This window comes from Scyliorhinus torazame, chromosome 17, assembly GCF_047496885.1.
Source record: "Scyliorhinus torazame isolate Kashiwa2021f chromosome 17, sScyTor2.1, whole genome shotgun sequence".
In the NCBI taxonomy this organism is placed as follows: Eukaryota; Metazoa; Chordata; class Chondrichthyes; order Carcharhiniformes; family Scyliorhinidae; genus Scyliorhinus; species Scyliorhinus torazame.
The window spans coordinates 32,800,967-32,873,055 of record NC_092723.1 but is presented as its reverse complement, the minus strand read 5'-3'; the positions used below and the strand labels follow the sequence as shown (position 1 = coordinate 32,873,055).

Here is a 72,089-nt window from a genome sequence, read left to right as displayed (position 1 = left end):
CCTCACCCACTAGCCCCTGCTCCTCTGGGACAGGCTCCTGTTATGCAAGGTCCTCTCTAAGCAGCTCCTGTGCGTGCAGCCTCAGTGCGTCACAAGGGCTGCTGCAGCCAGGCAGAAGGCAACCATTCTGGCTGATTACCAAAGTCCTTTTCTGCAGGGCGAAAAGTGCAGATATGTTAGCATGGTGACATCTCCCGTGCCCATCCGGGTCCAACAGGCTACACGGTGGCCCTGGATTGTGCCGCAGCCTCCTCATGCGCCCCCCCTCCCAGTCCCACCTCCCGCCCGTCGGCAGTTCACCCCGACACTTTGCCTTCCACACGGCACCCCTGCCCCCATCGGTGTCTGCACCGGGGAACCTCTGGTATTCACCTCACGTCCCTGTCGGCATGGATACCGGTGGCTGGCGCTACCCATATCAGCGGCACGCTCTGCGGCTCATGTTCTGTGCTTTCCTGTGGTGTCTGCTGTGTGTGTCCTCCATGGGTAAGCCGTGTGACAACCCGCAAGCAGGGTGGCACCGGGCCACGGGGTGAATTCACCGTGTGGCACCGATCGCCTCCATGCTTGCTGGCATGTGTGCAGGCAGGATCTGTGGATTGGGCTGGGCGATGGGGATGGGCAACCGTTGGGACCGTAGCTGTAGTGTGTTGTGGATCCTGTGTGCTGTAGATCCTGTGTGCGATGCATGGACTGTGGCAAACGGTCCAAGCGAAGGATGGATGGGAGCAGGGGCACAGTAGACAGACAGGGCCTGGGGATAGCAAGTGGTCCTGCGGAGTGGGCGAGCTGATAGTGAAACTGGTGAGGCCTCTGCCTGAGAAGGGCGGTGTGCCAGGGAAGGTGCCAAAGGCCACGGTGCATGTATTCGCTGTTCGGGAGGCACTCTGCTCAGCCCTGCCACCCCTGCAGTGGAGCAGCACCTCTGATGGGTGAACTGTGGAATGGCAGCACCTGGTGGGCCACTGGGTGCACACTGGTCAGTCAGCTGGGGCCTGCAGGTTCCCACAGGGGTGGCCTGGAGGCCAGTGGAGCACTGCACATTTACAGGGCACAGTGGGCAGTCGGCGGAGTATGCACCCAGTTGACTGCCTTACAGGCCGCAGCAATGGTGGTCCATGCCTGGCCACCCCGTTCCCAGGTGGGATAACTTAAACCCAGCCAGCGGCACAATTGTCAGCCCACCATAGCAAGTTTGGAAACTTTTGTTACATCCTCTCCCTTCCTCAGCAACCATGGCACCCAGTCCCCATTTTTAAATATCACGGGCGGGATTCTCCGACCCTCCGCCGGGCCGGAGAATCGCCGGGGGGGGGGGGGGGCGGCATGAACCACGCCCCCGCTGGCTGCCAAATTCTCCGGCGCCGGGGTTTTGGCTGGGGCGGGAAGCGCACCGCGCCGGTCGGCGGGCGCTGGCAGTGCCCCCCCCCCGGCCGATTCTCCAGCCTGCGGTGGGCCAAGTGGCCGCCCGTTTTAGGCCGGTCCCACTGGCATAAATTAGACCAGGTACTTACCAGCGGGACCTGGCTCTGCGGGCGGCCTCCGTGGATCTGACCCCGGGAGGTGCCCCCACGGTGGCCTGGCTCGTTATCGGGGCGCACCGATCCGCAGGCAGGCCTGTGCCATGGGGGCACTCTTTCCCTCCGCAACGGCTGCTGTGGACCTCCGCCATGGCCGGTGCGGAAACAAACCCCCCTGCGCATGCGCTGGGATGACGCCAGCACATGCTGGCGCTCCCGCGCATGCACCAACTCGCGCCGGCCGGCGGAGGCCCTTCGGCGCCAGTTGGCGTGGAGCCAAGCCCTTTGACTCCGGCTGGCGCGGCGCCAACCCCGCCGGCGCCAGCCTAGCCCCTGAAGGTGCGGCCCAACGCTGGAGTTATCCCGCCCCACACGTGAACTGCACTGGCCTCACTTCCACCTGGTGGGGGCAGAGCATCGTGGAGGACTGGAGAATACTGGACCAAACCCGGTAATGACATGTTAACGCATGCCAATGCAGGTTTTGCACGTCGGCGCGGGTTTGGAGCACACTGAGGCCTCCAGTGAGGATCTGGAGCATGGCGGTCGGTTCGGTGCCCAGCGCCAGTTTCTATTTTCGGCTGACGCCCAATTCTCCGCCCGATCGCGATTCACCAGTCCTGCGTGGTGGAGCAGAGCTTCCATCCCTATATCTCTGCAGTGACCTTTTCCGAATGAGGTTCATATTCAAGAAAAAAGCCAACATGCAACATCAGTGTTGTAATTTGGCTAGCTATGCAGTCATGTATTGATTCTTACAATACTTTGTTTCAGGAGCTCAGGGATTTTCTTTACATTCATAATTTATGGTAAATGTTCAAGGATTGATCTGTGCGTTTATTAATAGTCCGGCTGCTTGGCAGAGCAGTACAACTTGTAAAATGCCTGGCTGAGAACCTGCTGTGATACACCTGCTACTTACAGCAATTTCCCATGAATGCCAATGGTCGTAACCAAACAGTGAGAGTGTAAATCTTTTCAGGGGCTGGATTCTCCGGTCTCCCAGCCCCATGTTTCTCGACCACGTGCCATTACTGGCAGTGGGATTCTATCTTCCCGCCGATTGTCAATGGGATTCCCCATTGCAACCACCCCACGCCGCCGGGAAAAGTGAACCACAACGACCGGAGGATTACAGCCCAGATCTTTTCAAGAGAAATGGTTTTTTAAATTCGTTCATGGGATGTGGCTGTCGCTGGCTGGGCCAAACTTTGTTGCCCTTCATTAATCGCCCTTGAACTGAGTGACTTGCTAGCTCAATTTAGAGGGTGTTTTAGTGTCAACCACATTGCTGTGGGTCTGGAGTCATATGTAGGCTGAAGTAGGTAAGGACAATAGAATTCCTTTCTTGAAGAACATTATGGAGTCAGATGGTGGGCGGGATTCTCCATCCCGCCAACACCGTTTTCTAGCACGGCGTGCCTCCACTGGCATCGGGACTCTCTGTTTCCGCAGCTGGCCAATGGGGTTTCCCATTGTGGCCACCAGGAAACCCGGGGGCTGTTGGCGAAGCGGAACATCCCACCGACCAAGAATCCCGCAGGGTGTTTTTTATGACAATTAAAGATAGATAGTTCACAGACACCATTACTGCGACTAGCTATCAATTCCAGACATTATTAACGGGATTTGAGTTCCATCAGCTGCGGGGTGGGATTTGAACCCGTGTCCCCTGAGAATTAGCTTGGGCATCTGGATTAGTCGTCGAATGTCGTCACCACAAGACGAACGTCTCCCCCATAACTGTAACAATGAACCTTAAATGGAGCTGCTTTTGACAAGTGACCTGCGAGAACCATGATTAAGCTACATCAGGCAGTTTACCATTTCAAGCAATGTTAGGGACTGGTGCCATATTATTTTCCCAACTTGCTAATTGCTACAAACTGCATCTTCACTCTGCCAGGATTCCACCCACGCGACACTGACAGCCAAAACAAAAAAGCAATGCGTGCCTTTCATTCCAGTTGATCTTCCTGGAGCTGGCCCAGCTGAGAAACAGGCAAGTAACCAATTGTAAATGCCCATGCACAGAATGTGGGCATCTCTGATAAGGCCAGCATTTACTGCCCACCTGTAGTTGTCCTGAATGAGGTAGCAATGTGCCACCTTCTTGACTCCAATTAGTAGGCTTGCAAGCCCGTGGCAGAGGATAGTTAGAAGTCGCTCACATTGTTGTGTGTGTGAAATCACACAGAGGCCAAATAGGATAAAGGATGGCAAATTTATTTTCCAGTCAGGGATTTTAACCATAATCTAGTAGTTTCATTGTCACCATTATTGGCAACTTAAAAAAAAAGATATTTTTTATTCTCCTTCTTCACATTTTCGCCCAATTTACACCCAACAATAAGTAATAATCAGTAAAGAATTCCAGCAGGTCCCCCCACCACGCCAGGGCACAGGGTGGAGAGATTGATCTCCACCCTAACAGGATCTGCCTTTGGGCTATCAACGAGGCGAAGGCTGCAACATCTGTCGCCGCACCCGTTTCCAACCCCGGCTGGTCCGACACCACGAATATGACCTCCCGAGGGCCTGGGTCCACTTTCACGTGCACCACTTTAGAGATTACCCGAAACACCTCCTTCCAGTAATCCTCCAGCTTTGGACAGGACCAAAACATATGAACATGGTTTGCGGGGCCCCTCCCGCAACATTCACACAAATCTTCTACCCCGTCAAAGAGCCGGCTCATCCTCTCCCTTGTAAGGTGTGCTCTATACACCACCTTCAGCTGTATCAGCCCCAACCTCGCACACGAGGTGGAGGCATTCACCCTCTGAAGCACCTCACAGCAGAACTCCTCCTCCATAACCTCTCCCAACTCTTCCTCCCACTTTGCCTTGATCCCTTCTAGCAGTGCCTTCTCTGCCTCACAAATAGCCCCGTAAACCGCTGATACTACCCCCTACACCAGTCCCCCTGTCGTCAGCACCTCTTCCAGCAATGTGGAGACTGGCTCTACTGGGAAGCTCTATATCTCCTTTCTGGCAGTCTCGAACCTGTATGTATCAAAATATTTCCCCCTGCTCCAGCCCATACTTCGCTCTCAGCTCCTTCAATCCCGCAAAACGACCCCCAAGAAACAAATCTTTTTGTGTCCTAATTCCTTTCTCCTCCCATCTCTGAAATTTTCCATCCCACTTCCCTGGCTCAAATCTATGGTTCCCCCGAATCGTCATTTCCCTTGACACTGTCCCCAACCCGAAACGCTGTCAAAACTGCCTCCAAATTCACAGCGAAGCTATTACTACCGGACTCCCTGAGTACCTCCCCACTAACGCCTTCAATCCCGATCCGGTACCCAAACTCTCCTCCATTCTGACCCATTGGGAGTCAACCCCTCTGACCCAGCTCCGTACCTTCTCCACACTCGCCGCCCAGTAATAATTCATCAGGTTCGGAAGACCCAAACCCCCTGCCTTCCTTCCTTGCTGTAGTAGCACCTTTTTAATTCTGGCCACCTTCCCTCCCCATATGAACGAGGTAATCATCCCTTCAATTTCTCTAAAAAATGCCTTTGGCAGGAAAATCGGCAGGCATTGAAAAATAAACAGTAATCACGGCAACACATTCATTTTAACCGCCTGTACCCGATCCGCCAATGGCAGAGGGAGACCATCCCACCTTGCCAGATCAGCTTTCACCCTCCCCACCAAACTAGAAACGTTGTACCTATGGAGACCACCCCCCCCCCCTCCCCCCTCTCCCAATCTCGAGAAACCTGCACCCCCAGGTATCTAAAGTGAGTTACTGGCAACTTTTTAATCCAGGTTTATTTAATTAATTGAATTTAAATTCTTTAGCTGCCAGGGTCAGGCTTGAACTCATAACTCTGCCTCCAGATTATAACCACGATGCACCCATATTCCTAAATTTGTGAAAATGTAATCAAAGTCTATTCTTACATCTCTAGCTGCTTTCGATGGTAAATGCGTATATTTCAATCAACCTGCAGGCAATATTTACCTCATACAACAGGGATTTAGCAATATAGAAAATTAGATTATATTTTTCTGCAGCCACATGACTTGAGAAAAACTGAGTCCCGCAGAACAGTTGATCTACGCTGCAAAAAAAGGTAATTAAATTGCAGAAGGAACAGAAATAAATGGATTATTTTACTGCACGACAAAATAGTTTTAAATCTTATGCTTTAAATATTTTTCTGGTTGCAACAAGCAAGCAGAGCCGGTCAATTCGTAACAATGATGCCATGTCCCAAATTGTTTGCTTGAAGACTTGCCAGCATGTGAGGTCTGAACATGTTTACAGAACTGGGTGCTTTTCTCAGTTTAAGTGGAAGTACTGTGAAAATTTCACATCACACTTTCTCTCTGTGCTTCGTTCCACTTTTCCCAAATCGCACGGGGTGCAGTGGAGACACTTCACGCCCCCACCCACAACATGTTGCTGAAACCCAGGGTGACCACCCCGCAATTGTAACCCTTCCTCTCATTTAAAAAAAGGGTAGATTATTTCAAGACCACATGGAATGTATATTACAATGCGAAGGGAGAAGCCACGTGTTTCTCGTTCCTTATTGATACATGATTGGGCACAGGCTTGGAGAATTCAGCCAGAATTTCATGATTGGTGGTAAGTTTTGAGTATTCTTTTGCTAATTTTAGAACAGTTTTCTAAAGCTCTTTCAGCAAAGAAAAACTGTTGAGGAACACAGGAGCATATTGGATTCGATGTTGCTGTTTGACCCCTCCGTAACCTAGGTTCAATACTAACCCAGTCGAATGGGATGAAAGTTTCCTTCGTAATGGTTCTATCTGAAATGAGTTTTGGAAGCCTCAATAGTATATATAGTATAATATTTAGTACATATAGTATCGACCTCGAGTGTCAAACAACCAATAATTTAGCACTAATTGATAATGCCAATTTATAGACTCCTATTTATTGACTACAGCTCAGGCTTCAACACCATAATCCCAGCCAAGCTCATAGCAAGGCTCCAAAACCTAGGAGTTGGCTCCTCATTCTGCAACTGGATCCTCAACTTTCTGACCCACAGACCACAATCAGTAAGAATACTGAACAACACCTCCTCCACAATAGTCCTCAATACCTGGGCCCCGCAAGACTGCGTACTTAGCCCCCTACTCTATTCCCTATACACACACGACTGCATGGCAAAATTTGGTTCCAACTCCACCTACAAGGTTGACAACATGACCATAGTGGGCTGGATCTCGAATAACGACGAGTCAGAATACAGGAGGGAGATAGAGAACCTAGTGGAGTGGTGCAGCGACAACAATCTCTCCCTCAATTCCAGCAAAACTAAAGAGCTGGTCATTGACTTCAGGAAGCAAAGTACTGTACACACCCCTGTCAGCATCAACGGAGCCGAGGTGGAGATGGTTAGCAGTTTCAAATTCCTAGGGGTGCACATCTCCAAAAATCTGTCCTGGTCCACCCACGTCGACGGTACCACCAAAAAAGCACAACAGCGCCTATACTTCCTCAGGAAACTAAGGAAATTCGGCATGTCCACATTAACTCTTACCAACTTTTACACCATAGAAAGCATCCTATCGGGCTGCATCACAGCCTGGTATGGCAACTGCTCGGCCCAGGACCGCAAGAAGCTTCAGAGAGTTGTGAACACCGCCCAGTCCATCACACAAACCTGCCTCCCATCCATTGATTCCATCTACACCGCTCGCTGCCTGGGGAAAGTGGGCAGCATAATCAAAGACCCCTCCCACCCGGCTTACTCACACTTCCAACTTCTTCCATCGGGCAGGAGGTACAGAAGTCTGAGAACACGCACGAACAGACTCAAAAACAGCTTCTTCCCTGCTGTTACCAGACTCCTAAACGACCGTCTTATGGACTGACCCCATTAACGCTACACCCCTGTATGCTTCATCCGATGCCGATGCTTATGTAGTTACATTTCCTTTTCTTTTCATGTACTTAATGATCTGTTGAGCTACTCACAGAAAAATATTTTCATTGTACCTCCGTACACGTGACAATAAACAAATCCAATCCAAGAATAGTAAAGTTGGTCTTTGGGCAGATGCAGTTGATTTGAGGGTAGAAAACTGGGGGTGACCTTTGGACCTGAATTTTAAGGTTATAATCGTTAAACAGAAGTACTTTTGTGTAAAGTGCTGCCAAAGATCTCTTGCTTCAAGCTACTGAATGAGACTCCAGCGTCCCCATTTCAGATTTCCAGTGTCTGCGATATTTCCATTTTTGTTTTATCATTTAACCAAATAATGCGATGTATTCATGAGGCCCTCGATGTTACCAGAAGGAGTAATGGCGAACTAAATCAAGGTCTATCCACATGAAAATCGGAATAGGTGGACAGTATATTGGCAATTAGGAGTCACAAGCTGTTTCACTCGCTGCGACCTCACATTTAGCGGTAAAAGAGGGTGTTAGCGAGATGGTAGTTTCCAGGAGATTCTACACTATTCAAGTTCCACGTTACACTGGTTTCCACTATTTCATCTAAATGAAGTTACTCAAAGAAATTGGAAACTCAAACACAAACAAACTGAGCCACCAACATCTTTTCAAATCTAATTGATAGCTTGTTTGTCAATCAAATCTATCCAATTGACACTTGATGAATCAGTCAACAGCTAACTCGGCAATTTTGTATTCACTCCAGCTCAGTCCAAGCTTGATTTACTCGTTTAGTTGCCAGCATGCTTCGCTGGTCTCTTACATTCAATGCTGAAACAATAGAATGTGCGACGTTACAGTATACATCACACATTTTATTGTCATTAACAATGCACAGGGTTAAGGGGATAAGGGAGGGGAGTGGGCCTGGGTGGACTGCTCTTTTGGAAGGTCAGTGCAGATTCGATGGACTGAATGGCTGCCTGCACCAGAGGGATTCTACGGTGACACCTCAGTAAAGTCTGTAGCGGTACATTTCACTCATGTTTTCTACTGCAGGTAAATGTTCCCCTTTTAGTGTTTTAGCCTTAAACAGTAGTAGTATGTCTCTGTCACTGCGGTAAACCACTGTTGCACCTCTATTAGATGATGTATGGTAGGACCTGTACTACAAGTACGTTGGTAGTCCCTGCCTGCTGGCTTCGCCCAGTAGGCGGAGTATAAATATGTGTGTCCTCCATGTTGCAGCCATTTCGCCAGCTGCTGTGGGAGGCCACACATCTTAGAGCAATAAAGCCTCAGTTGTACTGAACTCAAGTCTTTGTGCAATTGATCGTGCATCAGTCACCATGTTTTGATTTTAGCCAAGCCTCAAATGATTTCCTGTCATTACTTGTAACAGTTAAAAATTTTGGTGAATGCTGGTGTTCAAGATGGAGGATCTCAGTTCTAATAATTGAATGTGGAGATGCCGGCGTTGGACTGGGGTGAGCACAGTAACAGTCTTACAACACCAGGTTAAAGTCTAACAGGTTTGTTTTGATGTCACTAGCTTTCGGAGGGCTGCTCCTTCCTCAGGTGAATGAAGAGGTATGTTCCAGAAACATATATATAGACAGATTCAAAGATGCCAGACAATGCTTGGAATGCGAGCATTAGCAGGTGATTAAATCTTTACAGATCCAGAGATGGTGTAACCCCAGGTTAAAGAGGTGTGAATTGTGTCAAGCCAGGACAGTTGGTAGGATTTCGCAGGCCAGATGGTGGGGGATGAATGTAATGCGACATGAATCCCAGGTCCCAGTTGAGGCCGCACTCATGTGTGCGGAACTTGGCTATAAGTTTCTGCTCGGCGATTCTGCGTTGTTGCGCGTCCTGGAGAACGCTTACCCAGAGATCAGAGGATGAATGCCCTTGAATGCTGAAGTGTTCCCCGACTGGAGGCAAGTAGTGGGGATGTGGGGATGACCTTGGCAAGATGTTCATCTTCATCGATGACGTGTTGAAGGCTGTGGATCTTCTTCACAGCCGTCAACACGTCATCGATGAAGATGAACATCTTGCCAAGGTCATCCCCACACCCCCACTACTTGCCTTCAAACAACCGCGCAACTTCAAACAAACCATTGTTTGCAGCAAACTACCCAGCCTTCAGAACAGTGACCACGACACCACACAACCCTGCCATGGCAATCTCTGCAAGACGTGCCAGATCATCGACATGGATACCACCATCACACGTGAGAACACCACCCACCAGGTATGCAGTACATAATCGTGCGACCCGGCCAACGTTGTCTACCTCATACGCTGCAGGAAAGGATGTCCCGAAGCGTGGTACATTGGCGAGACCATGCAGACGCTGCGACAACGAATGAATGGACATCGCGCGACAATCACCAGGCAGGAATGTTCCCTTCCAGTCGGGGAACACTTCAACATTCAAGAGCATTCAGCCTCTGATCTCCGGGTAAGCGTTCTCCAAGGCGGCCTTCAGGACGAGCAACAACGCAGAATCGCCGAGCAGAAGCTTATAGCCAAGTTCCGCACACATGAGTGCGGCCTCAACCGAGACCTGGGATTCATGTCGCATTACATTCATCCCCCACCATCTGGCCTGCGAAATCCTACCAACTGTCCTGGCTTGACACAATTCACACCTCTTTAACCTGGGGTTACACCATCTCTGGATCTGTAAAGATTTAATCACCTGCTAATGCTCGCATTCCAAGCATTGTCTGGCATCTTTGACTTTGTCTGTAAATATGTTTCTGGAACATACCTCTTCATTCACCTGAGGAAGGAGCAGCGCTCCGAAAGCTAGTGACATCGAAACAAACCTGTTGGACTTAAACTGGTGTTGTAAGACTTCTTGCTAATAATTGAAAGATAAGCATACATTAAGAATACAAAAACAAGACTAAAGCTGTGCAAATTAAACACTGGAATGTTTTTGTTAAATGTACTTATTAGTTTACAGTATGCCAGGGCATGCATGACCAGAGGGCATAAGTGGAAATTAAGGGAAATTAAAAGTTTAAACACAGTAGTTAGCGCTGCTGCCTTACACCGCCAAGGACCCCCATTCATTTCCAGCCTTGGGTGACTGTGTGGAGTTTACACTTTCTCCCCACGCCTGGGTGGGTTTCCTTCAGGTGCTCCGGTTTCCTCCCACTGACTAAAGATGTGCAGGCTAGATAGATTGGCCATGCTAAATTACCCCTTAGTGTCCAAAGGTTAGGTGGGGTTACAGAGATAGGGTGGGGTCAGAGATCTAGGTAGAGTGATTTTTCAGAGGTTCAGTGCAGGCTCGATGGGCCGAATGGCTTCCTTCTACACTATAGGGATTCCATGATAAATTGAGAGCATATGTGCAAACATAGAGATATAAAATCAACAATAAAATGTGCACAGTTCCCAATCAACTCATTCCTTCTCATTGAACTGGCTAGACATACAAGTAATATTTTCAAAATCCTTATCAGTACAAATATTTGCAGTTGGGAGTATTTAAATAGTCTGAGTTGAGTTCTTTTCTAGACAGATATATATTATTGCCTATTCAGCCAATTCTTCATGATACTGCGCATAGGACTAGCTAAAATGCCACGTAGCATAAAAACACAGGGAAGCAAAACAATAAGGTTATTATTGTGCTGCTTAAAATCCCATAAAAATAAATACTTACATTTAAACAGCACTTTACACAGACATCGGATGTGTCAAAGTGCTTCAGAGCCCATGAATTACTTTGGGAAGTGTAGTCACTGATGTCTTGTAGAAAATGCGGCAGCCAATATATACTCTATATACTCAACCAGCAGGACAATTCCACCACAGGTGGCAACACAATGGCAGACAGTCCAGAGGGAGTTGCCCTGGGAGTTCTAAAAATTGACTCTGGATCCCATGACGTCTCATGGCATTAGCATTATAGAATCTCCACAGAGCAGAAGGAGGCCATTCAGTCCATCAAGTCTGCACTGACCCTCTGAAAGATCATCCTGTCGAGACACACGCCCCCACCCAATCCCTGTAACCCAGTAACCCTGCCTGCCCTTTTGGACATGAAGGGTAATTTATCATGGCCAATCCACCTAACCTTTACATCTTTGGACTGTGGGAGGTAACCAGAGCACCCGGAGGAAACCCACAGAAACACGAGGGGCATGTACAAACTCCACACAGTCACCCAAGGCTGGACTTGGACCCGGGTCCCTGCCGCTGTGAGGCAGCAATGCTATCCACTGTATCACAATGCTGTCCATTAGATCAAACATGGGCAATGAAACTTACCACCTACCTTCTTTCCCCCTCATAATAGATAAACCAGTCCACCCCCATGTTGAACACCAAAGGGTGGCAAGGGCACTGAATCTATTCTGGGTGGCAGACTTCAATGGCCATCACCAAGAGTGGCTACGTTCCACCATTACTGATAGAGCTGGCCACATTTCAAAGGACATGACTGCCAAACTGGGTGTGCGGCAAGTGGTAAGGGAACCAACAAAAGGTACTTGACCTTATCCTCACCAATCGACCTGTCCTAGATTAACCTATCCATGATACTGCATAGTCCTTGTGGAGAGGATGTCTTCTCTTCACATTGAAGATGCTTTCCCTCGTGTTGTGTGGCATTAAACCATGGTAAATGGATTAATTTTGGACAGATCTAGCAACTCAAAATTGCTCATCAATAAGGCACTGTGGGTCATCAGCAGCAGCAGAATTGGACTCAATCACTTTTGTAACCTCATGGCCTGGCATATTCCCCCAACCTACCATTACTATAAAGCCGGGATCAACCCTGGTTCAATGAAGAATGTGGGAGAGCATGGAAGGAGCTGTACCAAGCACACCTGATATAATGTGTCAACCTGGTGAACTGACAACACAGGACTACATGCATGCTAAATAGCAGAAGCAGTATGCAATAGACAGAGCTAAGCGATCCCACAACCAATGGATCAGATCTAAGCTCTGCAGTTCTGCAGTTGTGAATGTTGGTGAACAATAAACAACCAACTGAAGGAGGAATCCTCACAAACATTCCCATCCTCAGTGGTGGGGGAGCCCAGCACATCAGTGCAAAAGACAAGGTGGGAGCATTTGTAAGCATCTTCAGCCACAAGTGCCGAGTGGATGATCCATCTCGGCCTCCTCTTTAGGTTCCCAGCATCACAGATGCCAGTCTTCAGCCAATTCAATTTGCCCCACATACTATTAAGAAATGTATGAAGATACTGGATACTGCAAAGACTATGGGCCCTGACAACATTCTGGCAATAGTAGTGAAGAGCCAGTCTGGTCCTAGTTAGTCTACAATGAGCTGTTCCAGTTCACTCCAATGCTGGCATCTACCTGACAATGTGGAAAATTGCCCAGTTATGTTGAGCGTGAATCCCACCCCCACCAGCTGCTGAATTCCCTGGCGCCGGGGATTTGGCGGGGGTGGGAATCACGCCTCGCCGGTCGGCAGCCGCTAACAGCGGGCCCCCCCTGGCGATTCTCAGGCCCGCGATGGGCTGAGTGGCCGCCCGTTTTCGGCCGGTCCCGCCGGTGTATATTACACCAAGTATTTTCCGGCGGCACCTGGATGCGCGGGCGGCCTCGGGGGGGCGCAGGGGGATCTGGCCCCTGGAGGTGCCCGCACGGTGGCCTGGCCCGCGATCAGGGCCCACCGATCCGCGGGCGAGCCTGTGCCGTGGGGGCAGTCTATTCTTCCGTGTCGGCCGCTGTGGTCCTCCGCGATGGCCGACGTGGAGATGAAACCCCCCTGCCCATGCGCTGGGATGACGCCAGCACATGCTGGCAGCTCCCGCGCATGCGCCAACTCACGCCGGCCGGTGGAGGTCCTTCAGCGCCGGAGGGTGTAGCGCCAAGCCCCTTCCTCGCTGGCTGGCGTGGCGCAAACCACTCCGGTGCCGGTCTAGCCCCTGAAGGTGCGGAGGATTCCGTACCTTTGGGGTGGCCCGACGCTGGAGTGGTTCACGCCACTCCTTCGCGCCGGAGTTGCCCGGCCCGCCGATTCCTGCAGAATCCAGCCCTTTGTGTCTACAACAAGCAAGACAAATCCATTCTGGCCAATTAGTGTCCCATCAGTCTACTCTCAAACACAGCAAAGTTGTGGAAGAGGTCATCAACAATGCTAACAGTGGCACTTACTCAGAAATAATCTGCTCACTGATCGCTGATGCTCACTTTTGGTTCCGCCAGGGCCATTTAGCTCCTGGCCTTATTACAGCTGTGGTTTAAAAATGGGCAAAAGAGCTGAACTCAACAGGTGAGGTGAGCGTGACTTCCCTTCACATCAAGGCAGCATTTGACTGTGTATAGCATCGAGGAGATCTATCAAAACTGGAGTCAATGGGGAAACTCTCTGCTAGTTGTTGACATATCTGGCACAAAGGATTGTGGTTCTTTAAGATCAATCATCTAAGTTCCAGCGCATCATTGCAGGAGTTCCTCAGGGTAGAGTCCTACGTCCAACTATCTTCACTTCCTTCATCAATTTGACCTTCCCTCTATCATAAGGCCAAAAGCGGGGAATTTTGCTGATGATCGTGCAATGTTCAGCACCATTTGCAATTCCTCAAATGGAATGCTAAATCATTCCATGCTCATATGAAACAAGACCTAGACAACATTCAGGCTAGGGCTGGTAAGAGGTAATTAATATTCTCATCACACAAGTGTCAGGCAATGATCATCTGTAACAAGGGAGAATCAAACCATTTCCCTTTGACATTCAACGGCATTACTATTTCTGAATCCCACTAACAATATTCTGGAGGCTACCATTCACCAGAAACTGAAATGGACCAGCCACGTAAATACTGTGGCTATAATGACAGGTCAGAAGTTGGGAATTCTGCTGAGAGTAAAGCACCTCCTGCCTCCCCAAAGCCTTTCCATAACATGCAAGGCTCAAGTCAGGAATGTGATGGAATACTCTCCACTTGCATGGATGAGTGCAGCTCCAGCAATGCTCAAGAAACTAAACACCATCCAGGCCAAAGCAGCCTGCTTGATTGGAACCCCATCCCCCACCTTAATCATTCACTCCCTTCACCACCAATGAACGCTGACAGCAGTGTGTACCATCTAAATCAGCGTTCTTCAAACTTTTTTTTCTGGGATCCACTTCTGTCAACTGGCCGATCTTCAGGGCTCATGCCGCGTCCGCTTAACTTTAATGTGACAGGTAAGCCTGCTTGGTCCTCACGATCTCACTCCAATCAGATTTCATGCCTCGTAGCTTGCCTACCCAGCTTTGTTTCATTTCCTGCCGACAACCTTCCATTGAATTTCAGTCGCCTTGCCACCAGTATCTGCTGCTGCCAACGAACCAACTCGTGCCAACTAACCTTGAACTTTTTTTTGTCTTGCATTTATTCCACTCTTGTTTTTAATTGTGGTTTTAGATTGTAAACATAATGATATGGAACATGTTTTGGAGCTTGGCCAGGGAGATACAGCTAGCAGAAGCATTTGGAACTTGGGAAGCAATAAAATAAAATGATTGCTCCATCTGGCACTGCTCACATTTCTAAGAAATGATTGATCTGTGATCATGGATATCCGGGTTTGCTTTGCAATTTCATGGAATACTTTGATTCTTAATTCTGTTGGGTTTTATACAGGCTGTAACATGAGGTAGCAACAGGAGTCGGGGTGGAATCGTTGACAATCTGCCTCTCGCCGGCTGGATTCCTGTCTATGGGGCTGGATTGTCCGGCCGCCGTTGCCGAAATCGTGTTCGGCGATCGGCTGGAGAATCACAGTCCCCAACCAAATCGGGGGCGGTGCCGCTTTCATGATGCTCCGCGATGTATTGACGGCCTCAGGGTATTGTCTGAGGTCCGCACCCCAATGCTTAGCCCCCGACCGGCTGCGTTCCCGACGCATTGGTCGCGTGTGGTCTCATCCGTCGGGAACTCGGTGGCAGCTGCGGACTCAGTCCAGCACTGCCACAGTCAGTGCAGGACCGATCCGTGGGCAGTGGGGACTTTATCAGGGGCTGGGGTACTGTTGGGGGGTGGTATGGGGCGCACAAGCCGGTTAAAGGGGGAATTATTTTGCGGGCCGGGTCCAAGAGTGACTGGCGCCATGTAGCATGGCACAGCCGTTGCATGCCGCCGCCGTGTGCATGCGGGCCACGGATCCGGCAATTTTCCAGGCGGTATCGGCAGCTAGAGCCAAGTGCTCTACACTGCCGGCATGCTAGATTCCGGCCAAACGGATGATCGGTGGCATTTTGCTCCATTATTTCTGTCGTAAAACGGCACCATTCCCACGCCGGCGTGGGGACATAGCCTCAAAATCAGAGAATCCAGCCCCTGATGTTTACAATGGGTAGAATTCGCCGTGCCTGAGGCTAAGTGCCGGCGCCAATGGAGAATCCTCGAGTGGTTCACAACAGGAAAATCGGCGCGAACCACTCACCGATTCCGGTACCGGTGAGGGGCTAGCACTGCGCTGCGTGGAACACCCACGGATCGAGCGGAAAATGGCCAGAGAATTGCCGGGTCCTGGGCCGTGCGTGCGCAAGACTGAGGAGCCGCACTGGTCGCACCGGAAAACATTGCGCCGGCCGGGCTGGGATCCTTCATTTTTTTTCTTTTTCTTTTTTTGAAATTTAGAGTACCCAATTAATTTTTTCCAATGAAGGGACAATTTAGCCTGGCCAATTCACCTACTCTGCCCATGCTTGGGTTGTGGGGGCCAAACCTACGCAAACACGGGGAGAATGTGCAAACTCCACACGGACAGTGACCCAGAGCCGGGATCAAACCTGGGACCTCTAACACTGTGAGGCAGCAGTGCTAACCACTGTGCCACTGTGCTGCCCTTGGCTGTGCTGGAATCCTAATCACCCGCGCCGATCCCTGGCCGTCCCCCACCACTCTCCCCAGCCTTAGCTGCAGCCCCCCAGCCAGCGGCACGGATCCTGGATGAGTGTGGCGCCGCTGGACACAGCCTGTTTGTGTGTATTTGTCCTTTTGTTAATTTGATAAGTAATCTTCAATAATTGTTATACAATGCCGGGACTGATTATTCTCACTGGGGCTTCACTTGACTCCTCACACCAGTCCAAAAATAAAACTGTACACCCCACGAACCGGAGGTCCAAGTTGGGATACCGTTGCAGATCCCATCAGCACGATTTATGACAGTTGCAAAGATGATGGGCGGGTTTCTGCGTTACCTGGCGCCGATATCTTATTGGCAATCGGGCGGAGAATCGACCCCAATGCCCAAATTGGGGCCGGTGGCAGTTTGACGCTGGTCAGCCATGCTCCACCCTCTCGGAAATGGCGTAATCGCGTCGCACACCGCGCCCGAATGCCACGCCGTTGGCGCGTCATCGTCAGGCCCTTCAGCGATGGGCTGGGTTCCCGATGGTGCAGGATACATGTGGTCTCAGCGGTTGGGAACCTGGTGTGGCGGCTGCAGACTGTGTCCAGCTCCGCCCCGAGCCGCTGACCGGGGAGGCTTTCGCGGGTGCTGAGGGGACTGGTGGGGGTTTGCCAGGGGGGGGGTCGCAGATGGCGGGCCGGGTCTGTGCACGGCCGGTGCCATGTTGTCCAGCGCGATCGCTGCAGGTCGTCAGCCGTGCGCATGCGCGGCCAGGGACTCGGCCATTCTCTGGCAGTTTTCGGTGCGGGAACCGGGAGTTTCACCTGGCTCCGCTGCTAGCCCGTCACCGGTCCCGGAATTGGTGAGAGGTCGGCGACGATTTTTTGGTCGGAAATCTCCCGCAAATTATCCGTCCGAGTTGGCAGTTAGCTGCTGAAACGAAAAATCCAGCCCGATAAATTTAAACTAATCAAGATTATAAAAATTAAAGTACAGAAAGAGATCATTCACCCTCTTCAAGAATATTCCCATTCTATCCAACATACCCACCAACACAGTGAAATTAACTTTTGACCCATTCAGTAACCTAACATTGTATTTTGATGATAAAAAACTGCAACTGCATTACCAGGAGTAATTTATCAGACATATTTGCCAGTTTTAAGTGGAGGTAATGGCGTCATGGTATTGTCATGAGACTGGTAATCAGGGACCCAGGGTAATACTTTGGGGACCCAAGTTTGAATTGCACCATGGCAGGTGGTGAAATTTGAATACAATAAAAATATGGAACCAAAAAAGTCAAATGAAGACCATGAAACTATTGTTGCACCTGGTTCACTAATGTTCTCTCGGGGAGTAGAAACCTACCATCCGTACCGGCTCTGGCCAACATGTGACTCTCGATCCACAGCAATGACGTGGACTCATAAGTGCCCTCTGAAATGGCCCAGCAAGCCACTCAGTTCAAGGGCAATTAGGGATGGGCATAAATGTTTGCCCCGGCAGCGAAGCCCACATCTCATGAATGAAGAAAAAAATTGCTTGCTTTTCCATGTCTGAATGTGTTAGGGTTTCAGGGATGATAACGCCAACTAATGTCGTGAGAAAGGTAAACATAGTAAGTGAGCAAAGTTTTAGAAAACATCTGTTTGAAATAAGAGAAAGTATAAAATAACATAGGAAAGAACATTCATCACTGATTTACAGCTTGCACACAGTGCATCTGTGAAAGTCCCAGACCAGTAATCATATGAATAATATTTTCTAATAATTGCAGTAATTAAAAAGGTCAGATTTAATGATTAACTTGCATATGTGACTTATTGTTTGGCTATATAAGGAAGAATGGGAATTCCCTTGTCACAGTAGCCATTATCCAGCACTGTGCAATATGAAGACAACACTGGTCTACCTGGCATGCTGCATCGCAGTTGGAATAGCAGCTCCAGAGAGAGGATTGTTTCTGAACCTGGTAAGATATGGAACACCAACTATGTACACAAGGCAATGCAACACCAGTGAACAGTGGTGAGGTTACTGAAAAAAGAGGGTACATGCATTATCATTGACTGATTACCATGCTTTGGTTGGGGGGGAAGGGGGGGTCGGTGGAGGGGTGGTTCCTGTGCTTGCCCATCGCAACCTCAGTGGAAATCCAAGAAAAGTGGTGCCATTATTTTGAGGCTTCCATGACCTTTCCACCCAGGATACAGCAAGATGGCCAGGGGAAGCGTCAGTTAAATGCACTGAAGTGTTTTACCTGGCATAAAATGACATTTTCTCTTTATTTAATAAGTTGGCATGACAGAAATTAGAACCATTATGTGCTTTGACCAAAAATATGTTTAATGAAAGGCCCAAGGAGAACACATCTGTTTAGTAAAATATCTTAAAGGAAAGCTGGGTGATTGATTGTCCTACAGAAATTATTAACATTTATGTCCTCTGTAAAAATGCACAGCAGGTTTCGAGACCTCCGTTTGCAAACTTTCCATATAATCCATGTTAATAATGCCAGTCTTTTTTCTTTGGTGTAGCTTCAAAGTTCCGAGAGGTGCATAATTGAAGTAACCTGGTGGATTCATTTTTAGAAATTACCTTTTTTGATCACACAATGGGTTTTGCTGTTTGATTGTAACATGTGCAAAATGTGTGTTTATTTTAAAAGAAAATTGGAGAGCTCTGTGTTGGAAGCTTTCAGTGCAAGAGTCACTGCTGCCAGAGAGATACTGGATTGAGTCTTGCAAGGTGCGCTGATAAAGGTGCTGAAGGAATGTCATGCTCAAATCATGTAAGTATTCAATTTTAAAGTTACCTTCACAAATAAAAATACCAGTTATTTTATTAGCCATTATCAAGGGGATCAAACATAAATGGAAAAGTTCTTCCTTTCACTGTATCATTCCTTTACAGAGATCCCTTTGCTGCTTATTATCCCTGCAGAACTCTATTCACCAACATCACAACAATCAGTATATTCCAAACGTTAGTCATTCTGAAAAGAGATGTTTAAACAACATGATAAAGCTTTATATAAAAATAAATATTTCCATATCTGCTCCTGTGGAAAGCACACGTTTGTATATCGTTAATCTCACTCCATCCGTTTCTTCCAACTTCACAATTTTTAAAAAAGGTTTACATTTATAGAGTACCTTTCACGACCTCAGGATGTCCCAAAGTGTTTTACAGTCTATTAACTATTTTTAAGGTCTTGCAATGTGCGCAGTGCATCTGCCAATTTGCATGGAGCCAGATCCCACAGGCAGTCATGTCACAAAAGCAGATAATCTGTTTTGGTGATAGAGGGATAAATATTGCCAGTACACCGGGGAGAACCTACCTGCTTTGCTACTCTTTGATGTGGCAATAGTGGGAGGAGGGGGATGAAGGATATAATTAAGTTTGCTGTCTATCTTTGCCTCATTTAAACAAATCTAACTATTATTATGGTATTGCACTGACGAATAAAATTTGATTTATGGCCACATAATCTTGGCATGTAACAATCCCAGATTCACTTTACAAGGAAGTAAATTACTCCCATCCTAGGAATACTGATTTCCTGTGCCTATTTATGAGATAGAGGAAATATTAAAACTGTGACTCTCCTTTCAGCTCCTGTATAACGTTTATTACAAATGCCCCTGTGAAAATGGTCTGAAATGTGACGGTGATAAATCCATCATTGGATCAATAACAAACACTAACTTTGGCATCTGCAAGGATCCAAACGGCATAGCTAAAGTCATCAAGCCAAACAGAGTGCAATGAAGTCAATCTCCTCGCCATTGATACAATTTACTTCAGAGAATGCTAAATTGCAATATGTATATCTAAATATTGCTAATATGGCTGTAATCAAAACATTGATGTGAAGTCAAGTAAGATTGCAGACATCTGTTCTGATCTACTGGGTAGGTTGTTGTATGCAATCATGTTCCACTTATGAAACAAATGCAATTTTTAATATTCAGCTCAAATATGCTAACGCCTTTAATAATCCATTCTATTAAGACTTCTTATTTTTCTCAAAATATCTTATATGATTTAAAATGGCAATTACTATATAAACACAGTTGAATCTTTGTTTATGAAATTCAGCACAGTATTGCACAAGGTAAAGGATATTAGAACTGCAAATTTACTCCTTTAATATCTAACATTCAACTATAGTGAAATTATAATATTGTTAAAGCAAATTATTCCATTTTAATTTCCTGTCTGGATGGATTTTATGTCTTGCTCTAAAAACTATAATAAAAACTGATTTGTTCAACTATCCTAATATCTATTGCATGAATTGCATATTTGATGCACTCTTTTCTCGTTGTTTGCTTCTTTGAGGTCTGTTTCAAAAATATACGATGTTATTCTTGGTAATCATTTACAAAATGCAAATTTAATCTCATCTGTTTGTGAGCCAGTTAATATTGAGGTTTTTGGGATAGTTCCCATAAATGATCAGTGGCAGCAGCCAAGTCTCAAATCTCATCAGAGGAATGTGTGGAGGCTTTGGAACAGCTGATTTTTCTCTCAGGGTAACACCGACTTCCAGGCAATTGACAGGAGGAGCACATCAAAACATGCAGGCACATACAGATGGAAGAGAACAGCCCAACTTAGGCTCTGGGTCTGATACACACAGGGCAAGATGGTCAGCAGAAGAGCAAACAAGACTTTGGGAAGCTTCTCAGCATTCCCACTCATCTACTTCTTTTATTTGTCATCACTTGAGTATGAGAACAATAAAGGCCCACCCATTCATTCACAGAGGAGAACAAAGCACCACAGCACACATGACATTGAACATAAGGCCCTCGTAACCTTGAGTTGGAATCGTAGAATTCCTACAGTGCAGAAGGAGGTTATTGGGGCCACTGAGTCTGCATTGATCCTTTGGACCCAAACATTAAACATGTTCAACACTGTAAGGATTGCAGTCAGTGCTTTTCCACATAAAGTTAATAGTAAAAATAGAATCAGAGGAAGCCCTTTGACACTTTGTGCCTGTGTTAGCTCTTTCAGAAACCTATTCATTTAATCTGTGGTTGCTCTTTTCCCATAGGCCTAGAAGATTTTTATTTTCAATCTTATATTCAATTCCTGTTTGAAAGTTACAATTGAGTCTGCTTCCACTGACCTTCAGGCAGTGCATTACAGATATAACTCACAGCCTAAATAAAATATGTGTCGTCTCCCGTTCTCCCTCGCCTCTTCACCGGCAGCCACAGCCTCACTTGCCAGCTCTTTTGCCAGTTATCTTAGGCCTGAGTCCTCTGGTTACAAACCTAAGGTGGAAAAACTTTATTGCTAACCTATCAAAATTTAAATTACATGTAACAATAAGGAATGATCTTTTAGAGTTACACACACAAGCAAATGTTAACAGGTGTTTAAGAATTTGTACAGACCCCAAGAGAAATAATTGCTGATTAACCGCCACCAACATCACTCCCCCCCTCCCAGCATGGCCTGTCCCCTGTCCTTGAGGCACTAGTTGATTTTCTTGAAAAGGTTTGTTGCTCCTCAACATCTCCCTGCAGCCTGCTCTGCTGCGGGCTTTTGCTTCAAAATGTACGTGACATTTTCAGCATCAATATTGTGCAGAACACAGAACTGTGGGGCGCAATTCTCCGACCCCCCCGCCGGGTCGGAGAATCGGCGCGGCGGCGCACGAATCGCGCCACGACGCCCCAACGCAATTTTCCGCAGTGCTGAGCATTGGCGCCATCGGCATGGCGTGGTCAGCGTGGCGCCATCGGCGCGGCGTGGTCGGCATGGCGCCGGTCGAGGTATGCGCCGACTCTCTGGCCTGGGCGGCACGCCGATTCTCCGGCCCGGATTGGCCGAGCGGCCGTCAACAAAATGCCGAGTCCCACCGGCACCGTTCTAACATCCTCTGAGGCGGCGGAACCTCGGCGTTGATGGGTCCGGGGGCGCCCTGTGGGGAGGAGGTGGGGTTCGACCCCGGAGGGGGTCTCCTTAGTGGCCTGGCCCGCGATTGGGGCCCACCGATCGGCGGGCCGGCCTTACTGCCCTCCGACCTACTTTCCTCCATGCCAGCTCCTGAAGCCCTGCGCCATTTGAGATAGACCAGCTGAGGTTTATCATGAAGCCTTCTCAACTTTGTCCCTCATCTGAGGCATAGGCCGCTCCAGCGCCGTCCTTGCCCCCTGTGGGCCGCAGAATGGGGTCCCGGAATGGGCACCGACGCCGGAGTAAAACGCTCCCGTTTTTACTCCGGCGTCGGCACTTAGCCGCCCATTGGGAGAATCCCGCCCGTGGGCTCTTTATGGGCGTGACCGAATTTCTAAGAGCAAAAATATATTTCAATCACTTCACTATATTCTCAATGGGGGGTTGGTTAGCTCGGTTGGCTGGACAGTCATGATGTGAGGCAACATCAACGGAGCGGGTTCAATTCCCGTACCAGCTGAGGTTTATCATGAAGCCTTCTCAACTTTGTCCCTCATCTGAGGTGTAGTGACCCTCAGGTTAAATCACCACCAGCCAGCTCTCTCTCAAAAGAGGAGAGCAGCCTAAGGCCCACGGGACTAGGAAGGTTTTCATTTCAACATTTATATTCGAGTCCTTCAGCTGATGATTCTGGAACTGCAGTCACATGCAAAGCAAATAATTGTCGCTTGAAATGTTTCTTAGTACACTGATTTTCCTGAAATATATTTTTTTGATAGTTTATTTCTTAGTAAAAATATATTCTCCAAACTATTGGCCTTTGCTTTATGTGATGGTTAAGCAGCATACAGTAATATCATAGTCCTGACTTCTCATCAAACCTCTTAGGATAGGAGAATGACTGATGTAATACGTTGGAACAATGCCACATCATCTCTGAACATTGGTCTGGAATGTAACCAGATGAATGAGATGAATATCTTATCTTGGATGTTATTAAGGATTCTAAGTGAAATTAATTCTGAATTCATGGAGTGCTTTGAATTTACTTTGCATTTCACAGAGTCCAGAGCATTTACCTACACAATCCTATTTTAAGAACATAAATTGTTTGGAACAGAGCGGTTCATACTGGTGAGCAATGTATGTCTTTGAATAGATAAATGGGTGCTGTCATACAGTCGCACTGTTGAAGAAAGCAACTTTAACCCGAATCTATATCAAATCTATGCTGCTCATAACACAGTATAATACTGTTCTATATATTGTTAAGAATAAATATTTTGTTCTGTCACTTGATTAATAGATGGCAAATGTTCCAATCCCCTTGATGCACAAGGAAGAAAAGGATCTGTGTTTCTATAGTGTATTCCATGATCCCAGGATGTCTCAAATCACTTTACCACCAACGAAGTCCTGTTGTAATGTAGGAAAACGGAGTTACCTTTTTGCGCACAAAAAGGTCCCATAATAACAATGAGACAATGACTTAATCACCAGATAATCTATTGGTTGAGGGATAATTAAAAAAAATTTTTTTTAGAGTACCCAATTCATTCTTTCAAATTAAGGGGCAATTTAGTGTGTCCAATCCACCTACCCTGCACATCTTTTGGGTTGTGGGGTGAAACCCACGCAAACACGAGGAGACTGTGCAAATCCCACACGGACAGTGACTGAGAGCCGCTATCGAACCTGGGACCTCGGCGCCATGAAACAGCTGTGCTAACCACTGTGCCACCGTGCTGCCCTGGTTGAGGGATAAATATTGACACAAGGAGAAGTCTTGAGTATAAGAATTGGCAAGTCATGTTGCAGCTATATAGAATCTTAGTTAGGCCACACTTGGAGTATAGTGTTCAATTCTGGTCGCCACACTACCAGAAGGATGTGGAGGCTTTAGAGAGGGTGCAGAAGAGATTTACCAGAATGTTGCCTGGTATGGAGGGCATTAGCTATGAGGAGCGGTTGAATAAACTCGGTTTGTTCTCACTGGAACGAAGGAGGTTGAGGGGTGACCTGATAGAGGTCTACAAAATTATGAGGGGCATAGGCAGAGTGGATAGTCAGAGGCTTTTCCCCAGGGTAGAGGGGTCAATTACTAGGGGGCATAGGTTTAAGGTGAGAGGGGCAAGGTTTAGAGTAGATGTACGAGGCAAGTTTTTTACGCAGAGGGTAGTGGGTGCCTGGAACTCGCTACCGGAGGAGGTGGTGGAAGCAGGGACGATAGTGACATTTAAGGGGCATCTTGACAAATACATGAATAGGATGGGAATAGAGGGATACGGACCCAGGAAGTGTAGAAGATTGTAGTTTAGTCAGGCAGCATGGTCGGCACGGGCTTGGAGGGCCGAAGGGCCTGTTCCTGTGCTGTACATTTCTTTGTTCTTTGTTCTTTGTTCTTGGGCTGTTCTTTGAATAGTGCCATGAGAGCATAGACAATAACTTGCTTTAATTTCTCATTTGAAAGACAGCAGCTTTGACAATGCAGCACTCCCTCGGTATTGCACTGAAATCCCGGCCTAGATAGATGCTCAAGTGTCTGAAGTCGGACACAAAAACACAATTTTCTGACTCAAGGTCAAGTATGCTACCATTGAATCAAGGCTAAGAATGTTGGCTATTGATCTGAAAGCTTTCAGTTTAAAGACAAATCTGTTTATTTTTATAAATTTAGAGCACCCAATTATTTATTTATTATTCCAATTAAGGGGCAATTTAGCGTGGCCAATCCACCTAACCTGCACATCTTTGTGTTGTGAGGGTGAAACCCACCCAGACACGGGGAGAATGTGCAAACTCCACACAGACAGTGACCCAGGGGCAGGATTCAAACCCGGGTCCTCAGTGCCGCAGTCACAGTGCTAACCACTGGGCTACGTGCTGCCCCGACAAATCTATTTTAATGTCTTATGGATTAACAGTCAATGCGACGTTAGTTCAGAATATAGTTGTAGAAAACAGTAATTTTAGAAAAAATGCACCTTCGTTTCTAAATAAAAGGAAACTCAACATTCAACTCAATGTGACAAACAGAAGAACTAATTGTCATTAATTTGAGTTGCAGCTACAAAATGCCTATGATAGAGATAGCTCAAATGTAATGGCTAAATATGAAGAATGTACGGATGAGAAAAAACGTATTCATCTCATGACTCCTCATCTCTTATAAATTTTTAAGTGAAGCAATTTCAAATGTGTGGTGCAGCATGGCAAAAATCCTTCACTCCAATGGGACATATAAAGCCTCCTAAAGTCTGTAAGAGAGTGAGGAAAGACAACTTGCATTCATATTGCATTCTTCAAAACCTTAGGATGTGTCAATGCACTTCACGGCCAAAGAAAACTATTGCTTTAAAACATGGTGCTGGATTTTGCACCCTATGGTGAACTTTTGCAGGGAAGCAACCAATAAGCTGGCTGCCTCTGTGTTAACTATCCAATTAGGAGAGGAGGGCAGGGTTGCAACGCAGCCTAATGCAAGGGTGGCCTATGGCCCTCAATGAGTACCATCAGTGAGAGTGTTGCTGAGGCCATCCCGTGGAAATGGCTAGGTCGCAATGTGTTGTACTTTTATGCCTCAGAGATATACAGAGATGGTACACCCCATATCCGAACAGGTAGTTTTATTCAGTGATTTAAAACGTCTTCTTTCATTCTTGCTTCACTTTACTTTCTCTTTCGCAGTCCCCTCACCAAGGTTTAACTAATCACACACACAATACGAATACTAGACACACACACAATCAAACACAGAGTAATTAACTACCACACAATGGAGGCACCATCATTTTCAGGGGCTCAACAGGCACTGCAGTTCCAGCATGAACGGACGTGTCAATTGCCAGGAGATCCCACACAATGAAAAGCTTCTGGCATGGGAATATATTGGGCACCATTATCCGCTCCCGCGTTTAAGTGCCCACGCTGTCGTGAATGCCGTTGAGGTTCACGACGGCCAAAACGGCCCCGATCTCGACCGATTCAGGCCCCGAAAATGGGCTAGGATCGGGGCCGCGAAAAACCCGGGGGGCGTGTCGCGATAGCAGCGTCGTCAGCGTGCGCTGGGCATTGGCGCCGCGTAAAAGCGCCGCCGCGTAAATGATGCGGCCGGCACCGCGTAAATGACGCGGCCGGTACCGCGTAACTGGCGTAACTGGCAACACCCGCGCATGCATGATTGCCATCCTCCCCGAGGCCGCCCCGCAAGAAGATGTCGGATGGATCTTGCGGGGTGCGGAGGAAAGGAGGTCCTCCTTCAGAGAGGCCGGCCCGCTGATCGGTGGGCACCGATCGCGGGCAATACCCCTTTTGAGTCCTACCCCGGTGAAAGAACCCCCCTCGCCCCCACCCCACAGGCCGCCCTCCCCCCAGCGTTCCCACGCTTTTCCCGCCGGCAGCGACCAGGTATGGATGGCGCCGGCAGGAAGCCGTCGTTTTGGGCAGGCCGCTTGGCCCAATCCAAGCCGGAGAATAGCGGGTGTAGCGGAGAATTTCCATTTTGGGTGTCCCGGGCGATTCTCCGGCCTGCGCCGCGCAGAACTCGATGGGGCCATTCTCGCCACTTGGGTGAATCGCGGGAGGGCGTCGGACCGGCGTCGGTAAAAATGGCGCGCCAGGGGATTCTCCAACCCGCGCGGGAGCGAGAATCACGCCCCCTAACTTTGCTGTTTTCTGCCAGTAAACGTGGAGAATTCGTGAAATCTCTTGCAACTCCGACCTCCCACTGTACAAGCCTCTAAGAGGCTGCGAAACCCCCCCCCCCCCAAAGCTACTGTTATAATGGAGGAATTTGCACATCATTCTTTCTTTTTAGCAATCATCAAAAGTGAACAGAAAATCTGTTTTAATGATATTAGTTGAGAAATAGAAATTGCCCACCAGGACATCAGGAATACTCGCCTGCTGTTCTCTAAATAGTGTCACAGGATTGTTTATGTCCACCTGGAAGGGAAGTTGATGCTTCAGTTAAGCCTCTCATCTCAGAGGGAACACCCCCCACCAACCCCCCCCCCCCCCCCCCCCCCCACCTCGGTATTGCACTGAAGTGTCAACTTTGATTACATGTTCATGTCTTCTGAAGTGTAATTCAAACCATGGCCTTCTAACTCAGAGACAAATGTGCCAAAACTGAGCCCAAAGTGACTCTGAGGTAGGGGCTATGCCCACTGCTGTTCCATGAAACACCAATGGGAGGTTACGTTCAACAATTCCCCAAGGTACCGTTATCCGCCCATAACGGGCTGGTGGTCACCAGCTCCCCCGGATTCTACCCCTCTGACAAGGCCGCGTCTCGAGGTCAGCACCCGGAACAGGGTGACATGGTTGTGCATAGGCCGCCAAGTGCGAAGGGGCCACCAGAGGATGTCTGACAGGAGCCTTGAACGTCATGAGACGTGGTAAGCAGCTGGCGGCCTCCACCTCTAATGTGCACCCTGGGGATACACCTAGATGTAACGTAAGAGCAGGGAAGGCCTCCCTCCTCCTGACAGAGCCTGCCCACGCACACCCAGTTGCAGACATGTGCCCCGGCTGGAGCCCATCCCTTGGGTGATCGAAGGTTGACTGCTGTGTCTGTGGTGCTGCCTCATGCAGATTCAAGCACAACCCATGCATCAAAGGGTTATTGGGGTGCGAGGCAATGAGCCCCATATACTACATTGCAAGCGCACCCATGGGGATCCGCTTGGGACATGTGAAGTGTTCATTTAACCATGACTGTCAATTCCCTATTAGCGATAGCCTTCAGCCCACGCACCCAAATGCCTCCATGGTCAGTGGGAATTATGGGTGGGCAAACAGACAGAGACTAGGGTTTCCCCTGGAACTGGAAACCAACCGGGGCTGCATCCCCTGGTTGCCCCCCATCTCCTGCAATCCCAGGAGCAGCATACCCAGTGCTCATTGCCTGTGAGCAAAGTTGGCTGCTCACCTCCTCGGCTCCCCACAGAAGCCCTTGGCCAGGTTCACGTTTTTAAAAAGGTATACTAATCAGCATCAGCACGACCACTTGCTGGGGAGGATGCTCAATTGTGGGAGGCTGTTGGATATGGGGTGGCTCTTGTTAATTGTATGGATATAGGGCTTAAGTGGTGATAATTGGCTTCTCGCCTCGCTACGGCGAGATCCCATTTTCGCCGACAAGAACAGGCCAATTGTGTTACAAACGGTTTCGCAAACATGAGTGCAACGAGGCCATTGAATCGTGCCCATCGAAAGATTACAGTACCGGAGGCCACTCAGCCCATCAAGAAAAAATGAATCCCCAAGAAAAAAAAATGTTATGATGCTAGAAAGAATGATAATTCCATTGCTGAATGTTCAGTGAATTAAAGATCACATCAGCTGACCTGTCAGATTTTGAGAGTTGATTTTAAAAGATTGATTCACACAGCATGTACAGCTTTTAAACCTTTCTGTTGTGAATTCCAGCATCAAATAAAATAGTATTTTAACACACTTCAGCGATGGCCAGAAAAGGGCGTCTTGTCAGCTCTGTCCGAATCCTGAGAACAAATAATAGACGCTGACCTACAATCATTTCTGTCTGATTCTATCTGCATCACATAATTGGAAAATGCGTCAGTTAAAGATTTGCTGCAGAACAAGAATATCGGGTGGGATTTTCCGTCCCTGCCTGCCGACGGTAACCTCCGGTGCCACCAATGGGAACCCCCTGCAGTGGCGGAGGGTGTGGGGCAAGTAAAACCTGGTAGACACCAGCGGGACTGGAAGACCCTGGCGCCCGCCAAAGCCGTGCTGCCTCCACCATCGGAAAACATGCCACGGGGCGGGGTTTGGAAAATCCTGCCCATAAATCCAAAATTCTAAATTGTTATTGTCATAGGTGATTCAGCAGGACCCCAAGTTGTGCCTGGGACTTGGAGGAGAAGGAAAAGGATTATGGGATTGATTCAAAAGAAGAGGAAGCACTAAGTAAATTCCATTGCAAATCTATTTTGCACGATTGAACTTTAGGAACAAAAAGAAGATATATAGGGCGGGATTCTCCGGTTCCCCAGCCACGTGTTTCTCGGAGGTGCGCCGTTCGCTCGTGGTGGGGTTCTACCTTCCTGGCACGTGTCAATCGGGTTTTCCATTGGAACCATCCCAAGCCGCCGGGAAACCCGCTGGTGGGGGTGTGTTGCCAGCGGGAAAAGTGAATCCCGACGACTGAAGAACTCCGTCCATAGAGTGAGGCTTTCCAGCTGTTTACACCGGCGGGATCTTGCGCTTCCGCTGGTTTCCTGGTGGCGTGGGATGGATTCAGTGGGAAGTCCCATTGACAGTGGCGGCACAAAAAGATCCTGCCGCCGGCCATCAACAGGCCAAACCATGGGCGCGATATTCCGAGCCTACGCGCCGAAATCGCGATCGGCGTGGGGGCGGAGAATGGATGTCAAACCCGAGATCGGGTCCGACTCCGTTCCCACAATTCTCTGGTCCCCAGAGAATCGGCACCAATCACGCGCACACAGTCAACGCAGCACCGGTCGGGGGCCACTGCAGCCATTCACCGAGTGCGTCTGGCTGAGTTCCCAACGCCGTGGTTCTCTCATGGTCCCACCCGTCGGGAACTCAGTGTGACGGCTGCGGACTCAGTCCACGGCCGTCCTGGTTGGGGGCGGGGATCCTTCACCGGTGGGGCCTCCAGAACGGTTAGTCTACCGACACGGGGCCAGTGATCCGCGGGTGCACGCGATCTCAGGGGGGGCCTATCCTCTTGGTGCCTATCCGCGGTGTGGGTCCGCCTAGTCGCGCGACGCAGGCCGCCGCCTGCGCATGAGCGGACCCCGACCGGAAGTGCAGGGCCCCATATCGGCAGGAAAATTCCGAAATGATTCGTCCACCTGATGTGGGGCTGTTGCTGGAGCTGTGGAGGGTGGGAGGGGGAGCGTGTGCTGGTTTAAGTGCTGGCGGCTTTGCCTTGTACTTATTTGTTGGGTTTCTTGTGGTTGCTCTGTATTCTGCCTTGTTTGTGTCATGTGAGAGTACCTTTAATAAATGGTTGTTTATAAATGGGTATGTATATAAGTATCTGTAGTGAGAGTACCTTTAAGAAATGAGTGTTTATTACTGCAGTGATGTCAGAGAGTGGGTGGAGCTGGGCTGTCTGTCCACTTTTTACTTTCGTTTTAGGCTATTTGCTCCAGGGTGTGTTTTAGTTTTGTTTTCAGTGTTGGAGCTGAAGCCAGGCCAAGCAGGTTTACTGCTGTTCTCTCTGCCATCAAAAGACTATCTCATGATCATTCGGTGAATTCAGAATTATAAATGTTTTCAGTAGTGACTTTAACCTTATGTGCTTCTGTTAAAGGTTTTGTTTTTAAGTCGTATGGATGATAAAAGGAAAGCTTAAAGGATTACTTAGTGTTGTAGTCTTTGGGGGTTGTATTTGAATTAATGGTTGCTAAGATATTCACTGCATGTTTTAAAAAGGTTAACTTGAGTTCATCGAATAAACATTGTTTTGCTTTAAAAAATACTTTTCAATGTCTGCTGTACCACACCTGTAGAGTGGGCCATGTGCTCCCCATACCACAATCTAGTAAACGTTGTGGGTCAGGTGAACTCCATGATACACTTTGGGGTTCTCTAAACCCTGGCACATAACAGTGGGGACATGGGCCCAATATTGGAGAATCCCACCCCATATATTTAGTATCTTCAAATAATGATAGGGAATCTTTTACCTCCACCTGGGAGAGATAGGGTGGGATTCTCCCCTACCCGGCGGGGCGGGCGGTTCCCAGCGCCGAGGAGTGGCATGAACCACTCCGGCATCGGGCTGCCCGGAAGGTGCGGAATCGTCTGCACCTTCAGGGGCTTATCCGGCAACGGCGGGGTTGGCGCCTCTCCAACCGGCGCGGAAGGGGCTTGGCGAAGCGCCAACCACCGCGGAAGGGGCTTGGCGACGTGCCAACCGGCGCCAAAGGTTCTCCGCCAGCCGCCGTGAGTTGGCGCATTCACGGGAGTGCCAGTGTGTGCTGGCGTCATCCCAGCACATGCGCAGGGGTGTTTGTCTCCGCACCGGCCATGGCGGAGGTCCACAGCAGCCGGTGCAGAGGGAAAGAGTGCCCCCACGGCACAGGCCCGCCCGCGGATCGGTGGGCCCCGGTGGTGGGCCAGGCCACCGGGGGAACACCCCCCGGGGCCAGATTCCCCCACACCCTCCCGAGGACCCCGGACGCCGCCCTCAGAGCCAGGACCCGCCGGTAAGTACTAGGTCTAATTTCCGCTGGCGGGACCGGCCTAAAACGGGCGGCCGCTCGGCCCATCGCGGGCTGGAGAATCGCCGTGGGGGGGGTGCTGCCCCCGCCAAAACCCCGGCACCGGAGGATTCGTCAGCCGGCGGCGGCGGGATTCATGCCACCCCCCGGCGATTATCCGGCCCAGCAAGGTTGTCGGAGAATCCCGCCCGTGCAGTCTGGATTTAATTTCTCATCCAACAAACAACATCTCTCACAGTGCAGGACTCCTTCAGGATTAACTAGAAGTGTCAGCTTCATTTAAATAGTCAAGGTCAGTGAGAGAGCTGCTAAACTTGCAAAATCGTCTTTTACTTGAAACAAATTATTTGCATCACATTGTATACAAGCACAAAGTAGGAAATCTTGTGTGCTTCATACTGTGATCAGTCATCTTAATAATTGAATACTGAAAAAATTTACATTTAGAATTAAGTCACAGCCCAAATAGAAAACAATATTGTGAACTTGAGGCATAAATCAGTGGTGTGTGCCTGCCTAACTTGCCTTCATCCTTCTCAGATGCCAATAATCCTACTGCATAATTCACCATTTTCTCTTTTAATTTCAAATTTCCAGTTTTCGACAAAAATTTAGGCTTGAGCCTGAGTCTTCCGAGATTTATGTTTGAGACCTTTTGAAGGTTGCAGCTGAGAATACACCATTCTGCAATGAAACCTCAGCGTCACAAGCAACACGTCCAATCCCTGTATTTTCAGGTGTTGATTGATAGTCAGAAATGTCAATTCAGAAAATCCATCGAGTGGGGAATTGAATTTATCGCAATACACAATTGTTGAAACGCCTTGAACTAGTCAGACACCAGAATTACTTGGGTAAATTCTATAAATATTGATTCAGTCCCTACGGTCTCCTGAAGCTAAAACTTTTAAATAAATCTGGCAAAATTACAGAGCTGTTGAGTTGAAAGGATAAAAGCAAATCAAATACTGAAAATTCAAATAGAAAATGGTGGAACCATGCAGCAGAATTGTTGGCATCGGGGAGGGATGAAGACAGATTAGGTAGAGATATTGTGCTGATTGGTACTTTTATTTTACAAAATCATTTTATATTTGAGCCCTGGCTTTTTCTAAACCTTAACTTTTCCATGGTTATGATGACTGATAACAACATCACTTAAAATGTCTTATTCTGTGTTTCACACAAAGAAATGATTTATAAACAAAAAGATGATTTTGCAAGACTGGACTTGATCACTTAATCCAGGTTATAATAATAATCTTTATTCTTGTCACAAGCAGGCTTACATTAACACTGCAATGAAGTTAGCCCCTAGCCGCCGCACTCCGGCGCCTGTTCGGGTGCACTGAGCGAGAATTCAGAATGTCCAATACACCTAACAGAGGGTGGGATTCTCCGACCCCCCCGCCGAGTTGGAGAATCGCCGGGGGGCGGCGTGAATCCCGCCCCGTCGCCCCGACGCCGGCTGCCAAATTCTCCGGCGCCAGGGTTTTGGCGGGGGCAGGAATCACGCCGCGCCAGTCGGTGTACGCTGGCAGCGTCCCCCCGGCGATTCTCCAGCTCACGATGGGCCGAGTGGACGCCCGTTTTCGGCTGGTCCTGCCGGTGTAAATCAAACCAGGTCCGTACCGGCAGGACCTGGCTCTATGGGCGGCCTGCAGAGTCCCCGGGGGGGGGTGCGGGGGGATCTGGCCCCACGGTGGCCTGGCCCGTGATCGAGGCCCACTGATCCGCGGGCGGGCCTGTGCCGTGTGGGCACTCTTTCCCTCCGCGCCGGCTGCTGTCATCCTCTGCCATGGCCGGCGCGGAGAAGACCCCCCCTGCGCATGTGCTGGGATCACGGCAGCACACGCTGGTGCTCCCGCGCATGCGCCAACTCGCATTGGCCGGCGGAGGCCCTTTGGCACCGGTTGGCGCAGCGCCAAGCCCTTCCACGCTGGCTGTCGCGGATCCGACCCCAGCGCTGGCCTAGCCCCTGAAGGTGCAGAGGATTCCGCACCTTCCGGGCCGCCCGACGCCGTAGTGGTTCACACCACTCCTGGGCGCCGGTACGTTCCGCCCCGCTGGGTAGGGGAGAATCCCGCCCTATGACTTTCAGGACTTGTGGGAGGAAAACGGAGCACCCGGAGGAAACCCACACGGACACGGGGAGAACATGCAGTCTCCGCAGACAGTGATCCAAGCCGGGAATCGAACCTGGGACCCTGGCGCTGTGAAGCAATAGTGCTAAACACTGTTCCATTCAGTTCTGAGGGAGACTTTCACAGTGGGAGATGCTCTCTTTTGGATGAGAAATTAAAACAATGCTCTCTGTAGTGGACGTAGAAGATCCAAAACCAATATTTGAAGAGCAGGTGAGTTCTGGTGTTCCAGCCAACAGTGAACACAGCAGTTGTCATCTCAAATGATGATGGTGCAAGTGCCAAAGCTGCTGAATTATCTTGCAGCAGTGTGAGTTAAAGAAGAATCTAAAGGCTGCGCTGCTCAGTCCTGATCACAGGGGTGAACGATGAAGCCTGCACAGTATAAGCTCGAGACCTGATGCACCTTTCTCTTTGCAATCTTTTCTGTCCTTGCTCTAGCTTCTTTGGCCCCTTGATTCAGCGGCAACACTGCATTGTAGCCTTATTGTTAGTTACACCTTCAAAGTTTGCAGCACCCAAGTTGAAAGGCCCTCTTAGAAAAGTCTTTTAGTCTCAGTTTCTGTTCGCCCATTGGCTTTGATTAATCTGTAAGTCCTTTTGACATATCCACACCTTTCGTCTGATATAAATGACCAAACCAACAGAGGCCATTTTTGAGAAAGGTTTTTTGAATCAGTACTTGAATCAGAACTTCCTCAAGTACTTTGGTATCAGGAATTTATCTTCCCACCTGGCATTCAAAATATGGTGATGACAGTGGGTTTGGCGACAGTGGGTTTCTTGCCTGCTGTGGCTGGCTACCAGACAGTAATGTCCTCAGATTGCACATTTATAAAACCTATATCTTAGTGTTCAACATTAGTTTGCTATCAGATGTGGCTCAGTTTGCCTCTAAAACAGAAAGATGTGCTTTCATGTGCCAGTGGCTTTGGTGTAATATCTCGGTGGATACTTCAGTGCAGTTGGAGGTGCTGTCCTTTGGAAAATGCATTAAACTGAGGCTTTACCTGCCCAGTAAGCAAGATGTACAGAATCCATTGGCACTTTTCAATGCCAAAGAAGAGTCAACCAATTCACAAAATTAGAATTTACATAGAATTTACAGTGCAGAAGGAGGCCATTTGGTTCTTGGAAAGAGCACCCCACTTAAGTCCACACCTCCACCCTATCCCTGTAACCCAGCAAACCCATCTAACCTAAGGGCAATTTATCATGGCCGATCCACCTAACCTGTGTCATAATATACACCAGTATATCATGGTGCAGACACACACACTGATGGACACACAGTGGGACCAATCAACACACACAACACCGCAGCCAATCACCAGTTAGAGCAAACGCACTATAAAGACAGGGGGCATCAGAGTTCCCGCTCATTCGAGCTGCAGCTTCCTAGCAGGACAGAGCTCACAGCCTGCAGCACAGACATTCACCATGTGCTGAGTGCATCGACTGTTTAGGACAAGGCAAAGGTCTTTAGTTAAAGCTAATATTGTGTTATCCCACAGTGAGAGTATGTTAAACTGTTAATGACTCAACAAAATAGTGTTGCACTATTTCAAGTGTTGGTGAACTGTATGTGTTCCACGGATCCAGAGCGCCCAAAACAACAACCTGCACTTCTTTGGACTGTGGGAGGAAACCGGAGCACCCGGAGGAAACCCACACAGACATAGGGAGAATGTACAGACTCCGCACAGACAGTGACCCAAGCGGGAATCGAATCTGGGACCCTGGCACTGTGAAGCCATAGTGCTAACCACTATGCTACCGTGCTGTCCATTTATCTCCAGCATATTGGCTAATATTTATCCCGTAACCTATGCCACTAAAATAGAACAGGTTACCTGGGGCGGGATTCTCCGACTCCCCTCCGGGTCCGAGAATCGCCGGGGGCTGGCGCGAATCCTGCCCCGGCAGTTGCCGAATTCTCCGGCACCGGATATTCGGCAGGGGCGGGACTCACGCCGCGCCAGTCGGTGGGCTCCCCCCCGGCGATTCTCCAGCCCATGATGGGCCGAAGTCCCGTTGCTGACATGCCAGTCCCGCCGGCGTGAATCAACCCACCTACCTTACTGGCGAGACTAGCGGCGCGGGTGGGTTCCGGGGTCCTGGGGGGGGGGGGGCGATCTGGCCCCGGGGGTTGCCCCCACGGTGGCCTGCCCCGCGACCGGAGCCCACGATCCGCAGGCGGGCCTGTGCCGTGGGGGCACTCTTTTCCCTCCGCCTCAGCCACTGCCTCCGCGTTGGCCGACACATAAGGGACCCCCCCCTGCGCTTGTACCAGGATGACGTCAGCGGCCACTGACGCTCCCGCGCATGTACGGACTTCCGCCGCTCGGCGCTAAAGGCCTTCCATGCCAGCCGGTGGAACGGAAACCACTCCGGCGCGAGCCTAGCCTCTCACGATGAGTGCTTGGCCCCTAACGGTGTGGAGAAATCCGCACCTTTGGGGCGGCCCGACGCCGGAGTGGTTCACGCCACTCTATCCTGCCGGGACCCCCCGAGCCGCCGGGTAGGGGAGAATCGCGGCCCTGGTCTTTGTAGTGATCTACATATCTGTATGTACACAAGCAGTTAATGTATAGACATTACAGCTAAGTAATCAGTAGAGGGCAGCACGAGAGACAGGTATAAATGGACAGACTCAAGCCAACATCCGCCTCTTCACAAGTACAGGGACTAGGGACCGCAAACAGATAAAGATAGCGCACACAGGTGTAGCTAATCATAAGCATTTCTTAATCAATCTTGTTCATGTAACATATAGTTTAAGCATTGTAGAGAGAACAAACTCATAGTTAATTTGTCAACGTTACTCAATAAAGTATTTGCTCTAATTGGGAGACTACGAGTGTTAATCAACATCAAGTTAAAATTCATTCTGGAAGAAGCACGTGAGTAACTTATATTGCACAAAGCAATACAACATTAACTATCAGAAATACTAATATAATATGGTACCAGGCTTGACTACAAGAAACCTTACTGGATGGATTAGATAGAACTCGAAAGAAAGAAAAAAATAAAATTTGTACTGGATATTCGACTTTGGATGACTTCGCAGCATTCTGATCCCTGGAAGAATAATCTGCTCGCTGGACCAAGTTCAAGCTCCACATCTACTCAAAACTAACAGTAATCTTTTTTTAAAAAAAATTATTTTTATTCAAATTTTTATCAAAACATAATTTTTGCATAACCGTTCGCAACATTTAACATAACAAAATAAATGTTGACCATATATACAAATCTAACAGTAATTTTAACTCCAATTGGAAACTTTTAAAACAGCAATTCCATATCTTTATGGAAGCACATGATTTGGCCACTGCTTCTGAAGCTAGTAAAATAGCTCTGCTTTTATACATGGCAGGACAGCAGGCTGTAGAAATATGCAACTCTTTCACTTACTCTGAAAGGGAGGATAAAAGCAAACTTGATGTAATAATTAAAAAATTTGAAGACCATTGCAAAACGCAGAGAAGTGAAATCTTTGAGAGATTCAGGCTCAAAAGACGTTTGCAAAAACATGCAGAATCATTCATCAATTTTGTCACAGATTTAAAGTCACTAGCCCAAGCCTGCAACTTTGCTGCTTTAAAAGACTCAATGCTCAGAGACTAAATTGTGCAGGGAATATGTGATGAGGAGCTCAGATAATCATGATTAAAATGGAAAGATTGAACGCTGGAAATCGCAATTCAAAGTGTTTAACTCACGAACAATGTAAAGAACAGTATAATGAGTATTACTACCGTGAAAAGATACAAAAAGTCCATCGCGATGTCGAGTCAGTTACAATGTTGTCTCTACGTTCAAAACCACTTCTCCATGCCGGCAGCTCCGATTCAAACCAGTACGCCCATGTGCACATCCACAAAAGATGCAAACCGGCAAAATTCCGTTCTGCGCATGCGCATGTGCAATTGAGCAAAGTGGCACTGGTTGAAAATCGATTCGCGCATGTGCAAGAAGCTGCGCATGCGCAGTTGAGAAAAGATCACACACCGTCCAAAGATCAATTTGCCCATGCGCAGTTGATTATTACGCATGACGTCACAAGCATCATGACGTCAGAAGACTCAGACCACGGCCACTTAAAGGGAAACTGCCCGAAAATCACAAATAAGACTCTTAAAGGAACAAAACCCAAATTTTTAACCTCAAAAGGCACAACATTGCCTGAAGGTCAACCAGCAGTTGAAAATAACTTCCGCAGCACCCTGGAACAAACAGTTTGCAGCATCCAAAGTGAAGAGCACATTAACAAATCCAAAACTAAAGAAGATGATTTGTTAATTAAAAATGAAGAGCTCATTAACAAGTCCCAAACTACAGAAGATGATTTGTTAATTATAAGTGAAGAGAAAAATGAAGAGCACAATAACAAATCCAAAACACTAAAGGAGATGATTTGTTAATTAAAAGTGAAGAGCACAATAACAAATCCGAAACCAAAGAAGTTGATTTGTTTACTGAAGAATACTACTCAAACATGTCTGAGTTATTCGGATATGATCATCATAACGTCAGCAACACAGTTGAAAAGCTCAACACGACTTTATTCATGTTAGATGAATCCAATACCATGATGCAATGGCAGATCGTTGATACGTTGGTTGACAGCAACCTGTCAAATAGCCAAAGGAAAACAAGACCACACAGAGAGTACTGACCGACTCTGTTGAGAGGGCGCTGATCGACTCCACAGAGAGAACACTGCATGACTCCACAGAGAGAGCGATAGACGCCTCCACAGAGAGCTCATAGACAGACTCCAAAATGGAAGCAATTAAAGACTCCAGAGCGACAACCATGAATGAAGACGACTATGAAGGTCTATCCACTTTATTTGAGCAACCAGAAGCCGACTATGAAAGTCTACCCAGCTCACTTGAACAACAAAAAGAAGACGATGAAGGTGTATCTACCTTATTTGATGAACAACAAGAAGACAATGAATGTCTAACCACTGTATGTAAGGATAGTGACACAGTGATCACAATCAGCATACAAGATGTGCAAGATCACAGCGAGACTGACTGATCTCAGCCCGTCTGTAAAATAGAACTTGGCAATCAAAATAAAACTACACATGAGTCCTGTGAGACCACGTCAATCAAAACCTCATCTACTCTTGACAACCTACACAAAACTGAAACCTTGACGACGTTGACTCCAGTAGAGGAGCACCAAGAGATTAAAGATGAAGCAGATCAACCAGCAATGACTCCAGAAGAGGAGTGCCAAGGAATCAAAAATGAATCAGATCTACCAGAAAGGACAGATGTCACCAAGATCAGTGCAACATCAGTTCATTCACACAAACCTCAAAGCATAAAGCTCAATGAAACATCAGATACCACAAAGGACACTGATACTGAAAAGTTTGACAATGACTCAAATTATCCGCCAGGAACAGTCATTGAGCACAACAACAGCAAAAACAACAACAAACAAAACAACAGAAACAACAACAACAACGAAACAACAACCTGTACAACATGGTAAAACTCTGCATATGAAGGACAATGTAACAGCACAGTCAAAACTATGACACGAGTACAAACATAACATGGCATGACAACGGATCTCACAAATTTATATTTGCTCCAAAACAAACAAGCAAACCAGTTTCCAAGGCAGAAGATATACAGAATCGATACTGCAAGCACAGAAAAAAGTCCAGGTCAGACAACAAATGTAATTCAACCATTCGAACACCTCATCATGACTTGTTGGCACTTAAACACAAGAACACTGACGACGTTCAGAAAGACATTAAAATATCAACATCACCACTTCAACTGTTAAGAAGATCCAACAGAAGAAGAAAGAAACTTTACCGACTAAATTTATAAAGATTGGACTCATAAATATTAATTGGCTTTGTATAATTATCAATATCGTCACAACTTGTACTCATCTACATACCTATTTCGTACAATTTTCTTTAAAACAGTAGAGAAAATATGTAAAAGAAAAAAGGGGGATGTAGTGATCTGAATATCTGTATGTACACAAGGGGTTAATGTATAGACATAGCAGCTAAGTAATCTCTAGAGGGCAGCAGTAGAGACGGGTATAAACAGACAGACTCAAGCCACGATCCATCTCTTCACAAGGATAGGGACTAGGGACCGCAAGCAGCCAAAGACAGCTCAGCACGGGTGTAACTAATCATAAGTATTTCTTCATCAATCTTGTTCATGTAACATCTAGTTTAAGCACTGTAGAGGGAACAAACTCACAGTTAATTTGTCAACATTACTCAATACAGTATTTCCTCTAATTGGAATTATACGAGTGTTAATCAATATCGAGTAAAAGATCATTCTGGAAGAAGCAAGTGAGTAACTTATATTGCACAAAGCAATACAACATTACTATCAGAAATAGTAATATATGGGTTTGGTGACAGTGGGTTTCTTGCCTGTTGTGGCTAGCTACCAGACAATAATGTCCTCAGATTGCAATTTATAAAACCTATATCTTAGTGTTCAATATTAGTTTGCTATCAGATGTGGCTCAATTTACCTCTAAAACAGAAGGTTGTGCTTTCATGTGCCAGTGGCTTTGGTGTAATTTCTCGGCAGTTACTTCAGTGCAGTTGGAGGTGCTGTCCTTTAGAAAATGCATTAAACTGAGGCTTTACCTGCCCAGTAAGCAAGATGTACAGAATCCATTGGCACTTTTCAATGCCAAAGAAGAGTCAATCAATTCTCTCCAGCATATTGGCCAATATTTATCCCGTAACCTATGCCACTAAAATAGAACAGGTTAGCTGGTCTTGTGTGCCAGTTGTGGCTCAATTGGTCGCACTCTGGCTTGTGAGTTAGAATGTTGTGGATTCAGGTCCCATGCCAGAACTTCAACATACAATCTAGGCTGAATCTCAAGTGCAGTACAGAGGAAGTGCGGCATTGTTGGAGATATTGGGTGAAATTGTCCCCTCAGAGCACCGCTGAGGTGGGAAAACCAGTCCAGCTGCACTTGCAGGTTTTCGCAAAGGTTTTAAAATAGTCTATACAATTAAAATCTGGGGTTTCTGCCATGACTCTGGTGGCGTAGTGCCTAACAGAATCGGCAAGGCTGGCTCCACAAAGACCACCATCTTAAAAATGCGCTCCAATCTGCACCCCCATTCCCACCCCCATCTTCCACAGGCAATGGAGGATCTCCCCACAAGCATCGGGGCAACCCCTTTCTTCCCCGACACACACACAAACATCGGGCAACCTCTCAAACAATCATTGGGATGACCTTCCCACATAAGCGTCAGGGTGACCAACCCCCACATAGGCATTGGTGAGCACCCACAAGCAGCACCCCCATCAACCCCCAGCACAAGACAGTGCTCACCTGTACCAGGGGCAGTGCCAGGGGCAGTGCCTGGGCATGTGCCTGGAACACCAAATGTAGTAATGGAATCTTCAAGCTGCAGGTGGAAGGCTGCATGAGGTACTGTTGGACAGTGATGGTGCTGGGGATGGTGATTAGGCTGGTGGAGAGGAATGAAGAGGTGGGGTGGGTGTGGAGGCATATAAATGGGGGTGGGGTGGATCGGTTGGGCTGATAGAAGAGAGAGAGAGATGTTGCGGGGTGACGGAATGGGTGAGGTGGCATGGAGCGGGAACATGGAAAGGACATTGTTGGATTGCAGGCATGGGGGTGGTGTGGGATGTGCAGGTGTGAGCGGGCATGGGAGGCGGGGGAAGAGGACAAAAGGCAGGGATCCATGGTGTCAACTCATGGGTCCTGGAAGGCAAACTGAAGATACGTTGATAGGAAGGGATTGTGAAGGTTAAAGGGGGCAGGGGGATCCATTAGGGTAGGATGATGAAGGTTCAACGATGATGGTTGAAGGGATGCTGGGAGTTGTTGGAGGGGGTATTGAAGTCAATGCAAATTCTGGGAAACTCCAACTGAAGAGTAATTCCCTGTGTCCAGAATATTATTTATTTCCCAATTGTCGCCGCAAAATCAGATTATCTGGTCATTATGATATTACTGTTTGTGGGTGCTTGCTGTGCACATTTTGGCTGCTACGCTTCCTATATTACAAAAATAACTACCCTTCTACAAAGTATTTCATTAGCTGTAAAGTACTTTGAAACTTTCAGTGGTCATTTCATAAGTGCAACGTTTTAACAATTATCTTGTTTGTGGGACTTTGCTCGGTGCAATTTGGCTGCTGCATTTTGCACATTACAATAGTAACTTCGAATGTACTTCATTGGCTATAAAGGCCGGGATACTCCCCTCTGGGGACTAAGTCCCCACGCCGGTGGGAAAACCGGCGCCAACGATTCTGGCGCCAACGGCCCCCCAAGGTGAGAAATTCTCACCTTTCTAGGGCGCTAGATTGACACCGGTGGGGTTGGCGCCGCTCCAGACGGCGCCGTAGGGACGGCACGAGTTCATGCATGCGCTTAACGGCCGGCGTATTCTCACGCATGCGCAGGGTTCTCTTCTCCGCGCCGGAACCCGAACAATATGGCGGAGCCCTACAGGGGCCCGGCGCGGAAGAAGGAAGTGCCCCCATGGAACAAGCCCGCCACAGATCGGTGGGCCCCGATCGCGGACCAGGCCACTGTGGGACCCCCCCCCCGGGATTGGATCCCCCCGCGCCCCCCGAGGACTGCCCACGCACGCTCACTTGCAAGGTCCCACCGGTGCGTGAGTTGAGTGATGATTCACGCCGGCGGGACTGGCCAAATATGGACGGCCGCTCGGCCCATCAGGGCCCGGAGAATTGCCGGGGTGCCGTTATCAAAGGCCCCCAACCGGCGGGGGATCGGAGAATCCCGCCCAAAATGTTTTGTACAAGGCACCATACAAATACATGCCCCCCCCCCCCCCCCCCCCCCCCCGCTTATTGTCTTCAATTACTAACATTGCAAAATTCAGGCGAGCACTTCAGCCAGAATGCCCTGTAAATCAGAAGACAAACATGGTTTAAATCTTGATTGTCGACATTCCATTGATATGGTTAAAGGGTTCGGGAAGGGTATTCGGGCAGTTTTCAATCCTCCCTTCATGTGCTCATATGCTGAGTTCCATTTCTCTGGTATCTGCCATTTTTATTTGGCTCACACCTATGCAAGGTGTCTGCCCAGTGTTACGACCCCCCTGAACTGGAGCCGCAGTCATTTCCAGCCCCACTTGACCTGGAGTCACAATGCAACTGAAATTAACCAATAATTCTTAGAAAAAAAACCTGAAATCTTTGGCCCTTGGCAGTCCAACAATTACAGTTACCAGGGGCAAAATTCGCCGTAATCAGCGCGATGTCCGCCGACCGGCGCCAAAAACGGCGCAAATCAGTCGGGCATCGCGCCGCCCCAAAGGTGCGGAATCCTCCGCATCTTGACCGGCCGAGCCCTAACCTTGAGGGGCTAGGCCCGCACCGGACTGATTTCCGCCCCGCCAGCTGGCGGGAAAGGCCTTTGGTACCCCGCCAGCTGGCGCGGAAATGACATCTCCGGGCGGCGCATGCGCGGGAGCGTTAGCGGCCGCTGACGGCATTCCCGCGCATGCGCAGTGGAGGGAGTCTCTTCCGCCTCCGCCATGGTGGAGACCGTGGCAAAGGCGGAAGGAAAAGAGTGCCCCCACGGCACAGGCCTGCCCGCGGATCGGTGGGCCCCGATTGCGGGTCAGGCCACCGTGGGGGCACCCCCCGGGGCCAGATCGCCCCGCGCCCCCCCAAGGACCCCGGAGCCCGCCCGCGCCGCCTTGTCCCGCCGGTAAGAGAGGTGGTTTAATCCACGCCGGCGGGACAGGCATTCTAGCAGCGGGACTTCGGCCCATCCGGGCCGGAGAATCGCCGGGGGGGGCCCGCCAACCGGCGCGCCTCAATTCCCACCCCCGCCGAATATCCAGTCCCGGAGAATTCGGCAACCGGTGGGGGCGGGATTCACGCCAGCCCCCGGCGATTCTCCGACCCGGCGGGGGGGGTCGGAGAATCTCGCCCCAGGTTTGTAAATTTAAGCAAAATTAATTTTTATTAATAATAACTATAATTAAATATGAAGCAAATACAACTGGTTAACTTTGCAGCTTTTTTGAAGAAAGAGAAAGAGAGACGCACAGCTTCTTCTCTGAGCATCCAGGACCCAACTGGTTCTCTGAAAACCATCCCACTTGGGTAGGACCCAATCACTGCCTGTGGCCAGGCAGAATATTAATTACTTTCAAGAAAATGTATCTAGTACAAAGAGTAATCCTGCCCAAAATCAAGTGAAACTGCACATGAGCAAGCAGCCGCTGTGCGAGCCGCATATATATGTATAATAATAATAATCCTTATTAGTGTCACACGTAGGCTTACATTAACACTACAATGAAGTTACTATGAAAAGCCCCTTCGCCACATTCCGGCGTCTGTTCGGGTATACTGAGGGAGAATTCAGAATGTCCAAATCACCTAACAGCACGTCTTTCAGGACTTGTGAGAGGAAACGGGAGCACCCGGAGGAAACTCACGCAGACACGGGGAGAACGTGACCCAAGCCAGGACTCGAACCTGGGATTTTGGCGCTGTGAAGTCACAGTGCTAACCACTGAGCTACCGTGCCGCCCACTGGAACTGTTCCTGCTAACTGGATGATGATGACAGGAGTTGAAGATTATTTTCTTACTCTACATACACTTGCACAATTGCCTGAACGAATGTGCTGACTTTCTGAAGCAATAATTGAACCTGAATATTGCTGGAAAGAGAGCCACGTTTACCAAAACTTTTTGGACAGGATTCTCCATCGGCCGATGCCGGAATCACAAAATGTGATTGAGCGGAGAATTGGTTTTGACGCCAAAACCATGGTGAGCACCGGGTTCACGCCAAATCGCAATTCTCCGGTGCCTCGACGTGGTACACTCCTCAAGTACAGTAAACGCTGCTGGAATATCATCACTGGGCCTGACCCGCTGTTCTCTGGACTCTCCGCCTCCACTGGTGGGATTTGCCCTCAGCGAGGTTCACTTGTGCTTTCAAAAACCGGGAAACAGGCCCCATGACTGCTGAGGGGGAATGGAAAGTGTCCCACATCGTCATAGTGTGCTGACAGTTATGCCGGTGGCTGGGGGGCTTCTGCCAGGGCTGAGGGGAGTAGCAGAGGGTGGGCTGTGGGTTGGGGGTGGCAGGGCACAGAACACCATTGGCGCAGTCTGCAAGTCAGCCATGTGGCTGCGCACGCCGCTGATTGCCCACTGTGAACTTAGTGCCATGGATTGGATGGGTGTCCCATCAGGCCACCCCCCTAGGTGCGCTCTGGCCCAGCCGACCCATCAACTGGTCACAGCCAGTGCCATCTTGGTGGCTGGGATGAGTGTGTGTGGGGAGTGGAGTGCTATTATGCGGCTGCAGCTGGTCAGCCCCTCGAGTGCCAATCTCGATCCTGTGTGAATCCGACACCGTTTTTCATTGGAATCAATCATGTTCCACGCAGCGTCGGTGCTAGCCCCTTAACGGTCGGTGATTTGGTCCAGGTATGGTGCCAGTATTGCTGTCCTAGAGCTCACTAATCCTGCCCCGGCGTCACCATTTAGTCTCAGGAACGGAGAAACTGGCCGTTCATCTTTAATTTATCAAGACTTAAGTGGAGTCACTCTTACACTGAAAGAAACATAACAGCCAATTTTGGTCAGAGTAAATTTCCACAACAGGAACGTCATAATGACCCAGATGTTCTGTTTTTTGTGATATTAGAACATAGAACATAGAACATTACAGTGCAGTACAGGCCCTTCGGCCCTCGATGTTGCGCCGACCTGTGAAACCACTCTAAAGCCCATCTACACTATTCCCTTTTCGTCCATATGTCTATCCAATGACCATTTGAATGTCCTTAGTGCTGGCGAGTCCACTACTGTTGCAGGCAGGGCATTCCACGCCCTTACTACTCTCTGAGTAAAGAATCTACCTCTGACATCTGTCTTATATCTATCTCCCCTCAATTTAAAGGTATGTCCCCTCGTGCTAGACATCACTATCCGAGGAAAAAGGCTCTCACTATTCACCCTATCCAATCCTCTGATCACCTTGTATGCCTCAATTAAGTCACCTCTTAACCTTCTTCTCTCTAACGAAAACAGCCTCAAGTCCCTCAGCCTTTCCTCATAAGATCTTCCCTCCATACCAGGCAACATTCTGGTAAATCTCCTCTGCACCCTTTCCAATGCTTCCACATCCTTCCTATAATGCGGCGACCAGAATTGCACGCAATACTACAAATGCGGCCGCACCAGAGTGTTGTATAGCTGCAACATGATCTCATGGCTCCTAAACTCAATCCCTCTACCAATAAAAGCTAACACACCATACGCCTTCTTAACAACCCTCTCAACCTGGGTGGCAACTTTCAGGGATCTATGTACATGGACACCGAGATCTCTCTGCTCATCCACACTGCCAAGAATCTTACCATTTAGCCCAGTACTCTGTCTTCCTGTTATTCTTTCCAAAATGAATCACCTCACACTTTTCTGCATTAAACTCCATTTGCCACCTCTCAGCCCAGCGCTGCAGCTTATCTATGTCCCTCTGTAACTTATAACATCCTTCCGCACTGTCCACAACTCCACCGACTTTAGTGTCATCTGCAAATTTACTCACCCATCCTTCTACGCCCTCCTCCAGGTCATTTATAAAAATGACAAACAGCAGTGGCCCCAAAACAGATCCTTGTGGTACACCACTAGTAACTGGACTCCAGTCTGAACATTTCCCATCAACCACCACCCTTTGTCTTCTTCCAGCTAGCCAATTTCTGATCCAAACTGCTAAATCACCCTGAATCCCATGCCTCCGTATTTTCTGCAGTAGCCTACCATGGGGAACCTTATCAAACGCTTTACTGAAATCCATATACACCACATCAACTGCTTTACCCTCATCCACCTGTTTGGTCACCTTCTCAAAGAACTCTATAAGGTTTGTGAGGCACGACCTACCCTTCACAAAACCGTGTTGACTATCTCTAATCAAATTATTCCTTTCCAGATGATTATACATTCTATCTCTTTTCACCTTTCCAAGAATTTTCCCACAACAGAAGTAAGGCTCACTGGTCTATAGTTACCGGGGTTATCTCTACTCCCCTTTTTGAACAAGGGGACAACATTTGCTATCCTCCAGTCTTCTGGCACTATTCCTGATGACAAAGATGACTTAAAGATCAAGGCCAAAGGCTCAGCAATCTACTCTCTAGCTTCCCAGAGAATCCTAGGATAAATCCCATCCGGCCCAGGTGACCTATCTATTTTCACACTTTCCAGAATTGCTAACACCTCCTCCTTATGAACCTCAAGCCCTTCTAGTCTAGTAGCCTGAATCTCAGTATTCTCCTCAACAACATTGTCTTTTTCCTGTGTGAATACTGATGAAAAATATTCATTTAGCATCTCTCCTATCTCCTCGGACTCCAAACACATCCTTGACTGGCCCTACTCTTACCCTAGTCATTCTTTTATTCCTGACATATCTATAGAAAGCTTTAGGGTTATCCTTGATCCTACCTGCCAAAGACTTGTCATGTCCCCTCCTGGCTCTTCTTAGCTCTCTCTTTAGGTCCTTCCTAGCTAACTTGTAACTCTCGAACGCCCTAACTGAACCTTCATGTCTCATCTTTACATAAGCCTCCTTCTTCCTCTTGACAAGTGTTTCAACTGCTTTAGTAAACCACGGTTCCCTCGCCCGACCACATCCTCCCTGCCTGACAGGTACATACTTATCAAGGACACGCAGTAGCTGTTCCTTGACCAAGCTCCATATTCTTCAAGGAAAGCACACAAGAGACAACAGTTCCGCTCGATTTTCTTCAAAACGGTAGGATGGGATCACTTACGTTCACGAGAACTCGTGGATGGGCCCTTGATTTAACATTTCATCCAAAAGACAGCACTTCCAGCAGTGTAGCATTCGCTCAAAACTGCATTGGCATGCCAGCTGGGATTTTTGTGCTCAGGGTCTGGACTGGGACTTGACCAGAATCTTGTGACTCAGAGGCAAGAGTGCGACCAATTGAGTCACAACTGACACTATGAGGCACTTTAGGAAGTCCTGCTAATATGAAAGGTTCCACTGGAACAGAAATACTTTATTTATTTTATAGGGCACAGGCACAGTTAGTTGTTCGGTTTAAAGGGCATAATAGGAGTAGTCTATAAACAGGCTATAAACAACTAAACATGTGCATGGATCCACATCAAGGAAGAGACTATTAGAGTGGACCTTATCTCAAGTAATACATCTTTATATGCACCAAGTGTGCAATATTCTAGCAGTATATTGAATACTCTTATACTCACGTCGAAATAGATTTTAAAGCTCTAAAATCCAAATTAAATGCAGTACATTGTTCATTGTTGCCTTGCAGATAAATAAATGTGTTTGGTGAATAATGCCATTCTATTCTGCTGCTGTGCTAACTTGCTGGTGCTCTGTGCATTAAGATAAAGAAATAAAACATTTGATCATTTAAAATTCACAATCCGTGGAAGGTTTGAGCCATATTATCTCATTTTAAATCCCATAACAAGTTTTTAACATCTGACATCTCTGTTGGTTCATGTTACAAACCTGCAGAACACTCAGAATCTGACAGGCGAGAGAATTTAGAGATCAGTCCAAGCTGTGATATTGCTTCTTCATTTGATCATATTGTTTAGTATTCTTTTGAGTTTGAACTGGGAGATCAGAGAGTTAATAAAAATGGCACTTCTTCTGAAGCAGTCTCTCTTGTGTCTGATTTCATGCTGTAGATATTTCCTCTCGCTCCACACTTCTGTAATCCATTAATTAGGACACACAAGGCGTCAAGCAGATTTCTTCTTTAACTAGTTTCTTCTTTCAAATTCAAGTTAGACAGGATTCCTTTTTCTCGAATCAACAACAAAGTGTGTAAGCTTTGAAGGAGAAATATAGCAGTCAAAATTCCTTCTGCCCTTCAGGGATTCCAACCAATATTTATTTTTTCCACCCCTTTGATCCTCCATTCTATGTGACAGGTTTTTTCATCTCTCCGCTTCCAGTCCCAAAGTTCGCTCCTCCACAGATGGTATGACTTTTCACCCCCAAATCCTTTAACATCTGGCTCGAAATTAGGTTTGGACGATCCACTGGAGATTTTATCAAGGCCTCATTGTTGGATATGTACCCCTTCGAGCGGTTGAAGCAGAATCTCATTGCCAAGGCTTACAAAAGATACATCTCAGTTTTGTTGCAAATGTTAACTATTTTTAGGTGTTCAGCAATGTTTGAATGCAATTCAAAAGAAAGCGCCCAACACTTAGCTGGTGTCCATTGTGGATCGAATTCTACTGCTGTGATCCTGCAGTATTACAAAGGAACAAATGCTACCTACTGACAAAGAGCAGGGAAATTAAAAGAAGCTGGAGAAAAGCTGAGATAATGGGAGGTCATGGAGGTGAGCTTGGAAAAGAAAAACCATGACATTGCCTACATAGCTCTTAATAATACATAGAATTGAACCTTCATTCAGGGATATTGGTTTATAGAACTTAACTTTTATTCCACATCCAAGGTTCAAATCTCAGTCACAACTCAGTTGAAGTAAAAACAGAAACAGTTGGAAATACTCAGCGGGCCTGGCAGTATCTATTATGGAGAGAGAGAGACTCAGATTTAATGGATTTTGCACTCAGTGGTGAAACAAGGGCAGTCATCAGTGAGCGATCTCGCACACTTATTAATGAGAAATTCATCCCCTTTTCCATCAGTGATCCTGTACAACTGACTGCGGTGCTCTTCTTAGAATCATAGAATTTACAGTGCAGAAGGAGGCCATTCGGCCCATCGAGTCTGCATCGGCCCTTACAAAGAGCACCCTACTGAAGCCCATGTATCTATCCTATCCCCGTAGCGCAGTAACCACCACGTAACATTTTTTGGACACTAAGGGCAATTTAGCATGTCCAATCCACCTAACCCGCACATCTTTGGACTGTGGGAGGAAACCGGAGCACCCGGAGGAAACCCACACAGACACGGGGAGAACGTGCAGACTCCGCACAGACAGTGACCCAGCCGGGAATTGAACCTAGGACCCTGGAGCTGTGAAGCAACTGTGCCCATCACCATGCTGCCCTCTTCATTGGGCATGCCCAGTGGGGTTCTTCAAGTGATGTCAGACTATCCAAACAGCCAATTACGTTAAATGATTTACGGACCACCACGCCACCCCCACTCCCCCTTCCCTCCAGTCTTCCATCAACACTAGCAAACCGCCAAGCAGGAAACTAGGGCAGGATTCTCCGTCGGCCAACGCGGAATCGCAAAACGTGATTGGGCGGAGAATTTGTTTTGATGCCAAAATTGTGGCGGGCGCCAGCTTCATACCAAATTGCAAGTCTCCGGTGCCACGATAGCATCGTCAATGTGTTCCACTCCGCATGTACAGTAAACGCCGTTGGCCTATCTGTACACCTGTGACCAAGCTTGAAGTTAAAATACTCTGACAAAAGTCTTCTGAAAAAAGAAAAATATTTAACATAGAAATTAATCATTCAACAGGACTCCACAATAATATAAAAATAACCAGGGCCTGATTTGTTGTTCAGCAGTTGCAATTAAAAACCCAGTTAACCTAATTAAACAAGGCACCCCTATTTATGGGGTTTTCTTTGACAGTGATGTGGGTTTGCGAGGATTAAAGCTCGCACTGATTTCAGCTTTAAGAGGAGCCACATCCCAGCCTGCATCGTGGCTAATCTGTGCATGCCCATTATCCTGAAAATGCAGCCTGTTTCAGAGGAGTAATGATGGTGAATTCTAAGAGCTTGCCATCAACACCCCCCCCCCCCCTCCTCCCCTCTCCCCCCCCCCCCCCCCCCACCTTCCTTGTCTGCAGATTCCAGGCCAACATTTCCAGGAACCAGTTTCCAGTCCAAAGGTATGCAGGTTAGGTGGATTGGACATGCTAACATTGAACCTTAGTTTCCAGGGATGTTCAGGTTAGGTGGTGTTATGTGGATAGGGCAGGGGAGTGGGCCTAGATAGACTGCTCTTTCATAAGTTCGGTGCAGACTCGATAGGCCAAATGGCTTCCTTCTGCACTGTAGGAATCCTATTAACCTTTTGTCAAAACTCGGTTGACTGAATTTTCTCAAGAATTATATTTCACCACTTGTTTGCGTTTCCTTTCATGGGTAGGATGTTTTCACGTTGGACCGCATTAGCCTTTATCAATCGAGGCACAGATTACAAAAGCAGGGAGGTCATGCTGGAGTTGTATAGAACTTTGGTGAGGCCATAGCTGGAGTATTGTGTGCAGTTCTGGCCAACACAATGGGAAAACCCATTGACAGCAGTGGGACCAGAAGAATCTACTGATGGCCAGCGGTGGCAGCCTCACACCACCGGGGGTGGGGGTGAAAAATCCCGCCCAACGTTTCAGGTCATTGATCTTTCCTCAGAGCTGGATAAAGATACAAAGGTTCATTCAGGGGATGTGGGCATCATTGGCTGGGCCAACATTTGAGAGTCAACCACATTGCCAGAATTTGCCAGAACTGGCAAAAGATCACAATGCTGGAACATGAATTCTCTACCACAGACGCTGTCTGATCTATTTCCAACATTTCTGGATTAAATTTCACATTTCCAGTGTCCACTGTACTTTGCCTTATGTATAGGTATTTAATTTGAATGTGCTGATCTAGGGAATAAGGAGTACAAGTAGGCAATTCAACCCTTGGGCCTGCTCCACCATTCAATCAGATCATGGCAGATCTCTTCCTGGTCTCAAATCCACCTCCCCGCCAGTTCCCCATATCCCTTTAATCTGTTTTTATAAATCAGGAATATAACTATCACCTTCTTGAAACCATTTAATGGTTCAGATTCCACCGCACTATGGGGCAGCGAGTTCCACAAATTCCCCACCCTCTGCGTGAAGTAGTTCCTCCTCATCTCACTTCTAAAACTACCGCTTCTCAACCTATGTCAGTTACCCCTTGTTCTAGATTGTCCCACAAGGGGGAACATTTGATCTACGTTTACTTTATCAATCCCTCTTAGTGTTTTATATACCTTGCTCAGATCCCATCGCATCCTTCTAAACTCCAGCGAGTATAAGCCCAAACTGTTTAATCTCTCCTCATACGTCAACCCTTTCATCCCTGTGGGCTGGCCAGGGACAGTGTTCTCCTTGACAAAGGTCAGTGATTGGTTCCTGTGTGCTGCTTTCTGAGAGAACTGGGCAGAAGTTTTTAGAACATGGAAGGGAAAGAAATACTCTCTTTCTCTCTCTTTCTCCTGCTTACTGAAGTGAAAGAATTGCTCTATTGTTCTAAAAGCAGTGAGTGCCTGGCACATCCTTTGCTGCGAACCTGTAATGATGCTGAGTCTGCAGAGAAAGGCACAACCTTACCAGAGAAAACCATCTCAAGCCGAGAAGGAAGAAGAACCAAAACAAAATAATAAACTTTAAAATAATACTAACTGGAAGTCATCCCAGTGGATCAAGGATCCCTATCCTTTTATTTTTATTTATGCTTCATTTCTCCTCCCACCACCTTTTCTCCTTTGCGTTGTTTGTCTATGGGTGTGTGTCTATGGGTGTGTGTGTGTGTATGTGGAAAGAGTGGAGGTAGCTAGGCTGGGGGGTGGGGGGGGGGGGGGGTTATTGGGAAAGGCGTTGTAGATAGTCAGTTACATTTTCTGTCCATTTAATTATAATAATGAACATAAGAAAAGGGTACTTGTGATTTAAAGTTACAAACTTGGTATCTGTAGTTTATTTGGCTCTACCAAGGACTTCTAGTATTTTAAATAAAATCTAATTTCATCTGCGTGCGACTCCAGGTCAAGTGGGGCTGGAATGGACTGCACACTAGCCCAGAGTTCCTTGACATTGTGCAGGAAGTGTCTCCAGTTACAGCTTCTGGAAGCTTGGGTTTCGGAGCTGGAGCAATGACTGGGGACACTGTGGAGTACGCATGAGGCGGCGAGTATCATGGATAGCACATATAGAGAGGTGGTCACATCGCAGGCTAGGGTTCCACAGGTAAGAAGAGAATAGATGACCAATAGGCAAAGCAAGAGGACTAGGCAGGCAGTGCAAGAATCACTTGTGGCCATTCCCCTGCAAAACAGATATACTGCTTTGGATACTGCTGGTGGGAATAGCCTCTCGGGGAAAGAAGCAACAACCAAATTTGTTGCAACATGATTGATTCGGCTGCACAGGGGAGCAGTAAAAACTGTGGGAATGCAAATTTGAGGGAAATAGATAATTGTTTTTGTGGCTGCAAACAAGACTCCAGGATGGTAAGTTGAAAAGTAGGACCTCAAAGGTATAGATCTCAAGATTACTACCAGTGCTACATGCTAGGCAGAACAGAAATTGCAAGATATATCAGATTAATGCGATGGTGTGAGAGAGAGGGTTTCAAATTCCTGGGACATTGGTGGAGGAGGCAGACCAGGAGGGGCTGGAGGATAATCCCAAGGAGGAACCAGAGGATGGAGAACAGGTTGTGGAAAGGGTCCGCATGGCCAGAGGACCGGGGAGGTTCTCATTGTCTCCAGATTCTCATAGGACGAGGCTGTGTCCGTCAGCTCCAAACCCCTGTCCAATTTCCTTCCCTCCCCTCCATTTCTTACCCCCTATTTCCATCCCATCCCCAATCCCCTTCCCCATTCTCTCCTTCCCCCAATCTCACATGCCCCTCCCTCCCATTTTCCTCATCCACCCCAATCCCCCTTTGCCCCATTTCCCTCCTTCCCCCAATCCTCTCTCCCCCCCCCCTATTCCCCAGCTCCCCATTCTCTGCCACCCCAGCACACCGCCCCCTCCCTGACCAGCCTGTTCCTCCCCTCCAACGGTCTGTGTAATATCGAAACATCAATCGAGGGCCTGGATCAGCGGGTCATTCTACAAGGCAGGATAGTGATGATAACTCGCTGTGAGGCAAGCTCCAGTTCTCCGCAGTTTCTGCAAAAGTGTGACTGTCTTTTTGCTGACAGTGCACTCACACCCATCCTCTGAATGGGATAGGCATCGGGGACTTTTGACCTTGGACCACTGTGCATGGGGGGGGGGCTGGGGAGAGCGAAGGACAACAGGGTGCGCTGGTCCATAGAAATTTCATAGAATTTACAGTGCATAAGGAGGCCATTCGGCCCATTGAGTCTGCACCGGCTCTTGGAAAGAGCACCCTATCCAAGGTCAACACCTCCACCATATCCCCATAACCCAGTAACCCCACCCAACACTAAGGGCAATTTTGGACACTAAGGGCAATTTATCATGGCCAATCCACCTAACCTGCACATCTTTGGACTGTGGGAGGAAACCGGAGCACCCGGAGGAAACCCACACACACACGGGGAGGATGTGCAGACTCCGCACTGACAGTGACCGAAGCCGGAATCGAACCTGGGACCCTGGAGCTGTGAAGCAATTGTGCTATCCACAATGCTACCGTGCTGCCCTAAGGCATGCCTATTGTAAAGATTAATGTGACAGAGGATGCTGGTCCTCCTGGTCATGCTGCCCACACTGACACCCACTGCCACTGCCTCCCAGGTGGCATTGCTGACCCTGCCCCGGATCCTCCAACCCACCTAGTGGGATCAGTGCATCCCGCCTCTCACCACAACAACGAGAAGCCTTGAGAGGCCGGCATCCCCAAAGCGAGGAGCAGGTCTGCGTGCTGCCACGCTTGCATGTTGGCTGCGAGTGAGTGGTGAGGGAGCGTTTAAAAGCAGCTCCGTCTTGCTAGCAGCGAGAAGCTGAGGAGCTAATCTGGCAAATCAGACGGCCAGGGAACCAGTAATGGTTAGAATCCCGTGGGGGGTCATTTTTGGCACTAAGTACCGTTGAATACAAATCGCGGTTTCGCCAATGTTGCCATCAAGAAACACCCTGTCAAATGCGCCCTAAATGACACTTAGAAATGTTTCCGTTGAATTGCACCTTTTGAATAAATTTAAGGAGGGGATAGACAGATTTTATATTAGCAATGGGTTGACGGGTTATGAAGAACTGTCAGGAAAGTGGAGTTGGGGGCGAAAGGAGATCAGCTATGACCGTATTGAATGGAGGAGCAGGCTCGAGGGGTTTCATTGTCTATTCCTGTTCCTAGTTCTTATGTTCTTATGAGAGAGGGGAATGTGCAGTGAGGCTTGGGTATCATTATACATCGGTCGCTGAAGGTAGGCATGCAGGTGCAGCAGGCGGTAAAGAAAGCAAATGGTATGCAGGCCTTCATGGTAAAAGGGTTTAAGTGCGGGAGCAAGAATGTCTTGCTACAATTATACAGGGCCTTGGTGAGATCCCACGTGGAATATTATGTGCAGTTTTGATCTCCTTATCTGAGGAATGATGTCCTTGCTACGGAGGGAATGCAGCAAGAATTTAGCAGACTGATTCTTGGGATGGCGGGACTGACATATGAGGAGAGATTGAGTCGGTTAAGATTCTATTTGCTGAAGTTTAGAAGAATGAGGGGGATTTCAATGAAACCTATAAAACTCTAACAAGACTCGACAGGGTAGATGCAGGAAGGATGTTTCCGATGGCGGGAGAGTCCAGAAACAGGGTTTACAATCTAAGGACATGGGGTAAACCACAAATCTGCGCTCACCGAGGAGTGTCTTTCATCAACAGGATTGTGTTTGTGGGATCTTGCTGTGTAGACAATGGCTGCAGTGTACCCCTGCATGCAATCATTATCGCATTTCAAAAAACGGCCCGTGATGGACCTTGAGATGTTTTATAGATCATGTTGGGCACTGGCTGAAATTCTATGGCCATTCCCGCCAGTGGCGCCATCTGATCCCACCAATGGCGCCTCCCCCCCCCCCCTGCAAGTTTCCTGGCAGCGGGCAGCAGGGTCCCACCACCAGCCAACGGCGTGCCGCTTCCGGTGTCGCAAAATGCATCCCGTGGGAGGGGGTGTTGGAAAATCTCGCCCACTGTCTAAATGCAGGTTCCTTCTTTTTATATCCCCCTATTCCTGCAATGCTCGCTTGAAAATGTTTCCCCTTTAAGCAACTTTAAGGCAAGTAGAGCTGGTCCGACCAACGTCAGTAAGGTTCAGAGCGATTGAGCTCCAGATTTGTGAAAATAACTCGAGGCAGAGTACTAAAAAACTCTGGATGGTGGAAATGTGTAACAAAAACCTTCCAGAAACACTAAGCACCTCAGGCAGTGTACACAGAGAGAAACAGAGTAAACATTTCAGGTCGATCATTGGAACGATGCAGGTTGCAAACTTTCATAAGAACTCGCAGAATTCTGCACCGCTTTGTGAATGAATATTGAGTCCATGACTGGGAGGGGGGCGCGTGTGGTGATGGGCGAGGGGAGAGAAATCATTGGATATTTAAAATATCATCCTCCGTAATAAGCATCGCATTGAAAAATTTAATTAAGAAAGGCATGTAATTAGGGTCATGTGACCATTCAGAGATATGAATATATGCAGTCTTGGAAACTTCAGTGTAAATTCTCTTTACTGCTACGCCATCTAATGGATAAAGTCTAATTTGAATTCCATAGAATTGTGGTGTCCAATCCTAATGCCTATTCGGCTACATTTGCTACAAGAGATGTTCTTAGTTGTACGGAATATCGTGGCCAATCCACCTACCCTGCCCATCATTTTGGGTTGTGAGGGTGAGACCCACGCAGACACGGGGAGAATGTGCAAACTCCTCACGGGCAGTGACCTTGGGCCGGGATCGTACCAGGGTCCTCAGCGCTGTGAGGCAGCAGTGCTAACCACTGTACCACTGTGCCGCCCCCCCCCCCCAAAATCCCCGTTTTACAGATCTGTAAAACTGCGGAAAGCAAAATGAAATATTTGAATTGCTTTTGAAATAGGTTTTGATGGTGAATCAACAATACACATGCTTCAGTGCTTAACCAGCTGTGTGCTGCTCACCATCTGCAGCCTGCCAAATTCCTGACGTTGGGTTAGAGCCAATTGTGTACTTTAGGACAGAATTTGCCCAGCTGGTGTCTAAGTCCCATGGCGGGAGCGGCAATGTGGAACATTTCCCGCTGCGGAGGCCTGCGGGAAAACACAGGCCCGAATTGGCGTTGGGACGAGGCCATTGAATCTCGCGAGAGGCCTCTTGCAAGATTCGCGATACTCGAACCATCTCTCGAGATTCAACGGAATCTCGCAAGGTGTCGCATCTGAATCGCACAAGATGACGCATCTGGATCTCGCCCTCACTGGGTGTGATCTGGATCAGCATATTTAAATGAGCTGTATGGCTCATTTAAATATACGTTCACCGGATTCACCTGACGCCTGGGACTCAATGACCGTGCCTGGGAAACATTGCCTGGGCGCTGTTTCGTACTGGTCCACACCAATGTGGACCAGGCGTAAGGGCTCCTGTGCGGGGGGGGGTCTCCCAAGCCATTGGAGGCACCTGAGTGTCTTGGACAAGGATGGCTCTCCTCCTGGCATCTGGGCACCTTGGCACTTCCAGTCTGGCATCCTGGCAGCGCAACCAGGCACCATGGCAGTGCCACCCTGATACTGTCAGGGTGCACGGGTGGCACAGCTGTGGCACCAGGGGCACTGTTAGGGTGCCAGGCTGGCATTGCCAGGGTGCCATGATGGCAGTATGAGGGACCGGGCGCAGGGAGGACTGAAAGTGGGGGGGACGGGTGGATAGAATGACGCCCCTATCTGCGAGCGGCCTTTCCTGCTGGTGAGCTGAAGCTGAAACCCGCGAGCAGGAAATCCCGCTAAGTGCAGTCTCAGTGGAGAGACTCTCCCCAAGGTCAAAACAAAGGAAAAAGTGCCATTGAATAGAGGGATGTTTCGCACCGAGAAACACCCTGTTTAACATGTGGTTCAGCAAACGTTAACTTTATGACTAAAGTCCGCTGAATCGCGCCCATCATATCTTCCGGTCCGGATTTCATTAATGTTGCACCCAGTAGAATCCATAGAATCCCTACAGTGCAGAAGGAGGCCATTCAGCCCATCGAGCTTGCACTTACCATCTGAAAGAGGACCCTACCTAGTCCCATTCCCAGCCCTGTCCCCGTGAACCTCTACCCCCACCTAACCTGTACATCTTTGAACACCATGGAGCAATTTAGCATGGCCAATCCACCTGACCTGCACATCTTTGGACTGTGGGAAGAAACCGGTGCAAACTATGCAGACACAGGGAGAACGTGCAAACTCCAGACAGACAGTCACCCAAGAGTGGAATTGAACCTGGGTCCCTGGTACTGTGAGACTGCAGCGCTAACCACTGTGCCACCGTGCTACCGGATGTTTTGTGCCGTATTCCATGGTGGGAGAAGCCCGAAAGGGTGTAGTCTGCTGTTCTATCCGGGTGCAATATTGAAAAGGTGTCCAACATGACTGACCCACTATGGAAGAAAGATGAATCTCCTGAAAATGAAGATAAATATCCAGGAACCTCTGAGCTTAGAGGTCTGGGACAGCTAATCTGGAAGGTCCACCTATAGATGCTTCCGCCACTGCTGTTGTGTTCCAGGGTCGAGAGCGGCTGGCTGTCTCCATCCTGAACTCTGGAGGCAGCACAGGCCTTGTTACAGTGAGTCCTGGCATTTGCATTCTTTAAAATAAATCTTTATTGTCACAAGTAGGCTTACATTAACACTGCAATGAAGTTACTGTGAAAAGCCCCGAGTCGCCACATTCCGGCACCTGTTCGGGTACACTGAGGGAGAATTCAGGATGTCCAAATGACCTAACAGCACGCCCTTCCGGACTTGTGGGAGGAAACCGGGGCGCCCGGAGCATTCCGTGTTGTTCCAGACGTGGTTTGCAATCGCGAGTTTTCCCGCTGGTGTCATTCGACTGGATGATCGGGCTTTAGGCTGCGGGATGCAAATCAATTTCGCGCTGGCCTCCAGCGGGTTTCTTAAGCCGCCAGGGTGGCACCAGGGGAAGATCCCGTGAGAAATTCATACCGGCGTAAAAGTGATTTTTGGGCCTCCCGCCGGATTCTCCCCCTTGTCAAGACCGGCTGGTTCAGCACAGTGGGCTAACCAGCTGGCTTGTAATGCAGAACAAGGCAGCAGCGCGGGTCCAATTCCCGTACCGGCCTCCCCGAACAGGTGCCGGAATGTGGCGACTAGGGGCTTTTCACAGTAACTTCATTGAAGCCTACTCGTGACAATAAGCAATTTTTTTTTTCTTGCCTGCTATTGAACCCGTTGGCAGGGGCATGGGAGAATTCTGCCCAATTATTATAAATGTAAAGACAGCAAATTGAGTGGCTTCATTTCCTTTTAAATTGTAAATCACAAGTTTCAGTGGCTGGAGTTGTACACAAGCCCTTTGATGTTGTTCCTTTTAAGTTTGCAGATGACACAAAGGTTGGTGGAATTGCGGAAAGCGATGAGGACTGTCAGAGGATACAGCAGGATTTAGATTGTTTGAAGACTTGGGCGGAGAGATGGCAGATGGAGTTTAATCCGGACAAATGTGAGGTAATGCATTTTGGAAGGTCTAATGCAGGTAGGGAATATACAGTGAATGGTAGAACCCTCAAGAGTATTGAAAGTCAGAGAGATCGAGGTGTACAGGTCCACAGGTCACTGAAAGGGGCAACATAGGTGGAGAAGGTAGTCAAGAAGGCATACGGCATGCTTGCCTTCATTGGCCGGGGCATTGAGTATAAGAATTGGCAAGTCATGTTGCAGCTGTATAGAACCTTAGTTAGGCCACACTTGGAGTATAGTGTTCAATTCTGGTCGCCACACTACCAGAAGGATGTGGAGGCTTTAGAGAAGGTGCAGAAGAGATTTACCAGAATGTTGCCTGGTATGGAAGGCATTAGCTATGAGGAGCGGTTGAATAAACTCGGTTTGTTCTCACTGGAACGATGGAGGTTGAGGGGCGACCTGATAGAGGTCTACAAAATTATGAGGGGCATAGACAGAGTGGATAGTCAGAGGCTTTTCCCCAGGGTAGAGGGGTCAATTACTAGGGGGCATAGGTTTAAGGTGCGAGGGGCAAGGTTTAGAGTAGATGTACGAGGCAAGTTTTTTACACAGAGGGTAGTGGGTGCCTGGAACTCGCTACCGAAGGAGGTGGTGGAAGCAGGGACGATAGTGACATTTAAGGGGCATCTTGACAAATGCATGAATAGGGTGGAAATAGAGGGTTACGGACCCAGGAAGTGTAGAAGATTTTAGTTTAGTCGGGCAGCATGGTCGGCACGGTCTTGGAGGGCCGAAGGGCCTGTTCCTGTGCTGTACTTTTCTTTGTTCTTTGTTCTTAATGTGTCATTATTAACAGTGTGAGATCTGCTGGAGTATATTAAACTCACCCCAAAGTGGATGCTAAACCAATCACTATTCATTGATCGCCTATCCGCCACTTTTTGTACAATTCAAAGCGACTGAAGGTGAATTACATAAATAGTTATTTATTTATGTGTGACTAGATTGATACCTGGATTGTCTTATGAGGGTATGTTGGTCAGGCTGGACTTGTTTCCACTGGAGTGAGTGGTGACTTGATTGAAGTATATAAGATCCTGAATGGTCTTGACCAGTTGGGTGTGTAAAGGATGTTTCCTCTTGTGGGTGAAAATTAGGGGTAGCCCTTTTTGAATGAAAAATGATTTTTGGACAGAGATGAGGAGAATCGAGAATCTTTTTTTCTCTCAGAGAGTTGTGCAATCTTGGAACTTTCAGAAGGTGATGGAAGTGGGCCACTGAAGATGTCTAAAGCAGAGGTAGATAGTTTCCTTTCGGGAAAGGGGAACAAAGGTTATCGGGGGTCGATGGGAATGAGGGACTCGAAACACAAACAGATCAACTGTGATCTTATTGAATGGCAAAGCAGGCTCAAGGGGCCAAACGGCCTAGTTATGCACCCATTTTGTATGTCTGTATGACTCCAAATAACCCAAGATAGCCAAAATATACCTCTCCCAACCAGTGAGTCATAAAGATCTAACTCTGTATTGGCAAAATAGTGCTGAGTGACATTCTCGCGTCTCACCACCTATCAGCTGATGAATGGTCCTGGAGACTTGTGCACTTGCATCGTATGGTGTTAGCTGATATCAGCCAGTGCTACCTGAAATAATATTGAACTGTATTATCATCCCAAATAAATGCTGTGGCTTCTGTGCTATTTTGATTTGAGCTTGGTATTTAATTGGTAAAGATCGCCCTCTGCTGGAATGATGCTGTCTCTGCATGCAGACCATGCTCGCACTGGGGCTTGCAGTTTGCTGAGTTTTATTTCATGTCATCAGTTGCAGATGCTTAATGTAATGATTAGTAATATCTGAATCACAGTAAGTAGGGGATAAATATTCTACAAGTTTCTTCCATTAGGTAATAAGTGAAGGAAAGCAAAGGATTTATATTTATAAACTGCACGCAAGCTGAGGAATAACTCCAGCCGAGTCATCCTTCGTGAGTTCAAGATCACCCAAGGCATTTTGCAATGATTGAAGTGCCTTTGAAATGTAGTCACTGTTGCAAAGTAGGGAAACACAGCCGCCAATGTGCACACAGCATATGAGATGATGACCGGTGATAATCTGTTCTCATGAAGGTGGTTCAGGAATAAACATTGGCCAAGAAAGCGGGTGGGGACAACCCTGCTCTTTTTCAACTTGCCCCATTGAATCATTCAAGTGCTAACTCGGAGTCGGAGACTTTTTTGGATGGTCCTGAGCAGCAGGGGTTTTGCCCATTGGAAGTTCAAACTGGCCGGGCAATTCCCACGGCAGACGGGTAGCGATGGCAGCACTGAAAATACAGTCACTGCCCCGGCCTCGCCCGTTTCAGCCGAGACTTTGTTAACAGCAGGAATAAAAATCTGCACTGATTCTTTTCAAAATCCTGAAAACCTCAATCAAATCACACCTTCACCTTTTACATTGCTTCTATGTAACTAGTTCCACATCAATGAGGTTGACTACTTAGAACCACTAGTGGCAGCAAGTCCTTCGGTTGTAACAAAATCACCGGCCAGGATTTTATGTTGATTGGGCGGGTGCATTCCTGAGCCGGAGGTGTGTGTAACTGCACAAACAGATGTTCAGCGCGCGTCCTGGTGTCATTGAGCTCGCACACAAAATAACAGTCGGCTGGCGGGCGCGGGAGTCTGACGCAAACAATTAAGTGGGCCACTAAGCCCATTAAGCAGGCAATTGGAGGAGATTTTCTGCGGAATTCTCCATTTCATAGACCAAGGGCTGGATTCTCCGATTTTGAGGCTATTTTGAGGAAGTGTCTAGTTTTACGATGAAAAGGTTGGTGTCGCCCCCGCACTGATGCTCCAACCGGTGGGGGGCTCGCAGCTGCGCCACGCAAATCTCCCAGCGTTCCCTACATAAACAGCCGGAGAATTGCTGGGTCCATGGCCGCATGTGGTTTAGCTGTACAACATGGCACCGGCCGTGTGAGGACCTGGCCTGCCAGATAGTGCCCCCCTGTAAACCCCCTTGCCACCTCTGGACCACCCCCTACCAGTCCTCCCAGCCCCCACCGAACCCTCCCTGGCCAGCGAAACGGCTCCTCCCCACCCCTCCCAACTATGGCGGCGCTGGACACAGTCCGCAGCTGCCTCGTGAGGTTGACGAAAACTCAGAGTGAACATGTCCTGCGTGATACACCATCAATAACACACGACGAGTGATGAACGTAACTGAGGCTTTAATACACTAAACAGCAAACCTCCTGCCTCTGGACCCGAACTGGTTCGGAGGCGGAGACTTGCCACCTTTATACAGAAGCCTGAGGGGAGGAGCCACAGGTGGAGCCAGCCTGGACAAGCCCAGGCAGGCACAAGCATGTGCAATACAATACAAAACATATACTGCAATAACGTGGTTTACCACATTAACCCCCTGTTTAAAAAAGAGTCCGGCGGGGGTGAAGTGGTCTTAAAGGTCAAGTATCACGGGGGCCTTGACCTTCCACCGTAATCGCCTCAGTCCCGGCTGTGGTGTGGGCGCCGGCACCGAGACCATGTTGTCTTCTTCTTCACCCAGATGTTGAGTCGGCGAAGGGGGGATGGTGTATGGGCGGAGGTGGTGGTGCTTGTCGCCAGTTGGCCTGCGGGTGTCAGTTCGTGAGAGAGGTGGGCAGGAGTGGGGGAAGATGGGTAGGGTGGGGGGTGGTGGTGATGGTCGCCGGGGAGCCTGCAGGTGCCAAATCCCGAAGGGAGACCGTGACCTACCGCCCGTCCTGGTGTGCCACGCAGGCATATTGGGGGTTTGAATGGAGGAGCAGGACCTTCTCGACAAGGGGGTCGGTTTTCTGGCTCCTCGCATGCTTCCGGAGAAGGACGGGCCCTGGGACTGCTAGCCAGGACGGGAGCGAGACCCCGGAGGTGGACTTCCTGGGGAAGGCAAACATACGTTCATGAGGAGTCTCGTTAGTGGCTGTACATAGGAGCGACCGGATGGAGTGGAGCGCATCGAGGAGGACCTCCTGCCAGCGGGAGACTGGGAGACCTTTCGACCGTAGGGCCAGAAGGACGGCCTTTCAGACCGTCGCGTTCTCCCTCTCCACCTGTCCGTTTCCCCGGGGGTTATAGCTGGTCGCCCTGCTGGAGGCGATGCCTTTGTTGAGCAGGAACTGACGCAACTCGTCGCTCATAAAGGAGGAGCCCCGATCACTGTGGATGTAGGCGGAGAACTCAAACAGGGTGAAAAGACTGTGCAGGGCCTTTATAACGGAGGCAGAGGTCATGTCAGAGCAGGGGATGACATAGGGGAATCTTGAGTACTTGTCAACAATGTTGAGGTCAGTGGAGGGGAGGGGCCCTTTGAAGTCCATGCTGAGGCGCTCAAAGGGGCGGGAGGACTGTTAATAGTTTAATAAACCTGTTAAAGCTATCTCCAAGTCTGAACCTTCCTTTGTCAGAGTGCACATCAAGGAAGCAGCTTATGCTACGACAAGAGCATAACAAAACATGGTACCCAGGAGTGACTGTTAAATCCATATAGTTTCAACTCAGCAAACAGTGACAACCAGTAACAACACACAGGCAAGATGATGTTCGGGATTCCGGTTCCACAGCAGCTCAGGTACCAAGGCAATCTCAATGAAAACTGGCGTTGGTTCAGGCAGAGATTTGAGATCTACCTGGTAGTGTCTGACTTAGATGGCGTGGCGGATGCAGAAAAAATAAAGTTTCTACTTACCATCGCGGGCCCAGAAGCAGCTGAAATGTTCCAGACCTTCAAATACTCAAAGGGGCAAAACAAGAGTGATTTCCAGACAATTCCAAGAATTCTGCGAGGAACATACAAGAAAAAACAGTAAAAGAGGCGCCAAAACTCACCACGAGGCGAAGGTAGGATTTCCTTTGAAGAAAACGGAAGTTTTGAATTGCAGCCATCTTGGAAAAGGTGCCGCACATGCGCAGTTGCGCGAAGAATGCACAGAACGGGAAGGCCCGTTTGCGCATGCGCGAGAAGCCGTGCATGCGCATTTGCGAGAAATGCTCCAAGTAAAGGAACAGCGATATGCACATGCGCAATCGCATCCTACGACCTACGACACACGCTTCATGCCGTCAGAGGCCCCGGACCATGCCCACTTAAAGGGGAAATGTCCCAAAAAACGGGAAAAAAATTTAACGCCTCAAAACCAGATTCTTTCACCTGGAACGACAGCACAATGCCTGAAATTCGACCAGTAGCTGAAAGTAACCTCCGCAGAACCCAGCAACAAGCAGTTAGCACCGCCCAAAGAGACGATACAGTCCTTGAAGACTATGACTCAGACCTTGAATTCTTCTTTGGACATGGCGAGCCCAATGCCAGCTCCGACACAAAACGTGATGATATGGTCCTAGAAGACTACGATTCAGATGATGATTTCATCATTGGAGATGGCGACCCCAGTACCAAATCCGAACGAGATGTGTTCTACAGTGAAGAATCCGACACAGACGCGGATGTGTTCTTCGGATTTGAGGATCTTCAGCCAGTATATACGACATCCCGACTCGTGAGTGCAGGATTATGCTGCGACCTGTTGCCAAGAGACAGAGAGCGGTACAAGCCCACAGAGAGCGGCCTGCTGCCACACAGAGAGTGGTCCACGCACCGCGAAGGGTCCCCGACTCCACACAGAGAGTGGTCCACACACCACGAAGGGTCCAAGCCTCCACAGCGAGCTCGTGGACAGACTACACGATAGAAGCAATGCAAGACTCCAGAGCGCAGTCCTTGCATCAACAAGAAGTGATGACAGTTCCCACAGAGAGCCCAATGCAGGATTCCACACAAGGAACGCTGCAAGACTCCACAGAGGGAGTGACACAAGCCTCCACAGCGAGCTCATGGACAGCCTCCATGATAGAAGCAATGCAAGACTCCAAAGCGCAGTCCTTGCATGAACAAGACTGTTGTGGTTGGTTTTGTTGCCGTGTTTGCTGCGCTCAAGGACCACACTCTGTGGATAATACGAGTCCTTCACACAGTTGAAATGTTCCAGACCTTCAAATACTCAAAGGGGCAAAACAAGAGTGATTTCCAGACAATTCCAAGAATTCTGCGAGGAACATACAAGAAAAAACAGTAAAAGAGGCGCCAAAACTCACCACGAGGCGAAGGTAGGATTTCCTTTGAAGAAAACGGAAGTTTTGAATTGCAGCCATCTTGGAAAAGGTGCCGCACATGCACAGTTGCGCGAAGAACGCACAGAACGGGAAGGCCCGTTTGCGCATGCGCGAGAAGCCGTGCATGCGCATTTGCGAGAAATGCTCCAAGTAAAGGAACAGCGATATGCACATGCGCAATCGCATCCTACGACCTACGACACACGCTTCATGCCGTCAGAGGCCCCGGACCATGCCCACCTCCTCTGAGCAACCAGCAGCAGACGATGCAAGTCTGCCATGCTCAAGTGAACAACAGAAAGACTATGACAGTCTGCCACGCTCAAGTGTACAGCAAGCAAACTATGACAGTCCACCCAGATTATTTGAGCCACCAGAAGAAGACTCTGACGGTCTACCCAGCTCAAGTGAACAACAAGAAGAGACTGAGGCTCTACCCACTGTATGTGCGACAAGTGACGACGACATCCCACTTCCCATACGAGATGTGCAACGTGACAGACCTCAGCTAGAATGTACAGAGACACTCGACAATCACAGTGAGACAACTGGTGACTCCGGTGACACCACGTTACTTCAAACCTCATCCGCTCGAGCCTCTCCACAAGCAAATGCATTCCTGACTGTTTTGACTCCGGACGTGGAGCATCAAGAAACCTCAGAAGATGCAAGTGAACCTGAAATGACTTCGGACGGGGAGCATCAAGAAATCTCAGCTGACTCAAGTGAACCTGCAGTGACTCCGGACGGGGAGCGTCAAGTAACCAAAGCTGATTCAGGTGAACCAGAAAGGACTCCAGACGGGGAACATCGACAAACCAAAACTGACTCAGGTGAAACAGACCAGACTCCAGACGGGGAGCATCGACAAGCCAAAGCTGATTCAAGTAAGCCGGACATGACTCCAGACGGGGAGCGCCGCAAACTCAGTGACGGCACGCTCAAGGAGACAGCAGACGGCACAAAGCACGCTAGCATGAGTAACTGTGTGAAGGACTCGTATTATCCACAGAGTGTGGTCCTTGAGCGCAGCAAACACGGCAACAAAACCAACCACAACAACAACATCAAAGACAATAGCAAGAAGCGTACCAAAGGCAATAACGTCAACAACAAGCACGACAAAAACACCACCCATGGAGCAATGACTGGTACGACATGGTACAACTCTGCAAATGAGCGACACTGTTACTGCTCAGCTCAGTACAATGACATGCCATGGCAGGACGATGCATCTTACCAATTCACGTTTGCTGCACAACCAACAGGCAACCTGGCTTTCAGGGCAGATGCCATCAAGAATTACCACCACAAGCATCAAAAGAAAAAAAAAAGTGTCCAAATCCGACAACAAAGTGATTTGACCACTTCTTGGTTCCTTCAGCACAGGGACACTGATGGCGTTTACAATGCAATGCCACCATCAACATCACCAACTCACCAACCACTCGACCATAATAATTCATGAACTTTGGACTCATGCATATGATTTGGACTCATTGTTTAATGATCACTGTTATCATAACTTGTACAGAGTATCATTCATCTACCTAGTTTGTTCAATTTTCTTTAACACTGTACAGAAAATATGTAACACGAAAAAAGGGGGATGTGGTGATATACATCACTGTAAGTACACAGAGGGTTAATGTACATACACTACACCTAGCTAGACACTAGAGGGAACACCAGAGACATGACACACAGACAGTCAACCAATAGGTCAGTAAGATGGGACATGACCAATGGGCAGTCACGATACACACAGAGGTGACACTACCATAGGAGGGCATTACACCAACCCATATAAAAGGACACATCACACATGCTCAGTCTCTTTCCAGTGGAGACATTCAGTGAGTACAGGTACAGGATTGATTGAACATCACACCTACCACGTGGATTGTAGCAGACTGGTTAGTCAGTCTGAGTAGCTATAGCAGGATTAACAGTAGCGTCGAATCCAAGTAGGAGAATAGTTGATAGTTTAATAAACGTGTTAAAGCTATCTCCAAGTCTGAACCTTCCTTTGTCAGAGTGCACATTAAGGAAGCAGCTTATGCTACGTCAAGAACATAACAAAACAAGGGCTTTGCCAGATGTGCTCTGTCTGGCCGATAGAAGTGCGGTTTGCACTCCGCGCAGACCTGGCAGTCCCTGGTCACGGACCTGACCTCCTCGATGGAGTAAGGCAGGTTGCGGGCCTTGATGAAGTGGAAAAAACGGGTGACCCCCGGGTGACAGAGGTCGTTGTGGAGGGCCCGGAGTTGGTCTACTTGAGCGCTGGCACATGTACCACAGGAGAGGGCATCTGGGGGCTCATTGAGCTTCCCGGGTCAATACAAGATATCATAGCTGTAGGTGGAGAGCTCGATCCTCCACCTCAGAATCTTGTCATTGCCCCGCTGTGTGTTATTGAATATGATGGCAACCGACCGTTGGTCAGTGAGGAGAGTGAATTGCCTGCTGGCCAGGTAATGCATCCAATGTCTCACAGCTTCTACGATGGCTTGGGCTTCCTTTTCGACGGAGTGTCGAATTTCGGAAACGTGGAGGGTACGGGAGAAGAAGGCCATGGGCCTGCCCGCCTGGTTGAATGTAGCGGCCAGAGCAAAGTCAGACGCATTGCTCTCCACTTGGAATGGGATGGACTCATCGACAGCGTGCATCGGGCCTTGACAATGTCTGCCTTGGTGCGATTGAAGGCCAGTCGGGCCTCAGCGTCAGGGAAAAAATGGTGGATTTGATCAGTGGACGGGCCTTGTCCGCGTAGTTGGGGACCCACTGGGCATAGTACGAGAAGAACCCCAGGCATCTCTTCAGGGCCTTGGGGCAGTGGGGAAGGGGAAGTTCCAGAAGGGGGCGCATGCAGTCTGGGTCGGGCCCTAGGACTCCGTGTTGCATGATTTAGCTGAGGATGGCTAGGCGGGTTGTGCGGGAGACGCATTTCTCTCTATTATAGGTTAGGTTCAGGAGTTTAGCGGTGTGGAGGAAGCGCCAGAGGTTCTCGTCATGGTCCTGCTGGCCATGGCCGCAGGTGACGTTGTCTAAGTACGGGAACGTGGCCCGCTGCCCGTACTTGTCAACCATTCGGTCCATTTCCCTTTGGAAGATCGAGACCCCGTTGGTGACGCCGAAGGGGACCCTGAAGAAGTGGTAGAGGCGGCCATCTGTCTTGAAGGCAGTGTATTGGCGGTCCTCCGGGCGGATAGGGAGCTGGTGGTACACGGACTTCAAGTCGACTGTAGAGAAGACACGATACTGCGCAATCTGATTGACCATGTCAGATATGCGGTCGAGGGGGTATGCATCGAGCTGCGTGTACCGGTTAATGGTCTGGCCGTAATCGATGACCATCCGGTGCTTCTCCCCAGTCTTGACGACCGCCACTTGGGCTCTCCAGGGGCTGTTACTAGCCTCAATGAGTCTTGCAGGAGTCGCTGAACATCCTACCTGATAAAGGCACTGTAGCATCTGCTTCTGGTAGCTACGGGCTTACAGTCCGGGGTGAGGTTCGCGAAGCGGGAGGGTGGGGCGACCTTAAGGGTCGCGAGGCTACAGACGGTGAGGGGGGGAGACAAAGGTCTGTTGAACGTTAAGGTCAGGCTCTGGAGATGGCACTGGAAGTCGAGCCCCAGTAATAGGGCAGCGCAGAGATAGGGGAGGACATAGAGCCTAAAGGTAGTGTACTCTACGCCTTGTACAGTAAGGGTCGCGACACAGTACCCGCAGATTTCTACAGCGTGGGATCCGGAAGCCAGGGAGATTTTCTGGGTCGCAGGTAGCATGGGGAGGGAGCAGCGCCTTACCGTATCTGGATGTATGAAGCTGTCTGTGCTCCCGGAGTCGAAAAGGCAGGCCGTCTCGTGCCCGTTGATTCAGAAAGTCATCGTGGACTTCGCGAGGTGATGCGGCCGGGGCTGGTCGAGTGTGACGGAGGCGAGTGTTGGAAGGCGGTCGGTAGGCCGGTCGGAGGTAGCGGTGGCCAGTGTACGGGTGGGTGAGCTGGGCTCCTGGGAGGCTGCGGAGTGGTCCCAAGATGGCGGCCCCCATGAGTCGCGCGTGGCGGGTGGCATCTGCGATGGCATCCAAGATGGAGGCCCCATGGGTCGCGCGTGGCGGGTGTCAGCGGCGATGGTGTCCAAGTTGGCGGCCCCCGTGGGTCGCACGTGTCAGCCGAAATTAAAGATTGCGGCACCCACGGGTCGCACATGGCGGGTGGCGAGGCAGCTGGGGGCGGCCCCGACAGGCAGCAGGCAGCGCTGCTGGGCCTAGAAGATTTAGGGGGGGGATCGGGCCTGCCAGGCTTTTGCGAATTGGCCCTTCTTCCCACAGCCATTACAAGTTGCGTTCCGTGCTGGGCAGCGTTGTCTGGGGTGATTACCCTGGCTGCAGAAGTAGCACCTCGGGCCTCCGGCGTTGGCGGGCCGCTGCGCGGCGCAGGCTTGTGTCACACCCGGGTTGGTTGATTTCTACGCCCACGAGGCCCACGAGGATGCCCCCATGTTCTGGGAGGCCACCTCCAGCGAGTTGGAGAGTTGTACTGTTTCTGGGAGGCCGAGTGTCCCCCTTCTAGTAATCGCTGGCGGATATAGTTAGAGTTCATGCCCGCAGCATAAGCGTCCCTGATCAGCAGCTCCGCGTGCTGGGTAGCCGATATCACCCGGCAGTCACAGTTCCGGCAGAGGATGCGCAGGGCACGCAGGAGTTCTGCGAGTTATTCCCCAGGGCGTTGTCGTCTCGTGGCGAGGAGGTGCCTATCATATACTTGGTTAACGGATTTCACGTATTGTTCTTTTAGCAGCGTTACTGCCTCTGCGAATGAGGGGGCGTCCCTGCTGAGGGGAAAGACACTTGGGCTCACCCATGCATGGAGGGCCTGCTTCTTCTGGAGGTCTGTAAAGCCTTCATTGAAGGATGCGAGGTATGCCTCGAAGCAGCTTAGCTTTCTGTAGCGTTGGCTGCCTGTGGGTCCAGCTCCAAATGATCAGGCTTGAGTGATGAGTTCATCTTTAGAAGTTTAGTGTATTAAATTGATACACCATCAATAACACACGATGAGTGATGAACGTAACTGAGGCTTTAATACACTAAACAGCAAGCCTCTTGCCTCTGGACCCGAAGTAGGATAGGAGGCGGAGACTTGCCAACTTTATACAGGAGCCTGAGGGGAGGAGCCACAGGCGGAGCCAGCCTGGACAAGCATGCACAATACAATACAATACATATAATGCAATAACGTGGTTTACCACACTGCGCATTGGGGGCGGAGCATTGGGGGAGGGCCTTCAGGTGACATCCTGAGACCATCGTAAAGGCATGCGTCGTACTCCCCAATGATGCTGTTTGGGAGGGGGTAGAGCATCCGAAAAGAGGCACCACATCCGATTTAGGCATCAAAAGGGATTCTCCGCCCGGTCGGCGATTGCGCTATCAGCGTCGGGCAACAGAGAATCCCGCCCGAAGTGTTGACGCTGGGACTGAATCGGTGGTGTTCTATAACAGGAAAATTGGCACTGTTCCCAGAGTAATTCATAAATCGTCAATGGGCTATTACTGGCACCATGCGGAACATGACCGATTCCAATGATAAACACTGTCTGATTCGCCGGAGTCAGGATTGACACTCGAAAGGCTGACAAGCTGCAGTCACATACAAGCATTCCACTCCCCACACATACTCATCCCAACCAGCAAGATGGCAGCAAGGAGAGTGGCACCCTGGTTCACTGATGCTGAACTGGAGACTGTTGGACGCAGTGGAGGAGAAGTGTGACACCCTGTATCCCGGGGTGGGGAGGTGGTTATCACCCGCCGCCATGCACCATGCCTGGGCGCAGGTGCGAGAGGCCATGAGTGCCGTGGTGAACACTGCCAAGACCAGCCAGATGTGCTGTAAGAAACTTCACAACATCCTCAGGGCGGCCAGGGAGAGTAGGCAGCACTGTGCCCCTGGCATGCACTGATCCACACACCCGTAAACCCACCCCTCGCCCCCTACCTGGAGCACGACAGAACCCCCACCCTGCACCACCTGCCAGAACCCATACCGCCCGCCATGACCGGGTGCCCTGGCCACAAAGGCCACCAGCTATCCACCCCCTGTGCTACATGCGTCCGACTGTCAAACACTGCGTTTTCTGTCTCCCCTGTGGTGGTATGCCATTGGGCAATATCATAGATGGATGGTGTGCAACCTCCAACCAGCAGGTGGTGGTGCAGACACACCATACGGTATGAATACCATGGTCATGAGACCAGCGACTCCCATATAAATGGCGACACATCCGGCCATCGTCAGATGGTTGCAGATGGTAGTAAGACATACAAGTGAATGGTCGGTGCTAGGTGCAGGACCAGAGGAGTAACAAGCAGACTCCATGATAACGTCACTGTAACTGATTGCTATCTTACCACACAGACTTAATAAAGATCCTGGTTTGGACAAGACAAGGTGTTTGGTGGATTCCTTTACAAGGTACAGAAGACCAAACACAACATCTCCCTCCCCCCAAAAGGCGGCCCACAACAACCGGGAGCGAGGACAGGGCGGTCACCATGTTGGAGCTCGGCCACGGGTGAGGAAGTGAGATCCCGCTTAGTTGCGGTTCCCAATGACACATGTGTCAAAGCCTCCCCGCCCCCCCCGCCCCCCCCCCCAACACCACCCTTACCCCAACCTCCACCCTCACTCCTACATCACCCCCCCCCCCAACACCACCCTTACGCCACCCCCCACCTCCACTCACACGCAAACCCCAATCCCCCTGGGCCGTGGTCTATTCATGGGTCTTGTCTTATGTCTCACAAGACCTGCTGGGGATGGAGCGAGTCCACCGGTCATCCCCCGCCACCAGCCAGTGCCACAGCCGGAGCCCCCCCCCCCGTGAGCCGAGCAGCGATGAGAGCAGCTCAACATCAGCCCTTCACCCGAGGCTCAGGAGACCCCAGAG

General features: G+C 48.9%; 1 protein-coding gene across 1 annotated transcript; it reads left to right on the top strand.

The window, feature by feature from the left end:
* Positions 1–18,102: 18,102 nt before the first annotated feature.
* LOC140393816 (colipase-like) lies at positions 18,103–20,550 on the top strand. The gene is made up of 3 exons (XM_072480292.1): positions 18,103–18,234; positions 18,931–19,053; positions 19,881–20,550. Exons 1-3 carry the CDS (start codon positions 18,154–18,156, stop codon positions 20,034–20,036), a joined length of 360 nt encoding a protein of 119 aa, XP_072336393.1. The 5' UTR covers positions 18,103–18,153; the 3' UTR covers positions 20,037–20,550.
* Positions 20,551–72,089: the final 51,539 nt, after the last annotated feature.

Bases quoted from the DNA above. Each gene is read 5' to 3' on its own strand.
- LOC140393816 (XM_072480292.1), top strand. From the start codon at position 18,154: ATGAAGACAACACTGGTCTACCTGGCATGCTGCATCGCAGTTGGAATA. The intron at 18,235-18,930 runs GTAAGATATGGA...TTATTTTAAAAG, and splicing joins GAGGATTGTTTCTGAACCTG to AAAATTGGAGAGCTCTGTGT. The intron at 19,054-19,880 runs GTAAGTATTCAA...CTCTCCTTTCAG, and splicing joins GAATGTCATGCTCAAATCAT to CTCCTGTATAACGTTTATTA.